Source organism: Eulemur rufifrons, chromosome 8 (genome assembly GCF_041146395.1).
Source record: "Eulemur rufifrons isolate Redbay chromosome 8, OSU_ERuf_1, whole genome shotgun sequence".
Taxonomy (NCBI): domain Eukaryota; kingdom Metazoa; phylum Chordata; class Mammalia; order Primates; family Lemuridae; genus Eulemur; species Eulemur rufifrons.
The window spans coordinates 75,904,371-75,976,459 of record NC_090990.1 but is presented as its reverse complement, the minus strand read 5'-3'; positions in this window follow the sequence as shown (position 1 = coordinate 75,976,459).

Below are 72,089 nucleotides of genomic sequence, written 5' to 3'. Positions count from 1 at the left end.
ATCTGCTATCTATATAAGAAAAAAAGCATATATAAAGAGAAAATGTAATCAAGATCTTGGACAGCTTTTGGACCTTTTCTTTCCCCTCCCCCAGCCCTTTCTGGGCTCTTTGGCGCTCCTTCACAGTTTTCCAGTTTTAAAAATGGCTCCATACTGCTCTCTGCTGCTGGTTTATAATTTTCTCCTTGGAAAGCTCAGAGCAATTCCTGCTGCTCCGGCTGTATATCAGGTCTTGATTGGAGCTCATAATACGACTGTTCTCTAATTTGAAACAAGGCAGGTTGATAGTTTGTAGATTTGGGCTGCCAAATCCAGCTTCCTGGCTACTTTTTTTCCCCTTCAAATTATCTGGACTTCTTTGACCTTATGAAAATCTAATTCTGGCCATAAGAATCATTAAAATTTAAAAGATTGCCCTTTTAAGGAAATTATGTATTTTTGAGATTCCCACTGTAGATTCATATCTCTTGGAAAGTAAGGTGGAAAGGAGAGGACATTTTGGAGATGGATGTGGACACTAATTAATATCACCCCCCTTAATAACCATATCACATTGAACTCAAGTTCAAATAAGAAAATTAATAAAATAATCTGTGTGTGATAGAGCCCAGAACAAGGTACACACTCAATTATTATAAATGAGATTTGAATCAAATCCAAGCAATTGAATATCAGATAAAGAATTTTAATTTGGGAAAAAAGTTAGCCTCAGGAGAAATACATTTCAAACATTAAAATATGCAAAGCATATTTCACTCTCCTTTAAAAACATAAGAATGAAAAAAATGATTTATTTGCTTATTTATTTTAATATAAAATACCAGAATGTTAGGATTTTACCAAATACTATATTATTTTATGGAGACTAATAAATTCAAGCACAAAAATGTTTAGTATAGAACTTAATGATCACATATTTCCTCCATCTGGAAATAAAGATGATTATAAAAGACAGCTAACAGCTGTAACTGGAAGTTGTAATGTGTAGCAACATGACCACATGACTTAATCCAAGCGCATATGGTCAATTGTGTGACCCTGCTTGACAGACAGGAAGTTGTTATAATCCATGTCATTATTTTGAACCACAGCTAAAACACATAACCCTATTACCCTGCTCAACAAAAACATAAAAGTTCATGAAAAGGATGACATGAAGTAATATGTGACATTGGTGGGTATCATTTACCAAGGCCTTTGCCCTTGAAATGTGTTGGAATCCAGAGGAATGCTGCTGTGTAGAAACCCCACAGAATCAGGATGGAGCCCAACCCAAAATTTGGTTTAGATTTTGAGAATGATAACACCACACATATCAAGAGGGTATGAAAAGGTTTATTACTCACATAATGTGGCTTTCTGAGGAATGCAGGGTGACTCACAAGCAGTTTAGAAAATGGCTTGGCAGAGCAGGGAAAAGAGACCAGTCTGTTGTTTGTATGGTGCTTAGAGGAGATGCCAGGCTGAGGATTCCCGCACATGGTTTGAACTTCCTGTGGATGCCAAAGGAGGGAGAACCTGGGCTGTGTCATCATCTTGCCCAGAGGTGGGGCAGAAGGGGAACATATGATGAGGCGTAACAGCTGTCAGTAGTCAAACATCAGAAAAATGAAGTCAGACTTGTTACAAATGCCGTCACTTGTATTAGCAGCAGCTCTAATTTATTAGATAATGGTACAAAGCTCTCCAAACAAAATACTAAGGGCATTACTTCTCTGAACCTCTCAACTTGGCAGGTAACTGCTAAAAGCTATTAAGAATCAATTCACTCTACTCCTAGGTACTGAGGGCTTCAGATTTTAGTTTTTGAAGTAAAGAAACAGAGAGAGGGACAGAGAACATATTTTGTTTTATAAGCACCTGTATCCAATGATTTTGTTCAATAAGCATGTATTCATAGGCTCAGTTCTGTTCCAGGTGAAGTTGATGAATAATGCTGGTCTTGCTCTTGAGGAGGTTTCAGTCTACAGGTGGAGAATACATCTTTGAGTCAGTAATTTCAATATTGGCAGTGTTAGAAGTATATATGAAGGACAGAATTACCAGTCATATTACTATCTCTGTCCTGAGGGCTGAAGAAATCAGAGGAAGTTTCAGAAAGCAGGGTATTCAAGTATTAATGGAAGATGACCAGGCAAAAAAGAAAGCAAAGGGGATTTGAGACAATGAAAAACATCATGGTAAAGTAATAAAAGTGAAAAAAAAAAAAGTGACTATAGGTAGTTCAATATCACTAATGCATACAAAGAAAGTAGTAACCAAAGATATTAATAAAACTGAAGAAGCAGGCAAAGTCCAGAACATGAAGGAACTGACCAGTCATGGGAAAATACTTGGACTTTATTCAATAGTTCAACAGCTTTTAACTTCAACTTCTTTGATTATGCATTCTTAGCAGTTCAAGAATTTGATTATAAGTCCCCAATAGTGATACATGAATTTCCTAAATTATTTAAACATATTAATGCCATTTGCAGATATCTTAAGGCACGATAACATTTAGGTCAAGTTCACCATTAGCGACATTTCTAAGTTGGTTCTGCTCAAGCAAGTGGCTATCATTAAGACATAAGTAATATCAACTATTCTATTAAGTCAAAAACAATCATTTGAAAACAGAAAATAATAAAGAGAATTTAAGGTAAAAAACAGAAGACCCAAAAACCATTGAAATGACAAATCCAGAAGCTTGAAAACTCTCCTGGAAACAATCTACTCATTTTGAAGGTTAATTAAGCCATGATATCAGTTTATTTTCATTTCTTTTAAAAGCCTATATAAGCAAACTACCTTCCCTGGCACAAAGAGAAGAAAATCTGGTTTCTGCCTATGAGTAGATTCAGTTCTTGTAAGGCTTGGATTTTATATAATTTAGGAATGCTCTTTATGAAAAAGAATTAAAAACATTTTGCAAATTTTATAATTTATGAACATGTAACACATTCCTAGGTCCATCCCGCAATATTTGGAAGGGTTTCATGTGTATGGGGGGGACTGGAACTTACGCTTTAGTAGACTGTGTGTAAATCTATCTCCACTGCTGCATTTATCTTGAACTCTCTGGAGTCCGACTTGATTACTCCGTTTAAATTTGCAAGGAAGCTGAGTTCCATGAAAGTCTAGATCAACTTTATGGTGAAAAATTTCCTGTCACCAAAAGACTGAAATAAAATACTTTAAAAACAACTGACCACTACAAATATATGGGCTATTTCCTTTTGGGACTATTTTACTACCATTACCCAAAGAGTGAAAATGAAAACATTGATGATGACCTAAGCAATAGACATAACAATGTTGATGCAAATTTCATAAAGATACTGCAGCATTGAATAATATAGTTGGGATCTAAAGTTGTGTTAAAAAAAACTGCTTAGGAGCCATTTTTCCTACAACTGTTTACAAGTAATGAATGTGTTTGGTAAATAAAATATATTATTAAATTTGTAAATAAATATTTGCTGCCAACTCTATGCACTGGCTTCTTGCAATATGTTCAATAACATTTGAGGCTAAGTCCCTCAGCAGGAGAATTTGGCAACTGTTTCACTCCATCTAAAATAATCCTAGAGCAGAGAACTTTCCAGTTAGGAAGGAATGTACAACATATTATAAATTGCCATTTAAAAACAAAGCATGCAGTATTTGAGCACGTGTGCACCAAGTTCTATAGGATATACAACTTTATTTTCCTTTCTGCTCCACACTTCTACTAGACCAGTGACACTATGAAGAAACCTCTACAGTACAGTGCATTATGCTTAAGCAAATAATTAATAATTTTATTAATTATAAGTTGATAAAATAAATATTGATTTACTATAAATAATAAACTGTTTTTTCTACCAAAAACACTAAAAATTGTTATTTTACCAAATGTCCATGTTATCAGTTGTTACTCTTTTCCTGTCTGCTACGCAGTATCCTTTAGCAATAAGCATAACCAAACACAAACACAGACTTACTATTTAAAAGATTGTTTTTAAAAGGAACCCAGATATGACATCCAGTGAATTATTGTAAAATTATTCACATCTTCTGGGTTGAAAGTTGGAGACAGAAAACAGAGATTATTATTACACTTAAATATAAATTATCCTAGAGAAAATTGGAAACACAATTTATTTGTGCTATAATTACTAATGTACACTCATAAGCACTAACAAGATTTTGGAACTTTACTGGACAACTGTCTTCCTGAGAACTTACTTCTAGGACTTGCTAAAGCAAATGAGAATGAGATATTTCAGGGCTCCATTTCTACCCAAAGCAGAGAATGTTTGCTATGAAACAGAAACTATTGTGAGTGAATGCTGATGCATATTGAGTACATCCTGCTTATTCATTAAACAGAATGATGTCATCAATCAATAGAAAACCTGTTTTATGGAAAACTAGTTTTCTATTGATCAAAGAGGTTATAACCTTTTAGTGCTATTTTGACTTAACAAAATATTCCAATGGCTTTATTTTTTTTACATAAAAAGAGGCCTCATAAATGTCAATTTCATCCCCCCAAATTCCCAAAGATCCCCCCATTCCACCTTATAACATTGTCTGTAAGATTTTTTCTTTCCTGTTTTCTGTTCCTTGCATAATCTTAGGTTTTTTTCCTATTCTATTTTTCTCTTTTTAAAAAAATCATACCTCATCTCTTAACACTCCTCAAGACTGAAGATATTCTCTTTCCTTGCTGCCTTCAATTTTAATTACTTCCATCTTGTTTTGTGCACATATTCTAATTTATTTCAACCCCTCACCCCCATGCTTTAGTTAGATCTAACCATCTAAAGCATTTTTACCTTTCACCAAGTCAGCTTTTCTACAGAAGTGTCAATGACTGACAGCAAGGATTGCTGAGGGTGGTACTGAATCAGCAGAACCACCATAAGATGAAAAAGCTAGGGAAATGTCAAATGAGAAAGAAAAAAGAAGCTGGAACAATGGGCTAAACTAAATAACAACTAAATAAATAATTAATTAAAGCTAAATTTTCTAATTTCTAGACAGCCATAACTATAATTTTCAAAGTAAAAATATTTTATTTAAAATCATTCATTTAAAACACTATACTATGTCACAAGTCATTTGTCCAACCTTATATGCCACTTGAAATGTGTAAGTTTATACTTTTACAATTGTTTGCATGTGCAATGTGTATTAATCTTATATTAGGTGTATGACCATCTTGCATATGTTTGAGGAGAATGTTCAGAAGAAAGATAGAACATTGATTTAAGTGGAAAGAAACTTTTGAAACCCCTTTGTTTATTCAGGGGATGAAATAATATGTCATGAACTTCACTTTGTTCATGACAAATTGTAAACGACAGAGCACTTCAAGAAAATAAATGACAAGGTTTTCCTATTTACCTATGTCTCTCATCTAGCCATAGGATTATTTGGAAACCCGTTATGTTCTCTTTAACAAATCCACACAGAAAGTTCTTGTATGAAAAGGTGATAGAAGAAATATTTAGGAAGTTTTGATATATGCCCCAATCTCCTATCTCTCTCTCCTAAAGATATCAGAGAAAGCTCTAAAACATCAGTCACTTTATGTTTTATATTGGATCCTGAAATTCACTGGAGAGAGTTTCTCTTTGTTGGAAAAGGGTATAACTTAGGTATGATTTTAAGTATTTTAAATACATAATCTAATGTAAAAGTACAAAATGCCAAAATGTCAGTTAAATTGTATTATCCTCATTTTATAGATGAGGAAACTAAGGATCTGCAAGGTTATTTGATGCACTTGAATCAAAATGACTAGTAAATAATGGAGCAGGAATACTAGGTAAAGTTTCAGTGACACATTCTGTTAATACCTACTGGATTAAAAATATTGCCTGGTTTAAAGCCAATTTAAGCTTTCTTATCTTGAAATTTAATCTTAGAATTTGTATGAGATTGGATTATTCTTGAGAAATTGGTCCTGTCAGGTTGTCTGGCCAAAGCATGCAGTGGGAACATGGAGCCCTGGACCCACCACCTAAGGGATGTGTGTGGCTGTTCTGGCAATCTTTGACCAATCAGAGCAGATGTGTTTCTCAGCAATGATCCAATGGACTCAGATTTGCCATGTATATTAATCAAATCAGGACCTGTACCTTATTAAGCATCTCTTAAAAATAAATTTTGTTTTGCTATTATATAAACTTTGCCTGTAAGCTGTTTAGCAGGGAGCTCATTTTAGATTCTAATCTCAGTGTGAAATACAAGCCCACATCAAAGAAAACCCAACCAAGCATATGTTGTATACTGTACAAGTATATCTGGCTATTCAAGGAGAAGAGACTGTTCAAAAGGTTTGAGTGACCAGATAAGCAATGGGTGAATTTTTTGAGAATCAATGAACTGAAGATAATGCCTTTGGGCCACGTATTGCTTGATCTCCTGATGCTGAAATTCTATCTATGGTTTGCCATTCATAATACAGGTTAGATATTTTAGCATATAAAACTATGTTAGAAATCAAAAAGAAAACAACAAACAATAATTTTTTAACGAGCAAAAGATATGAGCTCATCCACAAAAGAAAAAAATACAAGAATTATTGTTAAATTAAGAAAAATACATTCAAGCATGACCATTCCCCAGACGGTGTGCAACGCACTCATCATGTAGGTATACGCCCATCCCCTCCCCCCTCCCCCCACCTCAAGCTGATACCCAATTGGTGTTATTCCCAAATGTGCATTTAGGTGATGATCAGGGAAACCAATTTGCTGGTGAGTACATGTGGTGCTTGCTTTTCCATTCTTGGGATACTTCACTTAATAGAATGGGTTCCAACTCTCTCCAGGAGAACAAAAGGGATTCTATATCACCGTTATTTCTTATAGCTGAGTAATACTCCATGGTATACATATACCACAATTTACTAATCCATTCATGAATTGACGGGCATTTGGGTTGTTTCCACATCTTTGCAATTGTGAATTGTGCTGCTATAAACATTCAGGTACAAGTGTCTTTGTCATAGAATGACTTTTGTTCCTTTGGGTATATACCCAATAATGGGATTGCTGGATCAAATGGTAGGTCTACTTGAATCTGTTTAAGGAATCTCCATAATGCTTTCCACAGGGGTTGTACTAGTTTGCAGTCCCACCAGCAGTGTATGAGTGTTCCTGTCTCTCCGCATCCACGCCAACATGTGTTGTTTAGGGACTTTTTGATAAAGGCCATTCTCATTGGGGTTAAGTGATATCTCATTGTGGTTTTGATTTGCATTTCTCTGATGATTAGGGATGTTGAGCATTTTTTCATATGTTTGTTAGCCATTCTTATATCTTCTTTTGAAAAATTTCTATTCATGTCGTTTGCCCACTTTTTGATAGGGTTGTTTGATTTTTTTCTTGCTGATTTTCCTGAGTTCTAAATAGAGTCTTGTTATCAGTCCTTTATCTGACATGTAGTATGCGAAAATTTTTTCCCATTCAGTAGGTTGTCTGTTTATTCTCGTGACTGTTTCTTTGGCTGTGCAGAAGCTTTTTAATTTAATCAGGTCCCATTCGTTTATTTTTGTTGTTGCTGTGATTGCCTTAGGGGTATTCTTCATAAATTCTTTGCCTAGGCCAATGTCTGTAAGAGTTTCTGGGGGATGGGGGGTGAGGGGAGGGAATGGGGTACAACTACATGATGAGTGCAATGCGCACTGTCTGGGGAATGGACACGCTTGAAGCTCTGACTCGGGGCGATGGGCGGTACATGGGCAATATATATAACCTGAACTTTTGTACCCCCATAATAAGCTGAAATTTAAAAAAAAAAAAAGAAAAGAAAAGAAAAAAAAAAGAAAAATATTGCTTCACTAGTGACTTAAGAAATGCAAATTCGAACAATGACATAACATTTGTTGCTTATCAGACCAAAAAGAAAAAGACAATTATCAATGTTTGTCATACATTTCAATTTTAAATAGGAATATCTTTTTGAAAACAAGTGGATAGTCATAGCACCAATTTCTCTTGCTCCTTAGCCTAAGAAAATAATTGGGCAAATATTGAAATGTTCATATATGCAAATGTCAATTAGCATTGTTTATAAAATAAAAAAATCTGTATATCCAACAGTTTGGTATTAGTTGAATATGTTTTAGAGCATCTGTAGAGCTGAATATCATGTAACTATTAAAAATGATCATGAAGACTTTGTACATGAATACACTTAGAAAGATGGCTTAATGTACTATTAAGTCACAATGATTTCTTTAAAAATATGTATATTATGATTCTTTTTTTGAAAGTCTATTAAATGAATATTTTACAGAAAGGCATATGAAGTGATATATCCAAATGCATCTGTAATTATCTCTGAGAAGTCAATTTGTTCATGATATATCCTTTCTTCTTTCTGTTTATCCACATCATCTAAACTTTCTACAATAAATATCTATGAGATTTGTAATGAAAAACCTTTGCATTGAACATGTAAAAATCAGAGTAAATTATGAGGGTGTAGGTATACAAAGAGTTTAGGAAGAACTAGCTAGGATTAAACAATCATTTAATAAAAGAACTTCATATCAAAAGTGTTCTGAGCTAGAAACTTTCTGCTCTATTTCAATTTTTCAAAAGAAGAAACTTTTCCTGTAAGCAGGAGATGTAAACAAGAGCCTAAAACTAATTTTCATCCATCACTGAAAGGAAAGGTAAGACATAAATAATCCATATCCCTAAATCTAATCGGATTCACAGGCTTCAGATACACAAATTGAACTAACTTTTGTGGACCGCCTGCTCTTTGTTGCACACTCTTTTTTGTGAACATATTCTTATTTCAAACCCCTACCACATAAGAGATAGCATCATTTCCCTAATTTCTGAATGAGAACAGTAATGGCCATATCAAAGTAATTGTTGAAGTTATTATACAGGATATCATGGATCAGCATGGATCAGTAGTTTATCAGATTCGTCTTTTACCATGTTTAAAACCACAGATTCTTAGGCCCTACTCCAGATCTACCCAGTCTGAATCACCTCGGCTATTTGAGTGGTAAGTTGGGTTTGGGAATCACTAGGCTGTATTACTCAAGGTGTCCTTTTAAAGACTTGAAGTAGATGGGGGGATGTAGGCCAAAGGGTACAAACTTGTAGTTATGTAGGATGAGTAACTCTAGAGATCTAAGGTACAGCGGGAGGACTATAGTTAGTAATAGTGTATTATATACTGGAAATTTGCTGAGATTAGATTTTAGGTGCTTTTACCACACATAGAAAAAGAGGCAACTATGGAAGGTGTTGGATATGTTAATTTGCTTAGCTATAGTAATCATTTTGTTAGGTATATGTATATTAAAGCATCATATTATATACCTTAAATATATACAATAAAATATAAATGTAAAAAACAAAAATTAAAAAGGACAAGATAAACATCTTTTTCTAATCTAGGTTTTCCTGTCCTGGGATGTTGATCTCTTTAAGCAAGTATGGTCTTTATGCCTGGTAAGAGAGGCCTGAGTTCTGGGCTCTGCCCTTTAGAAGGCCCTGCATATCTCAACACAAAACAATTAACATTTCTTAAGGAACATTTGATGCCTTTCTCACTCAGGGTCCAGTACTCAGTATTGGCAGAGCAGGATTTGTAATCCTTGAATATAGGCAGTAGATTTTTGCCTAACAAACAGCATTTCCCAGTAGTGCCAAACGTCCATTTTCTTCTTTTCTTCATGTTGCAATTTATGGTTCTAGAGAAATTCATGAATTAGCAGAGTATTCACAGCTGTTGCATATGGTGGCTCAGGAACATTTTGTAATATTAAATAATTCATATTACTCTTAAATGTATGTGTATATTATATATATATATGGGTGTATACATATCTGGAAGTAGCATGTAAAATTTTCCAGTATTTTCATTTCAAAGGTATTGTTGTCAAAGTAAAAGGCCTAATTTACTTAAAATGCTAGATTGATTTTAACAGTTAAATATTTGAACATACAATGTATAGGCTTCCATGTATGCTCGTGCCCTAGAATTCACAAATGTTAAGGGATGGTTCTGCTTTTAGCCAATGTACAATGTAAATCTGAATATGCCTTCAGTGACTCAGACCTGATTTTGTGATGCTCCATCTTAGTAAGAATAGGTCTACAAGACCAAACTTTCTGTGCAGCAACTTTCTCTCCTGTCTTGCCTGACTATCCCAAATTTATTTTTGCACTGATTTATTTATGGATATACTGATCTGATAATCTATAATCTTACTGAATTACATGTATTTCTGTAAGCAACTATAAAATTTTTTAGATCAAATCACAACGTGGTAAAAGAAAACCAAATTTTTAGAAATTAAATAGGTTAGAAAGTAAAATGAGGGAAAGAAAGGGTAGAAAAAGAAAAAAGATTCAAAGGAAAATATGCCCAAGGTCAGGTATCTGTAAATTGATAGAACACAAATTTGAATCCAATTCTGTCTTCCATTTCAATTTGTATTTCATTGTATCACATTTTCAATGTGTTTTTATCAACCAATATCATTGTTAAAGAATATATTCCAATATATGAAGTTATTTTTCCAGATTTAAGATTCAATTTAAAAATGTTAATATTATGAAATAAACTTTAAACACTTGTTAAGCATTCATTTGCTTTAGGATTATTATCATTATGAACATCAGTTACTGTTGTGTATTGCATACAAGTGGTCCTAATCTTTCAAATATTTGACTTTTATACAATTATCAAATTCACAATGTCTTCATTCATTAATTGATTTATTCAACAAAATATTTGTTGAGCACTTATGGTACTTAGAAAGCAGCAATGAACAGTAAAAGGCAACAATCCCTGTTCTCCTTTAGTTTATTTCTTGGGGGATACAGACTTTAAGAAAAAACATTGTTAAAAATAAGTACACACAGTATGTTAGAGTACACATAGGTGGTTAGTGCTATGGAATAAAGAAAATTAGATGAAGGTAAGGAGGAATGAGAGTCTTGAGTTTGTCGAGTAGGAATTACAACTTTAAATAGATAGGATGGTGAGGTAAAACTCGCTGACATGGTAAGAGCTCAAATGAAGGGTTGGTAGAAGTGATGTAAGTGGATATCCAGGACAGGGAGAAGTAATGGCCAATGTCAAAAGGTGGAATGGGCTGGAGCCCAACAGCAGGAGAGTAAGCAACATCCCTAAACCATCCTTCCTGCATCAACTTAGATCCTTTGTTAAACTGCTGATTAATGATGGTATTTGTCTACAGCATGGTATTGCTTTCTGGCTTACTCTGTTAAGGTAAACACAGGGAAGAGCGTTTGCAATGTGGCTGCTCACATAGATGGTCGTGGTCCTGAGGGCCGCCCTGCTGGAAGCCACTGGATAGCTGGGCTGTGTGAGCCTGCCTACTCAGCTCAGTCTCAGCACCAGCAGGCACCACTGGTTCAACCTCCCCGAAGTCTTCATTGTCTTCAATTTCTCCACAGGCACTGGGGAGCAGAGCCAAAGACAGACTTGGTATATGTGGGAGGCTTATAGTATGCTCTAAAGGGATTTTAAAAGTCTACTCACCCGTGTACCCCAGGTAAGTAAGTCTCCTGGAGGAGAGGTAAAAATTGGACTGTCCTTCAATCTTCCCAACAAAACCCCTCTCTGTATTTTTCATGTAAAATGAGAGCATTATTGGAAGGCCAGGGTCATGGGTTCCCAAAAACCTGTAAAGTTTTTATCTGTTTGGTTGCTTAGAACCAAAGGGGGCATTTCATAACTGCAAATTTGTTCATCATGCTATAGCTCTCTGGAACCAAAACCTCCAACATGAAACTTTATTTTGAAATTCTGAGTCATCAATATTCAAACAGATATTCAGAAATACAGTTGTGAAATTGGGAGACGGCCTACAATTTTTGTTCTTATGGAAACATTTTCTCGTTTGTTTCTATGACAGCACAATTTTTGCCACTTAAAGTCTTCTCCCTCCCTTTACCCTTTTCTTGCTTGCTTCTTATAATACGGAGAGAGTTGTAGACTGGACATCAGTAGGCCTATTTATGGTTTTGATTGTGTCATAAATGTGCTTTCTGATCTCAAATACTTACCTTCTCTGAACCATAGTTCTCTCAAGACTGTAATTAGGGACGTTAATAAGTACCTCACTAAGTCATTTTGAGTATTACAAGAAAGTGCTTTGAGAGTGCTTAGGCCTACATGGAAGAGTAGCTAGTTTACTAAAGACGTATGAGTTTTAGCAAAATGTAATGTGATAGTGGAGTTTTTAAGCTCCATGGAAAGCAACCTAACTTAATCATAAAATAGCACTATTAATTGCTGTTAGAGTGCTATCTTGCTCCTAGAAAACGTTAAGATTCGGGCAATTTTCTAGAGACTGAAGACAGGCAGCCAAAAACTGGGCATCCATGGCCAAGTACTATTAGTAAAATAAAACACATGTAAAGTTTAGCATCCTTGAATTTGTTCTCATTGCAGTGTGACTGCTGTGGTAAATCTTGTATCTTCTCTCTCTGGGATGTAAAACCTTTGTGATTGCAAAGAGAACAGTTGGGCTTTAAAAAAAAATGTGTGTTGACCTTGTGATAAAAAAATGCTATTGTTTAGTAGTTCTCTCTCCCTCTCCCATTCTTTTTCAGCTTGCTGCTACCTCTGGAAATAGAAATCATATAGTAATACAACCTTTAGTGAAGAATCTTTTAATTTTAACATCAGTGTTTCAAATCAGGAAAAAACCATTAATTAATAGGCTTATTTTTTCCCCCACTTTGAATTTCCCTTTGATTTATTTAAAAATAATTCTCCTTTGGTTTGCCCCTGTGAAAAAGGCCTTTTTGATGGGAGTTTGCTTCATCTGTCTAGCAAGGCCTGCAAAAGCTCACTGGTATTTCATATCTCAAAGCTAGACATGTGCAAATCTCTACTCATGATAAAAAGAAGGATATATTCACAAAGGTACTAGGCTCCATCTGGTAAAAACTACTGACTGTGAGAAAGAGAATAATCTATTGTTGAATTTACAGGACCTTTTGTTTTTGTCTTTCTTTCTGTATTTCTTTCAAATACAGCTTCTATAGAGAGGATGGTGGAAGAAAAGGATGAGAATAGTCAGAGAAGGGAGTAGGAAAAGGAGAAGAAGAGTTAAGGTATATATCAAAGCCAGAAAAATAATCTTGCAATACATCTTATAGGAAATACTTCTTTTGAGTCAGACTGAGCTGATAAAACTCTGAGCTTTCTGGGTTGAGGGAGGGGGAAGATGCAGAAAGAAAGAAATAGAGCTCTTTGCCTTGGGAATTACAGAACCTGAGGCTCTCAGGTGAAAAACTAATGAGTGAATCAAGTGAAATGCATGATTACATCCTCTAAAGCTTTGATTTGAGGGCAGTTTTTATTAAATCACAAATGAGATTATTGCCCATCCCCAAGCAAGCAGTAGGGAAGAGGAGTGTTTGTCCCCCCAGGAAAGCAAAACCAATACAGTAACTCTTTTTGGTGGGCACTGACTTCTGTTGTCTACTTTCTGAAAGTGATATCAGTAGTTTAGAAATCCCTAGTGTGGGACGAATAGTCTTTCATTAAAAAAAAAAAAATCTTATATAACAGTCTAGACTTGGATATAGCCACATGACCATTTGGGTAAAGGTGATTTCTTTCTTTTAGTTCCAAAGCCCTCTCACACTTCCATAATATAGGGATGGTTTATATTTGTTATATACACATATGTACACAGACATTCAAATATAAATATGATAACCCTTTTGAAAGGATAAAGAAACAAATGATTATTTGTAGCATGCAAGCTCTAAAGCAGTGTTTCACAGAGTATTACCCAGAGACAAGCTACTTCAGAATTACCTGAAGATGTCTATTAAAATGCAAATTTTTAGGTGGCTGCAGACCCAATGAATCAGAATTTCTGCCATGGGTCCTAGTTTGTGCCTAGGTGGGGGCCTGTGGGGCATTTTTAGCAGGCAAACCCAGGTTATTCTTACGTGCATTAAAGTTTGTGAACCACTGCTCTAAATGTGCCTTGGGATCTAATTGTAGCTCTAGCTGATGTGTGCAAATTAGGCACATTTACTGAGCACTGTATTAACTCTTATAGGTGACAAACATTAGATATTCTGACATAGAATGTGGGCAGCCACAGGAAAAGAAGAATAGGTACATCTCACAAAAGAATTCCTATGCCTTAGTGTAGATATTGCTGCTATTAAATATGTGTATAATCCAGCCATTCCATTTTTAGTTATCACTGCACAGGGGACGTGAAGAGATTGGGCATGGATTCACTTACAATGTGCTGGTCTGAAAATGTCTGGGCAAAGAAATCACATAATATAATTTCTCTGAGTCAAAATATCTGAACTCTATTGCTGAATGCATTGCTATCTCTTGCATTTATCAAGTACTTCTTGCATGCAAAGCCTACTCAGGGAGATTTTGTGATTTTTATCCTAATAGGCACAAATCATAGTATTTTCTTTTGGTGAATTCATACCCAAATCTAATTCTGGCACTGAAAATGGAGGAGATGTAAAAGAAACACTATGACCAGGGCTTGGCAGAAGAGAAAACTGGAGCTGTATGAAACATAAGTAGCAGTTATCTACAAGTTTTCTAAACTTCCCATTTTATTAGTGATAAATGATATATATGTTTATTAATACATGGGTAGATGAATAACTGTGTCCATTACTTCCAAATATTTTTAACAATAAAATTTAGACACTAAATTAGCATTTCTGAAAAACACTTCTCTAGCAGAAAAGAATTGGGGTGGTGATAACTTGACAATATAATACATATATTCACAAAATATATATGAAAGATCAATGAAAGTGCAGAGCAAAACGTCAAATTATATCCCATTTTTTATCTCAATAATTTTACTAGATTTTGCCTTAAGCAAAATTGCTTAACACCTGAAACTTCTGTGAGTTAAAAGGAGAAAATTTATAATTTTGGAAGTCCAAACATGGTAAATAATAACAGTGAGTAAAATTGGGAAATAAGAGAGGCAAGAAGGGAATGAGCGATAACTGGCCAAATAATGTTGGACAATTGAATGCAATTTTTTAATTTATGACCTATCTCTTTATTATTTCCGACATTCCATCCATTGTTCTCCTGCCTTCCAGGAGAGCAGAAATTAACAGCCAAAAGTGGATTCTGTCCCCTTGTTCCTCAATCCCGTGTATACCATCACTAAAGCAGATGTCTGATAAGGAAGTTACTCTGAGCACACAGAACAGAGAAGGTGAACTCCCCAGTAGAGACTTTGTTCTGAAAAAGCTCTTGAGAAAACTCTCTCTTGCCCTTTAACTCACCACAATTCCATAAGTTCAGGTCTCCACACTTGGAGGATCAAATGAACGAGTGTAATCACCAGGTTTAAATTCATCATGCAGACTGAACCAAAAATGAAAAGGAAATTTCCATTTTGTTTGCCATCCATTCAATACTGCAGAGAAAGAGGAATGTGAATGCTTTTTGGCAGTTCAGTCTATCTCTAGGAATATCTAGAGATAAGAATATCTTAAAGTTATACAGAACCCAGTTTCCTTTTAACCGGTGTCTGGTGAACACAGACAACAGACTATGAGGGGGTAGTGATATGATCACGTGAACATTCTGAAGGGAGATGCCATATTTCACCTTCTATGTATATACTTTCAAATACAGTATAGTGGTGGGGAGAACCCTAAGTTTTATCGGATCTTAACAGAATCCTCAATGGAAATGTTTTTCTTTAAGGCTAGACTATTTAAAAATGAGACAGTTGGATGACATCTTATGGAATAATCTAGTAGTTCCCTATCTTGTTCCCAGGACACCCATTCATTTCAAAGCAAATCTGAAAGGAGTAGACACAAAAGTCTACATACACATGAAAAGAGGTAGTGTGGCCAGTCAGAGTATGTTGTATTTCAAGGAAGCCTGGGTTCACCCTGAATGTCGTTTGTCATTCTCTGTGGAATCTGAAGTTTGAAAGCCTTGAATTAATTTAAGAACTAGCCTTTTTGGTGTGTAGCCATTGAAAAAACTGTGTGTGTTTGCACACGCACACACATACACACAGACACTCAAACATGTTTAGATGCCAGATTAAATTAGACATAGTTAATCCATGATCCTTCATTTATTCCAGTTTGACTCATCAATTTTTCACAGAGCAATATTTCTATTTTAAGTTATTTATTACTATTATTTGTACCTCTCCAATACTCATTTCTCTTTCCTTCCCATGGAATTATTTCCTATATAAACATTGATCTTGCTCTAGCTTTTATGACAATTTCACCTAAAGATTTTGATGAATTCCTAATTACCCCCTGACCCAGAACATTCCAGGAAATTTGAGTAAAGAGCAAAATGTCCAGATACACAATTATCTATAACTTATTGGGGAAGAACATAGCCACAGAATTCACACCCAGGTTCCAGTAGATTTGCACCCCTAAGCTTCTGGTATTGGTTAATGGGACACTTCAGGCATGTATGTAGTTATATATCCCTATCAAAATTTCCAGCTTAAGGGAGTTTCCAAAGATTAGTCTGATTTAGACAAGTTTCTGTTCCACTCATCCAAAATTGTTCAGGCTAAACGTATAGGAGAGTGAAGTACAGGTCCACAATTCTTTGTCTATAATCCCTAAATCCTTCAAAGATTTAAAACCAAGATTTTTAATAAATTTGGCTTAAATTCTATTGACATTAAAACCTGACCTTAATTGAGAGGAAGCTATTTATAGTCTTGTTTATCCCACTTAGAGTGAATATTCATGTTTCTCCACAGAGATACTAATGCATTTGATAATGCATACAACTTCAGACCCTACTGGGGATATTATATACCATAACACATGATATTATGTAATATAACCCATAATATGGAAAAAAATCAAATTTAATTCCTAGACTATTCTGGTTCCATGCATTTCAAATAAGGGCTAAGAACTTGTACCTGCTTTAAATAGTTTCCATACAAAGAAAATGGACAACTTTCTGTAAGGTATAATACTTCCCCCAGTGAGTGTGCTATTAAATGACACATAATTAAAGACAAAACAATCATGAAAGAGCCATTGATTCAACCACTTCTAATAGTCTATCTCTCCCAGGCATGGTGTGTGTCAAATTTCTCCTGTTTCTAAGCTTTGACAGTTGGCCGTGTGGTACAGGGAAGGATAGTCTTGCCCTCTCTGAGCAACATAGAAGCCTTGTCCTTCCCTCTTGACAGAGGTGCTACAGGAGTTTCCTGATGTTTTCAGCAAGGGGGATGGAGTAGGATGCAGTTAAGATGACATAGAGTCTAAACATCTATCCTACTGAAAGAGAGGCACTCAAGGGCAAGCCCATAGAGGGGTTTGGACAAGGTTTTTCTTAGCTTCTGCTATGGCTTAAATGTTTGTTGTCTCCCAAAATTCATATGTTAAAACCTAATTGTCTCTTGTATTTCATCTTCTTTGCATGTGCCCACTTGCCCTTCTGCTTCTCTGCCATGTTGTAATGCAGCACAAAGTCCGAGCCAGAAACCTAGCAGATGTCAGTGCCACACTCTTGGACTTTCCAGCCACCAGGATAATGAGCCAAATAAACATCTTTTCCTTATAAATGACTCATCCTCAGGTGTTCTGTTACAGCAACACTAAATGGACCAAGACAAGCACATGATCTCCACTTGGTTCTCCAGCTTCATGCTTTGCCTCACTCCCCAAAGCAGTCATACAGGCACCTTAAACCCTAGATTCTCTGAACCACTTGCTGTTCCATGTGTATCCCATGCATGCTCACACCAGGCGTGTTTGTGTGTTCTGTGCTCTCTGCTGTCTGTAATGTCCTCTCTCTACCTCTCCACTTGGTGAATCACTACTCACCCTTCAAGATCCAGCCCTGAGAACTTCACAATCTTTATAGGAGACCCTGGCACAGTGAGCAAGCCACTCTTTTATGCTCCTACAACATTTTGTTCATATAATCACTTATCCCATAATATTGTATTAAGCATGTTAAGCCTCCACAGCTTCTGAATCCCTTGAGGATAAAATAGGAATTTTATCTCATTCATCTTTGTATTTTCAGTGCCTGGTATAGTGCTTAGTTCAGAGTTTAAGATCACTAAATGATTTTTTAACAAAAATTATTCATGAATATCACACTCAAGGAAAAAAATAAACTTTTCCACAAAGAATCATCTAAGAGTGACTAATTATGCCTATAAAATGTGTATACTTACTTAGAAGATGGAGAACTGGCCTTCTGTGTTTTGGTCTTAAGCACTAAGGTACTAATCCATTATTGCTAAATACTAAATGTTCCACTTACAGTTTAACAGAGGGTATTTTGTGTGGAGCCTGGTTGATATATGAACTAAGGAAATTATTAATTACATTTCGCTCTCCTTCCTATACCCTAGCCACCTACTTTCAAATCCCAGCAAAGTAAGTTTGTTCCTAGAAATGACAATCCCTTTGAGGCTAACCTGAAGAGATCCTCATTTTAGGACATATATCACCATAAGCTGAAAGTATCTTAACAAAACCTCATTCCTGATTCACCTCCTTTGCTTTCATTGGCTTCTGATTATTCAAATTCCATTGCATTTTATTTTAACTAGAAACACCCATATCTATGCATATATATTACGTGCATTATAGCAGAATGACTGGGACTGCCTATATAATTGAGCTAAGGCTTTTCCTCAGGGAAATCCAGTAAAATTATCTTTCATTACGTTTCTAAAATACTACTCATTAAAAGCAGGAATAAACTTTTACACTCATGGCTAACAATGCAAAAAGGAGTCTCCACCCTGCAGCTTATTTCAATTTCAGAAAGGAGGGGGGATTTTCCAGATGAGTTGTTGCTTGGTTTGATTTTCACCCACAATTACTATCAAGATCTTTTCCCCCACCCCGACTCCAGCTTGTTTTCTGGTGGTTTCAAGCTTTGTCCTTATACCCCATTGTCTGAATCAATGTGTTTTCTAAAAACACTGCCCAATTGGTGCTCATTTGAAGTTCAGAACTATCTGTGATTTCATTTCTGATAAACTTTTGCTATTTATAATCATGGATGCCAAAAGACAGATAGGAAGAAAGAAAGAAATCCCACTTCTCCCTGGCACTCTGTCCTTCTTTCCTGTTCCTGAATTCATTGTTTTGATTCCTTCATGTGCTGGCAAACTTTCAAGCATGCCATATGAGAATTTTAAAAATGAAGCTCTCATTTAGGAGCCACACAGTGGTGATATACACACAGAGCTTCAATTTAAACAATTATTGCATACCATCTTTTTCCTTTTATAATAATCCATTAAATGCTTTCAAGTATGGAGAAGGAATAGCAACCTGTAGATCCAAATGGAACCCAGATGACCTATAAAATACATACTGCCTCCTTGCCTGAGTTGTTAGAGCTCTCCTCTCTAATGGATGACATTGTTATTTTACTATCCAGACAACTACACACATCAATTATACATTCTCCAATGTCATGAATCACTTTTTGAAGGCAACCTGTCTTTTGGTTGTTATGTATGTCATTTTTTTTCTTAACCTCTGAACAAAACTTGGGGGGGGGCGGTGTGTGTGTGTGTGTGTGTGTGTGTTATAAATGATGATGTCCTTGTTTTAAATATATTAACTGATAATTGGAAAACACTTTGAGAGAACATTTAATGTTTATTCTCCCAAGCATATACTGTACTAATATTTGTCCAGTAATTTTCTATGACAACAGCAGCACTCAAGAGTACATATATGACAAGATATTGTTCTTTCAGAAAAATTCCATTTATATACACATACACACATACATACCCATCTACTTCTTTAAATACATTTTACACTAAGATTGATAATCAAAATATGCAGGGTCTTATAAATAACATACAAAGACAAAAAATTATGAAAGAGTCACTTTTTATTTTTAAAACCATCTCTCCAAATAATCTTGGACGGTATCTTGTAGCAAAAAGTTTGACCTTATTTTGCAGTGTAATCATCCAAATGACCCAAATCATTGCATTACTCTAAGTGAACAGGTTTTTGTAATCGCCACAAAAAAATTAAACTTCTAGAAAGTACAGGACTATCTGAAACCCCCAGGAAGACTAGCACATAATGAGAGTAATTGGTTATCAATGTTATTCCTTAAAAAGACTTAGAAAGGAAATTGTCCAGTAGCTCTTGTTAATGACTTATTTTCAACTAAGATTTCTTGCAGGTTTGATTTCAAGAGTGTTGTTTTGTTTCGTTTTTCCTAAGAACATCTTAGTAAGTTTAAGATATTTTCTTATTTTTCCAGGCTCATAGGGAATCAAGGACATTTATTTACTATTTTACAATACATAATAGTTGAACTCTTGCTATGCTACAGGCAATATGCTAAATTCTTTAAAACCCTTATCTCATTTAATCATACAAAAAATCCTAGGTATTAGCACCTCATAGCATGGATGAAAACCCAGGCTCATATGCTCAATACCTTTACAACTTCAGAACAACTGAACCAAAGCCTTTTAAACTTTTCCCACTAGGCTATATCAAATAACAGTTTTAATGCAGATCAGCTAGCAATCACTTAAAATAAATGACTGAAAGCTCACATTTATATACTTTATCAACAGTAAGAAAATAGTTTCTATATTACAGGAAGCTTTGAAATTAGGAAAAATCAAGAATGTTAAACATTGTCTAACAGTTGATGAAACAGTTATCAAGTACTTGTTAGATTTTTTTTTTTTTTTCTTCTCTCTGTTCTTGCCTCTGGGAACCTAATCTATTTTATTCACAAGGCTTAGTGTTTCTGCAAAGTTCTGGTGCCACATTTCCAATGATTTGTTATATCTCTCTATCTTGCTGTCCTACTAACTCTTTTAGGCCTTCAAACACCCAGTTTCTCTAGACTTTCTTATCCCATAAATGGAGCCATCATTTGTTCAGTACACCTGTCTCACAACCCTGCCCTGCTCTCCCTTCTCCTACACATGACAGTCTACATCCATGTGGACCTTGGAAATGCCCTTCATAGCTAGCCTGGCTCCTTTCCCTCATCCCCACAACCACAATCCTTGTACAGTCTCCTTTATTTCTCATTTAGGACTCTGTATTAACTCCTCCTTGGTCTTCCAGCTTCTATCATATTCTATGTGTCTCTTCCAATTCTAATATAACATACGTTCTATAGCCAAAATAATTTTCCTAATATCCACTCTCTTCATGGGTTTTAGATAACCCGTGGTCTTCTATTGTCTACCAGAATATACAATGAGTTCTTAACCCAGCTTTCAAGGTTCTAAAATGTGGCACTTTTCTGGTCTTATCTCCATTATTTTTCCACGTGTAACCTACGCCCCATATGTAACCTTACATATTTTACCAAAATTGAATGCTCTCCCTTTTTCTCTGCCTATCAAAATTGCCCATTTGTCAAAGCTCATAAAGGTCTTCTCTGCTCCATTTGAAGAGCTTTATGGGCTTTGAAGAATATACACTGGGAAAAAGAATCCCTATTCAAAAAATGGTGCTGGGAAAATTGGATAACCACATGTCGAAGATTGAAACACGATCCATATCTCTCTCCACTCACTAAAATTAAATCAGGATGGATAACAGACTTAAACCTAAGACAAGAAACCATAAGAATTCTAGAAGAAAATGTTGGAAAATTTCCTCTAGATATTGGGCTAAGAATTTATGAGGAAGACCTCAATGGCAATCACAGTGACAACAAAAATAAATGAATGGGACTTGATTAAATTAAAAAGCTTCTGCGCAGCCAAGGAAATAAACAGAGAGAATAGATAACATACATAATGGGAGAAAATATTCACATGCTATAATATACATCTGATAAAGGGCTCATAACCAGAATCTACAAAAACTCAAGCAAATCAGCAAGAATAAATCAAACAACCCCATTAAAACATGAGCAAAAGACATGAACAGAAAACTTTTCAAAACAAGATAGACTAATGGCCAACAAATATATGAAAAAATGCTCAGCATCATTAGTCATCAGGGAAATGAAAATCAAAACCACAATGAGATATAACTTAATCCCAGTGAGAATGGCTTTTATCAAAAAGTCCCAAAACAATAGCTGCTGGCATGGATGTGGAGAGAGAGGAATCCTTATATACCATTGGTGGTACTGAAAACTAGTGCAACCTCTATGGAAAGTAGTATGGAGATTCTGCAAAGAACTTAAAGTAGACCTACCATTTGATCCAGAATCCCACTACTGGGTATTTACCCAAAGGAACAAAAGTCATTTTATCAAAAAGATACTTGCACTGGAATGTTTATTACAGCACAATTCACAATTGCAAAGATGTGGAATCAACCCAATTGCCCATCAATTCATAGGTGGATTAATAAAATGTGGTATATGTATACCACTCAGCCATAAAAAAAATGAATTAATATCTTTTGTAATAATCTGGATGGAACGGGAGACCATTATCCTAACTGAAATGCCCCAAGAATGGAAAAACAAACACCACATGTACTCATTATTAAATTGGAACTAAGTGAACAGCACTCATGTGCACAGATGGAAGTAAAACTCAATGGAAATCGAGCAGGTAGGAGGGGGAAAGCAGGCATGGGTGAAATCATACCTAATGGGTACAATGTACACTATCTGGGTGATGGGCACACTTACAACTTTGTCTCAAGCGATTCAAAAGTAGTCCGTGTAATCAAAAATTTGTACCCCCATAATATTCTGAAATAAAAAATGAAAAAAAATAAAAAGCCTTTTTAGATCTTTTCTAAAAGTTTTAGTGTCTCCCTCTTCTGAACTACCTTTTGAACATTGTGTTTTTCTTAACAGATTCACCTTTGCTTGTCATATAACCAGTCATGTACTTGTTTAAGACACCTTGCTGTATTATCAGTGCTTTAGGGAAAGGAAATGCATTTTAATCATATTTGTGTCCCCTGTAGCACTTAGCACAATGCCAGATGTCAAAAGAGAACTCAAGAACCTTTACGAAATTGGATCATAAAAATTGTTAAGCTTGAACAGAAACTTGGAAAAAAGCATAACATTATTTCTGGGAGAAAAAAATATCAGTAAAATGTAATATGGCAGCCCTGTCATTTAAGTATTCAAACCTGTGTGAAATGAATACTATTCTTTACAAAAAAAAAAAAAAAAAAAAGGGAGAGAGAGTGAGTAATGAACCAAATTTTTGTATTGTTAGCCCAGTTGGGGAGACATTAGGACTGAAGAATTTCTTATTCTCGTAGTATGACAAGAAGGAGGGAAACAGATCGGAAGCTACATTAAAGAGGGCTGAGAAGGTGACATGAAGTGGAGCTCCTTTGGCTTGGAATGCTTTTTTTTTTTCTATTTCTTTATCTAACTTCTATTCATTTCCCCAGATTATTTAGATGTTACTTCCTCTAGGTATCCTTCCCTAACCTCCTCTCTTCCCCAGGTCTAGTTTGGATAGCTAGCTATCCTCTGTAAACCCATCAATTTCCTATATTGTTTTGAATCTTTCCCTGAAAGATTTGAATTTCTTGAGGGTAGGAGTTATTTTTTCAATCTTTATATATTTAACTCAACCCAGTGCCTGGCACAGACTAAATATTTAGTGAATATTTATGAATTGAATGAATTGATTAATTACATTGTTTCAACTATCTGCTAGCTTGTGATCTGCAAACTGAAGCCCAAGATTGCAACTAGGTGAAGGTTGTAAAGAGGCTCAGGTGGGGCAATGCATATATGTAAGATATTCCTATCATGTATATGTTACAAACTATTATTAACATAATATTAATAAAAATAATTAATTTTTAAATTAATTATGGCACTCATTTTATTGCTACCCAGAATGCTTTGGGAATACTTCTCCCTACAAATTTCTCAGCATTCAATGTTAGAATCAGGAAGTAAATGCAATGCTTTTGCACATTTCTTGGTACATATTTATTTTATAGACATAATTTTTTATGGTCCAACTCATTTCCCTACCCTATTATCATAGTTAATTAAAAACTAACACATGGACTTACACTTCTTCCATGAAAGATCATCTGTCAGGGTAATTCTTTACTCACCATAAACAACAAGACATGAGACATAAGGAAGCACAAGACTGTGGACTTGAGAGAAAGTAAACAAAGTAATCCCCACAATTACACCTGTTTGTTGCCTGGAAGCAATTTCCAGGCTGCACCACAGGGTGAGAGGACCTGAACATGACTCAGCAGTCTCAGTGAGTTGGGGATGCAGAGATCAGAGTTTATGCAGGCAGAGTCATCTAGATTGGCAGGTCAGACTATGAGAGGAGGGAGCTGCATGCAAAGATTGCTCTGGAGAGCTACAGCAGGGAGATCCCCTTCCACCTTGAGCTGAATGAGGATGTGGGCACATAGGAGGAAACACCCACAAGGTTGAGAGGAGAGCCACTGGAAAGCAGTATGCCAAAGCATAGCTACAGTTCATACGGGGCTGGGGATCGTTTATAGTTCCATCAGCCAGAAGAAAGAGAGCTCACCAGGACACCAGGTCGAGTCTTCAGCAGGTTATCAGTTTAAAAGTACTATTTGAAAGTATTATTAATAAAAGGATCCCAAATAACTTAATTCCTAGATATCTGATGAGAAATAAATAAAAATACATTAATACATCCATAGAAAGACAAGTACATGAATTGTCACAGCAGCTTTATTCATAATAGGCAAATTCTAGAAACAACCCAATGGCCATCAATGGGTAAATAGATACAATATTCACGGTATGTTTATACAATGAAATACCATTCAGGAAGTAAAAGAGAAATAAACTACAGAGACACACAAAAGCACAGGTGAATCTCAAAAGCATTATGCTAAAGGTAAGAAGCTAGATCAAAGACTACATGCTATATGATACCATTTACATGAAATTCTAGAAAACAACTACAGTAAAAGAGAGCAGATCAATGTCTGGCAGTGGCAAGGGATGAAGAAAGAAGTTTCTCTGCAGAGGGCATGAGGACATTTTTGGAGATGATTTAAATGTTCTATATATACATTGTGGTGCTAGTCACGTGACTGTATATTTTTCAAAGCTCATCAAATTGTGCACCTAAATTAATAAAAGTTATCGTATATTATTTATATTGCAATAAAGCTTAATTTTTAGAAACTGACCATATGTGGGTCTACCACTGCCTCACACTAAATTTTAAATTAATCCAGAATAATTCTTGATATAATGGAAGTACTGAGTTTGCTCAATACAACCTGTTAGTCAGAATAGTCAAAGCATGCTGCTTTCTAGTTAATCGTATTTTCTTGTTAACTAGACAAGTCTTTTTAAAAAAATTATTAAAAATCTTTCCTAGGTACATAAGAGTTTTTCCTTTTCTTACTAAGTACATTATAAAGAATATGTTTTAATAACATTTTTATAAATATTGATTCTTGCAGTGTTCAGATTCATCACTATGAGTGTAAGATTTAGTTTGCAAGAGAAGTAGAAATGGACAGAGTGGCATGTTTCCATAGAAGGCTGGTCCGGCATAGTCCCTTCTCCCTGTTCCTTCCAAATAAGCGTTCCATAATTAATTATGTTTGGGTAAGGTTGCCTATTATCGCCACCTTTTATAATATTATAAAGGATATTATTAAAATTTCTCAAGTGTTCTACCAAAAAGAATAACAGAAAACTCATTAATTCTGTTTAAAATAACATGTCTGAGTAGGTGAGTTATTTTTCTTGCAATTTACATCAGCTTCCTAAGGACTAGAGTTCCAATGGGGCATGCAGCTCCTGTGTGGAGAGCACACAAGCTATAGAGTTGGATGGACCTGGGTTTGAACCCCAACTCAGTAACTTACCAATGACCATAAATAAGTTTTAAGCTCTTTGAATTTTAGTATTCTCATCTATATAATTGGCATTATACTATAAAAGTGTTCTTGTAAGAACGAGGGATAATGTCTATAGCACATCTAGCACAGTGCCTCATGGAGAGTGGAGTTCTCAGAATTCTGATTTACCTCAGTTTTTCATCATCATCCTGTGGCTTTCTTTCCAGGGCTTCTAGAGCTTAGATTTATTTACTTATTCGCTTCATTTTTCCCTAAACTCCTGCTTTTGCTTTTTTAGAAATAATTATTTTGCTCTAAAGGGGATTGGGCAAGTCCACTTATTTGAGATTTCTACTTTCTCTCTTTTCTAGTTAATCCAAGTCTTACTATACTTTGGACAATGGCATCACATTGGTATTTCATAGGGTTATTGGAGTCTCACCAAGCTACCTAAGGCATCCTTGTCTGAAATCAAATTCATAGCTTGCATTTAATTGTCTTTTATTCTTTTGTGGATAAGAAGATTCTTAGATATTATTCCCACATCTATCATAAACACCTGTAGAGATTTCAGGATGGTTGAGCTAATGGGAGAACCATAATATGTGTTATGGCTCAGCTAGTTCATTATACTTTTGAAAATCCTATTCTGCCTATAGAATACTACAGCTGTGGGTCTTCCTTCACATTTTTCCAGCAGCAAGTATAACAATAATAATTGGTGATAGCAAAAATAATAAAAGTAGTCTTAATATTATACGCTGTAAAGCACTGGATGTTTAAGACTGTCAAGGCACTTTCTAAATAAATATTTTTATAAAGCAATACACAAGCTCTCTGAACCATTATGTAATGCCAGGGAGAAGGTCAGATAACTTTCCCATAAAAACTCCTTTTTTTGCATCAGGTAAAATGTTCCACAATAATTGTATTGGCTGTCCATCACAGCACCTCAGGGAAGCATGCTGTTAACAGGGTCATTTCTCCTTCACAGTTGAGGATACTGCAGCATAGACACATTAGTGGTAACTTGTCCAAATGAACACCGTGAACTAGTGAACCAAATCACTGTGTGACAACGACACCCCTCAAAGGCAGGCACCACACAGGAAATGGCATCGTGAAGGTTAATTTCAGACTTAACTGGGGCAGCATGAACATTAGGTCATCTTGGGAAGATGTGCTAAAATTCATAGAGACAAGGTTAGTCATGGTTCATAAACCTTACCTGTGAGTGTTCTCTGTTGTGTGTTTAGGCATTCTACTTTATTTTCACAAAATAATTGTGGCAGGAAGACTCTGTCTTTTACCATCAAAGTGAAGATAGAAAGCAATGCTTTTTCTTTTCCCTAATAAACATGAAGAGCTTCATCCACTTTGGGCTGCCAAAGTTAAGTCTACTCTGTTCATAAGAAATGGCTTTCAAAATTTTCTGACTAAAATCATCTGAAGTGATAAAATAACTTGTTACATACACAAGAGCTTTTTCTAGTAGCAGAGGTTTGCATCAGTTGGACTGACTTAGCCCCAGGAGCCTCTCTTAACAGACCCATCCAAAAAGCACCAAGATGGTAACAGGCCCTTCTAAGTTATTGGCTCATAAATGTTTTTGAGCAAAAATTCCTTTCTCTCTCACATACAAATTCTGATATAGTACACACGGCAAATTTAGTATAATATTTCAGAATGGTCACAGAACTTAATTTTACTCTAACAGACTCCCGAGAATTCCGCAGATCCCAGATTAATCTCCCTCCCCACCTCCCCTTCCGCTTCCCCTCCTCTTTCTCTTTCCCCTTCTTCTCCTTCTCCTTCTGCCTTCTCTCTTCCTCTTTATGTCTTTCCTGGTTTCAAAGAGGAAAACTAGAGTCCAGCAAGGATAAATCCTTTCACAACCGGAGTAGATTCTTATCTCTTAGCTTTTCACATCTCCAGACTTCTTACAACATCTAAGAAATTGAAGAAAACAAATACTAGAGAATGATGGGTTTTTTCAGCCTCTGTATTAATTCCAAATACACTTACAGGTCAGCATTCTAAAATAGTTGTTACTCATCTTGGCAAGCTAATAGCAATTCATGATATTTCATTGAGGTAATGGGAAAATGTGCACTGATTTATCAAAGGAAGGTAAAGATGCATGCCATGAAATCATTTCACTGCCTGATGAATACTAACTTTTTAGGGAAGGCCTCCAATTTATAGCTTATAAAAATGCTTTGACTTCTATTAGCACAGTGTGAATATTTGTACATAATTTTAACATTTGAATTATTTCTGCCTCAAGTTGTTTCTAATTTAATTTAAAATGTTATCATTTTAACTGACAATACCGAGTGTGGATGAGGATGTGAAGCACCCAGAACTATTATTCATTGTTGCTGAAGATGTAAAATGGTAAGCTCACAGTGGGACATAGTTTGGCACTTTCTTATAAACTTAAATGTACACTTGTCCAGCAATTCTACTCCTAGGTATTTATCTAAGAGAAATTTTAAAAACATACATCCACATGAAGATTTGTCTACTAATGTTCATAGCAGCCTTATTCATAATAACAAAATATAAAGTTCAAAACATAACAAAAGTAATCTATGGGCCGGGCACGGTGGCTCACGCCTGTAATCCTAGCACTCTGGGAGGCCGAGGTGGGCGGATCGTTTGAGCTCAGGAGTTCGAGACCAGCCTGAGCAAGAGCGAGACCCCACCTCTACTAAAAATAGAAAGAAATTATATGGACAGCTAAAAATATATATAGAAAAAATTAGCCGGGCATGGTGGCGCATGCCTGTAGTCCCAGCTACTCGGGAGGCTGAGACAGGAGGATCGCTTGAGCTCAGGAGTTTGAGGTTGCTGTGAGCTAGGCTGACGCCACGGCACTCACTCTAGCCTGGGCAACAGAGTGAGACTCTGTCTCAAAAAAAAAAAAAAAAACAAAACAAAAGTAATCTATGGTGCTAGAAAGTAAAACATTGGTTGCCTATGGTGGGTGATTTTGTTTGGAAAGAGGTACAGAGAACTTCCTAGGGTCATGTAAATGCTTTAGATCTTGTTAGGATTAGGCTGTTCTAAGGTTGTTTTAAATCTGGGTTAGATAGTATATATTTGGCAACATTTATTGAACTATGCCTTTAAAACTTGTGACTATTACTGTATATAAATTACCTCTCTCCTCCAAATACAGCTTCAGCTCCGCTGCTGCCTTCTCTTATTACTGGAGTCTCCTTGACAGCCTTTCATACCTCACCACGACCGATGGGGCCTTCCCCTGGATTTCCACAAGCCGAGCTTCACATGAGCTCACCACATAGCTGTTTGTTGCCAAGTACATCTTTCCCATCTTGCCACATCTAGCTACTTTTCCCCTATAACTGAAATGATCCCTTTCTAGGATTCTGATTTTTTTTTTGCCATCATAAATAAGTCAATAATAAAAATTTTCTTCTTCTTTTTAACTTGTGCTTCAGACCCTGACATCTGTGACGAATCTATCTCCAGGAAGAGTTAATCTCAGTACAGTAGTTAGCAGATTACCAATTCTGTGACAAACTGTAAATAGAAAAAGATCATTATATAGTACAGAGTATGAAGTAATATGTGAGAATTAGGGACTTAACTAATGACTAATGATGTTATTTTGAAGGTAACACTAAGCTGGATAGATATTAATTATAGATGTCCCTTTCACACAACAGAATTTGGCATGTGGTAGCCCAGGCCACTATCTTCCAGGGCACCAGGGGAGCCAATAGCCAGGAGTTCACTCTTGACTGATTCAACACCAAGAACCTCATCTGTGGCCAACTTTGTCACTTTTGAGGTTACCACAGTGAGTGTGGGGTCAGTTCTCATTGTTAGGACCACGCTTTATCGATCTGTGTTAATGTTTCACCTGATACTACCATGGTTTGAGAACATAGTGGTAACTTTTCCGGAATCCCAAGTTTGTCAAAGTGGAAACAAAGCAAATAAGGGAAAAATTGCCAGGTGCTTTACAAATGCTAAATTATAGGGTGCTTTATATAATAGTATTGTTGGGCAATTACTGTACGTACAGTTCCAGGGCATGCCATGGTTTCTAACATGAGCTTTGATCTCCAGAGAACAATTTCCCTGAGTCTAGAGATGTGGGGTAGCAAACTCCATTCCACACTTCATAAATTTGGGGCTACTAGCACTTTAGTGTGGCTTCTTTATATTCCACTTTATTATGACTATATCTATATAAATGCAAACACTGTTTCTGTGGGTATAATTTCATAAAGCAAAACTATCTTCTATCTTTAGCAGTGAAATTCAAGTGGCAACTATGACAAGCAAAGAAAAATGAATGCAGTTAACTTCAACCATCCTTGCTCATCTGAAAGCTTATGTCAGTTTCTAAATAAGCTTTTCATTTTTCTATTCAGTCTGCTGATCTTTGTTGATTTACAGCATGAATGAGCATGGCACATTGCAACTTGTATAGTGTATTTTTCCTAAATAATAAAACATTTATTGCAGACACATCAAGCTAGCTAGTGGCTCTAAATTATTGTGGCAATGAAGTGCCATGTTAACAACTCATTTACATCCTTCCGGTGACTCTTTATTACCAAGGTAAGTAATTTAATTCCATCTAGAAAGAATGACTTTTCAAAGTGTATTTACTATAATTTGGAAAAAAATATTTAAATTATTTTAGAAAATATGATGAGGATCATTCTGAACTAAATAAAAAAATATTTAGTCAAGATAGACTGAATTATCTCATATCATTTTAGTAAAGATGTGCTAAAATACCTTCAGAAAGCATTATAGTATCATGTATACTCAACTATGCTCAATGTATGCTAGTTGTGAATGTCTGAGCTTTATAAGTTCAGTTTGGAATTCTCTCTTTCATCTGTTTCCTGTTCTCACTTTGAGCAAGTTACAAAAAGTTGAATTAGTTGTATTCCTCATTATCAGGGCTACACTAAGTCCTAAACGTACAGGGTGCATTCACCTTACTGCCGGTTCAGGACACGTGCATATGTAAGCACGGCTGCCATGTTGAAGAAGGGCCCTTCCCTTGTTAATTCTTTTCCCCCTTCACCCTAGATTCTCATTCCCATTCAATTCCTGTACCCCAGTAAGTACTTACTGTAATGTATTTAGATACATCCTTAAACATACATGTATCCTTTAAAATAGGAAGTGTTATTATGTGTATGTGTTTGAATTTATATAAAGAGCATTGCTGTTTATTACTTTTTTCCCTCAGCAGAATTTTTTCAGTTGCCATTTATCTATAATCCCATTAGCTTGTACCTTCTGATTACAGCATTGTATTCTGAAGTCTGCATTGACATCTGTATTGTGAGTCTTCCACATTTACTTTCTATTCCTCAACTAGATTGCCTCCAACTTTCTGCTATTAATACAATATGTGATGATATAGTATCCTCATACATGTCTTCTTGGGAAGCTATGAAAGAATTTCTCTAGGAGTGGGCTTCCTGAGCATGGGCTTCAAAGAGCATGCACACATACTCAGCAAGGATGAACACATGACAGTAAGGATGAATACATACTCATAAACATGTGTGTGTACACAGCAAGGGCATAAAGAGGAACACGTACTCAGAAAGGATGAAAACATATATAGTACATATGGGAAAGTACTCATTAACGATGTACTCTGAGTGGGCAGTGATGAACGCATCATCTATAATCAAGATATTTACATACACAGTACATATGTACATATACTCAGTACAGATATAATTAAGTTTGCAGATGTGCTTAATTTCATAAGTACTGCAAATTATTTTTTAGAATAGCTGCAATCTTACCTTAAGTGCCTGAGTGTTTCCATCTACCCATAATCTCTACAAATTTGGTTTTATTAATATCTTTGTTTATTATTAAATTATCTCATTTTTATTTGATTCATTCACTTACTGGTGAGTTTGATTATCTCTTGAGATATTTATGATCACTTTGGGTTTATCATTCTGTATGTTATAAATATAAAGCCTTTGCACATTCCGAATTGATTTAGTGTTCTTATAGGTTGTTGTGATTTTGGGAATTCCATACATATACTATGTTCTGTGTACTACATAAAGAGTTAATTTCATGTAGTGAAATCCATTCACATATTTGTACTATGATTTTTGCTTGAGGGATTATAAGACTTTCCCCACCCATGCACCAAGTTACAAGATAGTTTTCTTCCTTTTCTTCCAATAGTTTTATGATCTACCTTTTACATTTGGATATCTAATACATCAGAACTCCACTATTTTATACAATGTGCATTAGTGATCCAGGTTTACTTTTTTCCAAAAAGTAAGCAGTTTCTAAACACACTAAATAATATACACATGCACGTTTGGAGCTGTATTTATCATCATTTTTCCATATACATATTTTATATATACATAATATATATAAATGGGTCTCATTATGAGATCTGCTCCTTTGGCTTATTTATTTCTTTGTAAGTAAATATTATTTACATGTTAATTTATATATTACTTTTGCCAAATATATGTTTTGTGGCCTAAGATGTAATCAATCTTAGAGAATGTTCCACGTACTGATGAGAAGAATTTATATACAGTAGTTTTGAGGTATAATGTTCTGTACCTGTCTGTTTGCTGTAGAGTCACATTTAACTGCAGTGTTTCTTTGTTTACTTTGTTTCCTGCTTAGAGGATTTGTCCAATTCTGTCAGGGGGGTGTTGAAGTCTCCAGCTATTACAATGTTGCTGTTTATCACTTTCTTTAGGTCTAATAGGGTTTGCTTTATGAATCTGGGTCCACTTGTGTTTGGTGCGTAAATATTTAGGATTGTTATATCTTCTTGTTGAATTATTCCATTAACCATAAATAATGACTATCTTTGTCTTTCTTTACTATTGTTGATTTGAAGTCTATGTTATCTGATATGAGAATTGCTGCACCAGCTTTCTTTTGATTTCCATTTGCATGGGATATTTTTTTCCACACCTTCACCTTGAGTCTGAATGAGTCCTTGTGGGTTAGATGTGTTTCGTGGGGACAGCAGATAGGTGGTAAGCAGGGAGTTCCCAGATTTTGCACCCTTGTTCCAGCACAAGTTATCAAGGGAAGAGGTATGGTCCACCCTGTCTGTGGAATTCTCAGCCTGGAGTGCATGCCCATCAGACAGAAATGGCTGTTTGCAAACTTCTGGGCTCAAACTCCTCTCACCATTGTAATGAGTGGGGGAGGGGCCATGGCTCCTGGTCAGCCCAGCTCAAACTTTTTTCTCAGTTGCCGTGGTTAAGGGAGGTGGAGGGGAGGAAGTTCCTGGATAGAAAAAGCCAGCACTCTGGCCTCTCCTGGCACTCTCCCAGAGGGAGCCCCTCATGGCCTGCCCAAACTCCTGGGTCTTGCTGGTTCACTGCCATATTTCTTATTTGCTGCTGTGCTTGGGCTCGTGGGGGAGGAAAAGACTTTAATAAACTTAGTGGTCCGTTGTTCACAGATGGTACATAAGACGGGGAGGGGAATCCTCCCTTACCCTTTCACTGGGCTCTGATTCTCTCTGGGTTTGACCCTCACTGATATCTTCTCCTTTTTATCTTCTTCCTTCTCAGCTTCACAATTTTTCTCCATGGTGTCCCCAGCCATCTCTGTCATATCTCACTGTGATCCGCACCCTAGTTGTGACTCTTCTCCCCGTCCTCAATGCAACATCCTACTTTCCCACGGGACAGTACAACAGGCAATGTCTCTAGTCAGCCATCTTGGCTTCAGTCGAGGTTTATCTAAATATTTGAAAGGAAGAATACCTTCCTTCACTTTTCTTTCTATGGATCTTTAATATCCTACATAAAGTTTAGAAGGAATTTGCTAAGTTTCTAAAAAGATCCAACTGTAATTTTGATAGAGATTGCCTTGAGTTTATAGGTTAATTTAAAGGATATTTATAACTAATAATGACAAGTTGCCCCATTCATGGATATGGAATATCTTCCCATTTAGTTAGATCTATTTTTAAGTTCTTTAACAAAGACATTGTCTCCATTAATTCTCTTGTTATGATATTACATAAATACGTAACATAAAATATAAACTTTTGTTACTTTTATAAATTGCATCTTATTTTTTATTACATTTTCTCTTTGATTATTGTTGCTATAGAACAAGGGTCATCACAAATTTTTGTAAAGGACCAGAGAGTGAATAATTTAGGCTTTGTGGGCCAACCACTCACTATTGTAACTATTCAATTCTGCTATAGTAGTAAGAAAGAAGCCCTATAAAATATATAAACAAAGCACATAGCTATAGTCCAATAAAAGTTTATTTACAGAAAGAGATGACAGCTGAATTTGGCCAACAGGCAGTAGTGTGTCAACTCCTGCTATAGAGAAATGATATTAATTTGTTTAAGCTATTTTATGCAGCAAATTGGCTGAACAGTCTACTTAGAATAATTGTATTTTTCATTGTCTGTAGAGGTTTTTTTAAAAATGATTGATGAACATATATGTAAATAATGGCAGTTTATCTCTTTCTTTCCAATTATTAAACTTTTATTTCTTTTTCCCTCATTACAAAGTTGACCAGGATCTTCATGATTGCGTTTAAAATAGCAGTGGTAGTGGGCATCCTTGTCTTAATCTTAGCATCATTGGGAAATCTTTAGAATTTTTTAATTAAATATAATGTTTCATATAGGCTTGGGTTTTATTCACCTTTATCACTTGATAAAGTTAAGAATATTCTCTTCTATTTCTGGGTTACTGAAATGTTTTATCAGAAATGGATATACTGTCTCATATTAACCATTTTTTTCTTATAATAAAATTTACTAGAGCATAATGTATTTTTCTCTTTAAATGAATTTTTGAAATAAAAATCTTATACAATAAAATGCATCAATTTTAAGCATACAGTGCAATGAGTTTTGACAAATGTATACATCTGTATAACCACCATTGAAGTTGAGATATAGATCATTTCCATCTCTAAAAAATTTGCATTTATCTCTTTGCCACATTTTTATTCCTGACTTCTAAACCTAGGATACAAATAATCTGCCTGTATCAGTATAGATTAGGTTTGGCTGTTTTAGAATTTCATGTAAATTAAATTATACAGTATGTTCACTTTGTGGAAGACTTCACTTGCTGGACATGCTTGTTATTGCTGAATAGTATTTCATTTTATGAATGTAGCAAACTTTAATTTTCAATTTTGATGAAGTCTAATTTATCAATATTTTTATATATGGTTAGTAATTTCTAAAAAATCTTTGTCAACCCCAAAGTCATGAAGATGTTCTGCTATGTTCTAGTGTTATTCTAGCTTTACATTTAAGTCTGTGATCCATTTTGACTTAATTTTATAGATTATATGGAGGAAAAATCAAGATTGATTTTCTTATACAAATATATAATGATGCCAGCATCCTTTGTTAAAAAATATTATTTTCATATTCAATTATGTTGACTATTATAAAAAAATCAGTTAATATATTTATATGGGTCTGCTACTGAACTCTCTATTTTGCTTCATGTATCTATATGTCTATTCTTGCACCAATACTACACTGGCTTGATTCTGTGGTTTTATAATAAATATTGAGACACTACCAGGCAGGAGGAGTATGCCAATTTTGTTCATTTAAAATTTTTTTTGTATGTCTTTTACTTTTTTCCTTTTAATTATTATGGATACATAATTGTGCATATTTGTGGGGCACATGTGATATTTTATTACAAACAAACAATGTGTAAAGATCAAATCAGGGTAATTGAGGTATCCATTGCCTCAATCATTTATTATTTCTTTGTGTTAAAAAACATTCCAATTCCATTCTTTTAATTATTTTGAAATATACAATAAATTACTGTTGACTATAGCCACTCTATTGTGCTACTGAACACTAGATGTTATTCTTCCTGTAATACTATATTTTTGTACCCAATAACCATCCTGTTTTTATCCTCCCCTCCCATTCCTCTCCCATAACCTTCCTTCTAGTCTTTATTTCCATGGGTTCAATTTTCTTTTAGCTCTTTCATATGAGTGAGAACATGTGACATTTGTCTTTCTGTGCCTGGCTTTTTTCACTTAACATAATGACCTCCAGTTCTAGCCATGTTATTGCAAATGATAGGATTTCATTCTTTATTATGGCTGAATAATATTCTATTGTGTATATGTACCATATTTTCTTTATCCATTCTTCCACTGATGGACACTTAGGTTGATTCCATATCTTGGATATTGTGAATAGTGTTGAAAAACATGAAAGTGCAGATATCTCTTCAATATACTGAATTCCTTTCTTCTGTATATACACCCAGCATTGGAATTTCTGCATCATATGGTAGTTCTATTTTTAGTTTTTTGAAGAACCTTCATACTGTTCTCCATAGTGATTGCACTAATTTACATTCCCAACAGTGTAGGAGGGTTCCCCTTTCTCCACATCCTCACCAGCATTTGTTATTGCCTATCTTTTGGATAGAAGTCATTTTAAGTGGGGTGAGATGATATCTCATTGTGGTTTTAATTTGCATGTCTCTGATTAGTGATGTTGAGCATTTTTTTCATATATCTGTTGGCCATTTAGATGTCTTCATTTGATAAATGTCTATTCAGATCTTTTGCCCATATATCATTTTCATTTCTTTGTATATATTAGCATCATCTTGTCAATATACACACCAAAAAAGTCTACTGGAATTTTGTATGGCAATGAATGTATTGAATCTATAGGTCAATTTAGGAAGACTTGGCAACAATATTGAGTCTTACAATTAACCCTCATGGCATAATTTTTTTATTTATTTATGTCTTCTACAGTTTCTCCTGACAGTATTTTATAGGTTTCAGTGAAGAATTCTTCAATATATTTGCTTTAACTTTGGAAACTATTATGACGGATGCTATTTTTAAGTTTTATTTTTTTAAATTGGAAATATGTAAAAATGTAACATAGAAAATAAAATAAAATTTATTTTTGTATATTGATCTTGTATTCTGCAACTTTACTAAATTCAATTATTAGTTCTAATAGACATGTGTTTATATGTGTGTGTACTCCTCAGCATTTAATATGAACCTGATCATGCATATAAAAACAAATGTATTGCTTCCTTTCCAATCTGAGTATGTTTTATTCCTTTTTTGTCACTTTTGCTTCTTTTTTATCTTAATACACTGGATATGATATTCAGTACAATAATGAATACAAGTGATGGATGAGTGTGGAAAGCATTACCCTGTTCATGATCTTAGGGCTGAAAGCTTTTAGCCTTTCACCTTTAAACACTATGATAGCTATAGTTTCCTTGTTGCCCCTTATAGGGGTAAAACTATTTTGCAGAGAGTTTCTGTTATAACTTTCATTGAATGCTTTACTTTGAAATGATTCTATGGTCTGCAGTTTCCTTTTAGGGAAAGCTATTAATTAAAAATTTAACTTATTTAATAGATACAGAATGACTTAGATTTTTTTGTTATTTTTGTGTCAGTTTTCATGATTGAAATATTTCAAGGAATTTGTCCATTTCTTCTAAATTGTGGCAATATAGATGTTCATAATATTCCCTTAGTGTCTGTCTATAAAATCAATAGTGATGCCTACTATGTCATTCTTGATATTAGCAATTTATATATTTTTTTAACTTTCTTAATCAGTCTAGCTAAAGATTTATCAATTTTATTGATCCTTCCATTACACTAGCTTTTGGTTTCAATGATTTTTCTCTACTTTTTACCATGTTCTATTTCATTGATTTTCATTCATTATTATTGTCTTTCTACCACTTACTTTGGGCTTAATTTGCATTTTTTCCCTGAGATTTTTAAGGTGGAAGCTTAGATAATTGATTTTGACTTTTCTTATTCTCTAATATAGTATTTACAGCTACTCATTTCCATTTAACCATTGTTTTAGCTATATTCCACAAATTTGATGCTGTGTTTGCATGATTATACAATTCAAAATACTTTGCAATTTCCCTTTTGATTTCCTTTTTTGTCACATAAGGTGGTTTGAAGTGATTATTTTTCAAACAATTGAGAACATTTTCTGATACCTTATGGTTATCATTATAATTTACTTCTATTTTTGTCAAAGAATATATAATGTATAATCTCAATTATTTTAAATATATTGAGAATTTCGTTACCCAGAATATGATTTATTTTGGTGTAAGTTCTGTGTTCACTTGGAAAAAAATGTGTTTTCTGCTATTATTTATTGTATTATAGAAGGTAGCGTGTAGATGATATTCTATAAATGTCAAATTGGTCAATTAGTGAATATCTATCTTTGCACTGATATATATAACACTGTCTTGATTATAGATGCTTTACAGATGTCTTAAAATCAGCTGATGTAAGTTCTTCAACTTTCATTTTTTCAAAAGTTATGTTACCTATTATAAATGCTTTACATTTCCATATACGTTTTGAAATAGCCTATCTCTTAACAAAATAAAAGTGTTATTGGATTTGATTGGGATTGCATTGGATGTGGAAATAAATTAGTATAAAACTGGTATCTGAACAATATTACATTTTAATTCATGAACACAGTGTATCTCTCGCCTTATTAGGGACTTTTTAAAAATTTTTCAGCAATACGGTCAGCAGTATCTTTTAGATTTCAGTGTTCAGTCAGTCCTTGCGCATAATTCATAAAATCTAATCCTCAGTGTTTCATATTTGTAGCCTATTTATGTAAATAACATTAAAATGTTTATTGTTATTATATGGAATTATAATTGATTTCCTTGTTCGCTAATTCATTATCCTATCTTTATTACTCCTTTTCTTCTCCTTAATTGAAGTTAAATAGGCTAAGCTTAGGAGATTAGAATATTTATTTTAAACCTTTTTTCTTTTCTAATATCAGCATTTGATGATATAATTTCCTCTCTAATCATTAATTTTGCTCAATGATTCTCATTTGGGGGCAATTTTGCCTCCTAGGGGATATTTGGCCAAGTCTGGAGACATTTTGCTTGTTACGACTGAGAAGAGAATGCCACCAGCATCTAGCATGTAGGGGTGATGATGCTACAAAACATTTTACAATACACAAAATAGCTTGAAAAACTTGCATTAGTTGCTCCCCATAAATTTTAATGTATTTTTCATTTTCAATTAAACCAATATATTTCTATTGTGATGCCTTTTTTAACCCATGAGTTATTTAAAAGTATCTTGTTTACTTTTCCTATGTTGAGTTACTTTCTAGATATTTTTGTCTTGCTGATTCCTCTTTTAAATATGCTGTGGTTAGAGAATGAACATTGTATGATTTCAATAATTTTAAATTTATTCAGATATTTTTATGCTAGAATATATATCTTGGATGTTCTGTGTGTACTTTAAAGACATGTCTATTTTGCTGCTGTTTTGTCTACTAGTCTATTAATGTCAATTGTGTGTATTTGTTTGTGGTGCTGCTGCTTCAGGTCTTTATCCTTACTGATTTTCCACATAATGCTTTCTTAATTACTGACAGAGAAGTTTTGATGTTAATTATAGTTGTGGATTTGCCTATTTCTCTTTTTTGTTCTGTCAGTTTTAACTTCAGGTAGTTTTTAGTTGTGTTATAAAATGCATACATATTCATGATTTTGTCCTCCTGATGAATTAATTCTTTTATCATCCTGAAATGTCTCTCTATATTTTTGATAATATTCCTTATTCTAAAATCTATTTTGTCTGATATTAATATACCCATTCCAGCTTTTCTTTTGACTGAGGTCCATGGTAGATAGTTGTTCCATCATTTTCATTTTCATCTATCTGTGTATTTATATTTAAAGTCAGCTTGTTAGAGATAGCATATTTTAGAGTTGCCTTACTTTTTTAACCAGTCTGGTAATCTTTGTCTTTCATTTGGAATGTTCAGACCATTTATATTTAATGTAGTTATCAATGGGGTTGAGTTTAAGGCTAAGATCTTGCTTTCTTTTTTCCTCTTCATCTGTTTTTATTTCTTTTTTTCTCTTTTTCTGGCTCCACTTAAATTTAGTACTTTTTTATGACTCTTTTCTAATTTGAGTATTGGCTTATTACCTATATGTATTTGTTTTACATTTAGTGGTTATTCTAGGATATACAATATACATCTTTAACTTATCAAAGTCATCTTAAAATTACATTATACTGCTTTGTGTTTAGTGTATGAACTTTACAACAGCATAGATCTATTTTCCCTCTACTATTCTTTCTTTTTTTTTTTTTTAAGACAGGCGCTGACTCTGTTGCTTGGGCTAGAGTGCAATGGTATCATCACAGCTCACTGTAACCTCAAACTCTTGGGCTCAAGTGATCCTCCTGCCCCAGCTTCCCAAGCAGCTAGGACCATAGGTGTGTGCCACAACACCTGGATAATTTTTCTATTTTTTTGTAGAGACAGGGTCTCAGTATGTTGCTCAGGCTGGTCTTGAACTCCTAGCCTCAAGCAAGCCTTCTGCTTCAGCCTCTCAAAGTGCTAAGATTACAGTTTTTAGTCACCATACCTGGCCCCCTCCCCTATTCTTTGTGCTACTCTTGTCATATATTTTACTTCTACATATTTTATAAAGCACATTTAATGTTTCTATTATTTTATTTAAATTGTCAATTATCTTTTTTAAAGATTGAAAATAACTTATCCACATAATTATGTTTTTGAAGATCCTCATTTGTTTATGTAAATTCAAGTTTTTATCTAAAATTTGTTTTTATCTGATGAGATTCCTTTCTATTTTTTATAGTGTAGGTCTGCTGCTTGTGTATTCCCTCAGCTTTTGACTGAAACGTTTTTAATTCATTTTTTGTAAGATATTTTATCTGGGCATTAAATTCTAGATTTATAGACTTTTCCCCCTATACTTTTTATCTTTTCAATACTTTCTTTTTTTCTTTTATTTTCTGCCTTACATAGATTCACATTAGGAATCCAATGTGATTCTTACCTTTGTTCCTCTGTAAGTAATGTTCCTTTTTTCTCTGGTTCCTTTAAGAAATTTCTTCTTACTGGTGTTTATGGCAATGTAATTTTGAAGTACCGTAGTGTGATTTCCTTTAATTATTTTCTAATTAGTGAATCTCTGATTTTATACTTTTCTTCAAATTTGGAACAATGTTGGCCATAATTTCTTCAGATAATTTTTGACTGGCCCTTCTCTGTCTCCCATCTCCTCTTCTGCAAATCTAATGATATTTATATTAGATTGCTTGATATTTTTCTATTGGTCACTAAAGCTGTGGGTTTTTTTTTTTCCAGAATATTTTCATTTGTGCTTAATTTATGCAAAGTTTCTGATGCTATATCTTCTGGTTAACCATGTGTTTTCTATAGTCTAATTTGTTGTTAATCCCATCTGGTATATATTTCATTTCAACATTGTTTTTTTATCTCTCTAAATTCCATTAGGTCTTTTATACATATTCTGTTTCTCTCTTCATCATGTTCTACTTTTACCTCAATTTTGGGCATATGGAAGCTATAAAGTTGCCTGCTGATTTAATTCTTTTTCTCATTCTGATGTCTTTTTCTATTGATTTATATTTCTCTCATTTATGGGTCATGGTTCCTTGCTTCTTTGCATACCTGATAATATTATTTGAATGCTGAATATGGTTGATTTTATGTTGTTACCTGTAACATTTCTTTTTATGAATCTTAACTATTGTTCTGGATGCATTTAATTTAGTAGAAATCAGTTAAATCTTTGCAGTGCTTGCTTTTATGTTAGTTTGGATCAGTCCAAAGGAGCAATAGGGTTAGTTGAACACTATTACTAACGGAATCTACCTATTCCCCATGATTTTTTGAGATAACTTCACAGTAACTAATGGGAACATAAACTTTCTTAGCACTGTGTGAACTCTGGTCATTGTTTGGTTTCTAGTGGTTCCTTCTCCAGTCTTGTAGAGTTTCATTACAGACATATACCCAGAAATATTCAGTCTAAGATACTAAGGGACCACTGTGTAGATCTCATGAGCTTTGTGAAATTCCCTTCTCTCAGAGACTATAATCATATGCAACAAGTTTTCCAGTGTCTGAAAACAGTTGCTTCATATATTTTATCCATTCTTTTAATTGTTTAAAATAGTGGTATAAATCCAATCCTTGCTCTTCCATCATTAAGATAAGCAGAAATCTTAAAGATATACCTTTTTCAATTATCTTAGTCTCTTTTTAAACTATGATATCTTTCTCCTTAATTCAAAGAAACCTGTGTTTTCTGCTTGAGTTTACTCTCCCTGCACCATACTCTGGTAAATGCCTCTAGGCAGAAAGAGGGTAAGAGATAGTGGGGCTTATTAATTTACCTTCTTTCAGAGATCATAATGCTGTGCTGTCTGTTGCTAAATGTCTGAGAACAAAATTGTTTCATATTTTTACTCTAGTACTACTTACTCCATCATGGCTGAATGGATGTCTGATATATTCTTAGGAAGTGCACTATTGTATTAGATTACCTGATGTTTTATTTGGGGTTTTCACACCGGTTGCCTTTCTACGAAATGGAACTTTTCTGTACTTGAATTATTCTACTTTGCTGTATAATCAATTTTATTCTTAGTTTTTTGCACTTTTCAGTGTAGAGTGTCTGGACATTTTAAAAACATGTTTATCTCTAAGTATCTGATATTTGGCTACTAGGAATGGTTTTATTTGGAAATTTCACTGAGAAATTCTATTTTGCTTAATATGAAAATACAAATGATTTTGGATACACCTTATTTCCAGACATGTTATTGAATTCACACATTAATTCTAATTAACCCTAATTATAATAAATGCACAGTACCATTTGATTTCCAAATACATAATTCATGGCATCTACGATGACATTTTCAATCTTTATGTTTTTTTATTTCTTTTTCTTACATTATTACATTGGCCAAGATATCTAGTAAGTGTTTAGTAGAATCAGGTATTAAGGTAATCATATGATTTAATTCTTTACCAGGTTAATGGATGTATTAAAATGGATTAATTTTTAAATGATAAACCAACAGTGCATTCCTATAATATATGCAGTCTAGTTTTGTTTTATAAACACACACATATATAGTATATAGCAATAAGTTACTAATATTTTATTTATATATTTGGGAATTTTCTAATTTTTTGTTATTTTTATAGCTTAAGTGCACTGTAATATTTAGAGTGATTTCAATACCTTAAATTTTGTTGAGAATTGTTTTAAAGTTTAGCATACAATCACTTTTGATACATTTTTTATGTGCAATTGAAAATAATATATATCTGCAGTTGTGTACAGCATTAATATATAATACTAGGTTGTTTATTAACCATGTTGTTTAAATATTCTGCAACTTAATTAATAATTTCAATCATTTTGCTTTATTCATCGCCAGCTAAGGCACATTAAAACTTTGCTATGATTTTTGATCTGTCTATTTCCCTTTAAAGTTTTGCCAGTTTTAACTATATATTTCACATCATATATTATATAATTAGATACATAGAAGTTCAGAATTCTTGGTTTTTCTTGTGAAAACTATGACACATTCTTCATTTTTATCTAAATTGTTTTTTACCTTAAAGTTGACATCATCTGTTATTGATATAAGAACACTAACTTTCTTTGTTTAGTATTTGTATTGTATATCTTTTTCCATACTTTTACTTCAACGTTTTGTAATCTCAGAATTAAGATGAAGCTCTTTTACTCAGCATATAGTGTTAGTATTTTTCAATACAGTCAGGCAAACTTTTAATTAGAATATTTAGTTATATGCACTTCATAAAATTAGAGACATATTCTGATTTAAATATACTTTTACTGTTTGTTTTCTTTTCATTACGCCCTTTCAATGGTCCCTTTTTGTTATCCTTTGATTTCTTTTGGAAAAAATTTTTTTTATTTTTCCATTTTTTCACTGTTAGAAGCTCATTGTTTATACATTTTTTAAAGTCTCTTTCATATAGTACCCTAGAAATTAAAACACATGCCCTTCACAAATTAAAGATTAATATAAATTAATACTTTTCCCATTTCCAAGAGAATGCAAGAAAATTAAAACAATTTAACTGCATTCATATACTTCCTTCTCTCCTTTTATGATGTTACTGGATATTTCAATTCTATATATCTTATATAGAATTATACAAGTTATCATTATTGTTGTTGTTTTATGTAGTCAATATTCATTTAGATTACCAATATATTTATTCTTTCCAGGATCCCCATGCTTTATCTAAGATCATTTTGTTTCTGTGTGAATAACACCCCTTAATGATTCCTTGGTATACTTCTGCTTGTGGAAAAATGCTCTCTCTTTTGATCATCTGAAATGTCCTTAGTTTTTTGTTTATGAAGGATATTTTCAAAGAGTATTTAAATCTAGATTAGTAGTTTTTTAAGTCATCACTTTTAATGTCATTCCAACGTCTTCTTGCTTCTTTACTTTTCTTAAGGTATCAGATGTCAATTGCATTTCTCTAATAGAAGCAATGGTCTTTATTTTTTATGGCTATTCAAGAGTTTCTCTTTGTCTTTTGGCTTCTGCAGCTTGACCTTGTTGTGCCTTGGTATGGTTTTCTTTGTGTTTTATGGCTTGGGTTGGGGGCAGTTATATTATTTCACCAATCTATAGCCTGAAATGTTTCATCACTTTTCAAATATTCTTGGCTGTGTCTTCTTAAAAATTGTGTCCATTCTATTATATGCATAATCTCTTAAATCTTTGTATGAGATCTTATTTTCTGTTATTGTGTTTTTCAGTCCTAGATTTACTTTTATTCATGTTAATTGTTCCATATTTATAGACAAAGAAAGTGAGATAAAGGGTGGGAAAGGAAGAGAAGAGACAGCAACATTTCTAGTTGTTCTCAGTGGAAGAGTTAGTCCTCAATAAGCTTTTCTGCTGTTGTTGGAATCACAATCATCAACTTTTAAATATAAGAAAAAATGTCCAACCTCACTTGTAATAAAAATTACAATTTGTAACTACAATGTAATATCACTTTTTACATATCAAATAGATAAAATCAAAGTTTATTAATACTCTGTGTAGGGGAGAGTACAGGTGGTTTCCAGGTATGGACGAGATACATTCCTGAGAAGGTATCTAGGTCAGATTTGTATGTACCTCAGATCTCTGATGAGCAGCATACATATGGTAATAATAATAAAAATAATAGAAATATTATAATGGCTGATATGTGGTAATAATAATACAGTATAATGCTGCAATAAAAATAATAATAAAGTAATACCCCGTTACAGAAATTATTATGCTCTTTTTTCAAATTCAAACAAACAGAATATAAAACAAAACTCATACAAAATGTTTAGCTAGGAAATAGGAGAAATTTTAAAAAAGAATATTAAAGGTTAAGACTCACCTAATGTTGCATCAAACGCTAGGCTAATAGGAATGTTACGCTTATTTTGATCTTCTAACCAAATCAATAATAACCTTTCCATTTCAATAATTAATCCACTACACTGCTTAGTAATAATTGATGCTTTCATTGGAGTACTGCATCCCACATGTTCCATTATTCTCACTTTATCCTTTATAATTGTTCCGATAGTCGAGCAACTGAAGCCTAATGCTTTCCCAGTGAATGATGGCAGCTGGCCTCTCTCAGAATGCTTAATTATTTCTACTTTTGTTTCCATTGTAATCACCTTTCTCTTCGCTGCAGGCTCACCTGGACTTGCAGTGGACATTTGCTTTGGAGGCATGGTCATAAGGGCAAACATAGACTCACAAAATCCAATAAAAAAGTTAAGACGGAAGTGATACTGTGCATAAACCATTTCATGAACAATGAAACTAGAGGCTAGGTAAAGATGCTGCACCAACTAACCACTTATGATATGTGGGGTTGTTTACATGCGCAGAAGAAACTAGTTCCTGAATTATTAATTTAATTATTTAATCATAAATTAGCCTTAGGGGAACCGTGGGAGCCTGTGTGTAAGTACAGAATGCTGTAAGTTGGGTCGTCCATAACCCAGGGACTGCCTGTATAGGGAAACAAGTAATCTCATATGTTCTTTGTGGGAATAAAGATTGATCATTATAGAGGACAATTTGATTATATCTATCTAAATTTAAATGCACATACCTCATGACCTAGCCATTCTCCTGTATAGAAATTTATCACACAAAGGCTTGTACCTGTGGTCAAGAATGTGGGTGGCTACTGTAATTATACAAACAATAACTTGAAATAATCTAAACTCTCCAAATGAGGGACTAATAAATTAACTTTTTAACTAGTAAAAGAATAGAAAGACTCTGTTATTCATTTTCCACTAGTTAAAGTATAGAATAAAATTTTAATATAATAATAAAATAGTACTAATTAAATAGATATTAATAATATAAATTAATAACAAATTATGGTATAGTATACATAATTTTTTATAAACTGAATCTTTGTACTGATTTTGAACTAACTCTGAGATATAATTTTTTTTCTTTTTTCTTTTTTTTTTTTTAAAGCCAGTCAAATTTAGCAATGGGGGGTTTAATAGCAACTTTAGTGACGCTAATGTTAATAAGTTCTGATAACCCACTACCATTGGACCAGCCTGAGATATAATGTTAAGTTAGAAAGAAACAAGGCACAGAGGAGAATGTATAGAATGTATAGTACAAAGGTAGTACATTCTATTTTCATACTTGCATAGTCAGAAAATATATATTCAAAAGGATTTTTAACATAGAACAAAATAATTCTATTCCTATACCTACTTCCACCAATCTAAATCCTATCTGGCTTCAGTTTCCAAATTTTTTCACTAAGTATTCTTTGATCCTTCATTTAAAGGTAATCTCACATTCCTCTGAATCTCAAAGCACTTGTTTGTGCCAAAAATAATAATCCAGTCTACATTTAAAGGAAGAATTTATGTGCTTGGCTAAAACAACCATTAAACAATAAACTCCTTGATAACAGATTTTTTTTACAAATCTTTAAATCTCTGTAGCAACATACTCTGACTTATCACCTATTAGGAGAACAAATAATATTAGTTGAATTGAATAGAATTCTTATTAAGTGAATGAAATGAATAAACGAATGATATTTTACAGCACGCGAAAGATTTCCTACCTTACGGGCCATGAGAAACAGGCTCAATACAGAGCATTAAATGAGTTCCAAGCTTATGAACATCATTTACAATAACTGATTGCACCTAAGATTTGAAGAAATCATTGAAGCTTGGGTCTTTACGATAAGCATGTTTAGTTTAAAAATTGCAATTGCGTCATAATATGGAAAGAGCTTCATATCAAAGTTCCCCAAGCCCCTTATTAATAAAATTAAATACAGGTTTAGGTTTTTCTAAAAAACAGTGTGTTATCCTAAATTTAATTCTACTGCTTAATGGAGACTACTTCATCTGATTCTTTGAAGCAGTACAAAGAGGAGAAGCAGACAATTTAGGAATATCATTTCCTCAAATTTACAGCCATTCACCCTGAAAACACAATTAGGTGTACTAGGCCACAGAAAAACAATTCCTTCTTATTAAAACTTAGCTGATAAAATGCATCATGTGGAAGTCCTGAGGCTTGTCTCTATTTTGAGCCTCTAAGACAGATTCTGAATAAGAGATAAGAGACAACCTCGAAATGATCAATCTCACCAGCTAAATTAAAATAAGAAGGAGGAGTTTTTCTTTACCCAGTGTAGCTAATTATATTTTTTAGGGTGAAAGTCCAAAAACGTAGGATGATGTTTTATAATGCTTTTTTGGATTTGTGACCCCTTCCCTTTGCAAAAGTTCTATGCACACACACAGAGTGCACAAATCAAATTTTGCATAGCCTTCTTCAAAGGAAGCTCTCAAGTTTATGCTGTTGGGCTTGCTTCACCTCTAAAGAGGACAAACATTACTGTGGATTAGGGACAAGGCCAGGGCACTAGTAGTAGTTGGTTGTGACAAGGGAGATGTCTAAGAGCAGGGAGAGTATCTTTTGAGTCTACCCCTTGGTGGTCTCCTGAACCACACTGTTTTCTGGACTATCTCTTTGCAAACACCTGGGACTGTCCTGTAAAAGAGACCAGGAGCTGCTCCTGTTTGTGAGGAGCAACTTGCTCTAGGAAAGATCGCAGACCAGAGTGGGGTCCAACAGAAAGCAACATCGCCCTCCTCTGAAACCGCCTTTAATCTGTCCACTGTGGGCTAAAGAAGGTCTGTGGCTCACATCTAGTCAGGATTTTCAGGAAATCACCTTATTATTGGATTAACGACTTATTAGGAACAGCAATTTTGCCTTCCATTATTCACCATTTTTATACTGTTCATAGATTACTTAATAGTTTAGTCTGACTAAACACGTTTAGGGCATGATTTGAAACAGGGGCATCAAAACAGTAGACTTTTTAAAAATACATATAGAATATTTCTTAAAAAGAAACAAATAGTCATGATTAAAAAATGAGAATTTTTTAATTCCTCAGGTTTATTTCATAAATATTATTTGGAAATGATAATCATATAGGGGAGATGGGTACAATAATTTCCTCAGTGCTTAGGTTCCCTAAAGATTTCAATCTGGGCCCTGATCTCAGGGATGTCTTAGCAGGATTTGGACATCATGATCTGACTCTACTTCACAGGTCTTGTCATTCTGTTAAAAAATACTTGTGCAATTAGACCAAGTTAGTCTTAGAAGCTGGCGTATTTTCTCATTCATCTCCAAACTGAAGGACACATATTTGCCTTCTTGTCTCCCACATAAATACTCCACGTAGTCCACATGATGTCTAAAAAATTTGGTTTTTCTGAATGTTCATTCCATGTATTATGTGTAGGGATTATAAATAATATTGTTTTTGAAGCAAAGTTGTTCTTTCAGCTCCACCCTTTGCCGTGTGTCATTGGGCAAGCTACTTAACCTCTTTATGACTCGGTTTTGTCATCACACAGGTGGAAATGATACAATGCACACTGCACAGGACTTTTGTGGGGATTAGATGAGATAATGCACTGAAATCAGTACCTGATACACAACAAAAGTTTAACAAATATTAGCCATTATTACTTTATTCTTCAACGTCTTGTTGTATTTTCACAGGTAGAGCTTAATTATGTTCTTTGTCAGATAGAAAGATTCCAAAGGCATGAATCCCAGAGGCACTGCTCCTGAAAATAATAACAGCCCAGCACCAGGGGAAGTAGAACTCAGGAGACATTTGGAAGAGATCAAGAAGGGTACATAAATATCAGGAACTGGTCCACTCCTGTCAAGTGGTAAGACCCAAAGAGGAGAGCAATAGACAATTGGGACATCAATAGAACATGACAGGACCAGGAGAGATGAGGATGAGAAGAGGGTGTCAGGCACAAGAACTGAAGGTGTCTGATGACTTTGCAGGAATAAGTTTCCAATTTCAAGGCAATATGGAAGAGTCTTAAGAAAACATCTTAGAAATGAGAAGAGGTGTTGAGCATCATGGGTCAGAGCAGGGCACATTTCCACAAGCTGGCTTTAGAAAAAACAAGAAAAATTGTCATAAAAGAAACTGAAGTAACCTGAACACCCAGTAGCATCAGAATGAAAAAAATCCTCACAAGCCAATGGTAAAACTGGCAAATATGGGGTCAACATTTAAAAAATGGAAGGATTGAAAAAGGTATGTTATAAATAAAGAAATAATAGGTAGATAGGTAGATGATACTTTAAAAGAGTGACATATCTGTCATAAAATTCACCAGTATTACCACCTAAAGCTAATATCTCTTAATAAGAAATTCAGAAATAAATGTTACTTCATAAGGCAAAGGAAAATACAGAATAGAGCAGTTACTTTCCCCCAGTCTTAATAAAAAAATGCAAACACAAATAACAACACAGTGACATTACAATAGTCTTTATTATGAAGTGTCAGTTCTGGGATCTGCCACTTAAACAGACCAAACAAAAATAAAAAATTATTCTCCTTACTGCCACTGGGTGAATTATGAACCAAAGAAATTAACAAAGGCAAATGAAATAAATGAAAGCAACTGACAATTTAAGGCTTGCTTACCTGTTGCCTTAGGGTGGTGAGTAATGTAATGATGTCAATTAAGGAAGAGTTCTTTATTCTCATTCAGGACTCCTGCTCATAAAATGATTAGACTTTTCCTCAACGCTATCTTTGCAATGATTACCTGAAGTTATCATGGCATGACAGTTGCCATTAGAGTCATTAGTTTAAATTCGGCCTGCCACTTGCCACCCTGGAATACAAAACAAAACAAAACAAACCAAACCAAACCAGAGTCCTATTACCCTTCAAATGTTGCAACATAATCAGGTCCCTGGGAACAGAGGGATTTTCTTTCTTTGTCATCTTTCCTCACTTACTCTACCTCTTACTCTTTCCTCACCTTACACTACCGTTAGGCCACATTAGCCTTTTCTAGTTGATTGCCACCCTTCACGACGAGTGCCACCAAAAATCTTATAGTGGCCAAGATACTAAGATTGCAATAAAATAGAGGCCATTACATCCTAGCTAATTCCTTCCTTATTACCCTTGAAGCTCAACCAAAAGAAGACTAAACAAAAACTTACATGCTATATAAATTGCTGAGATAAATGCAATTTTCTATGACCTATGATATCTTGACTGGCAAGCATTGTATTGGTGAATCTCTTTAGGGAGGGTGTTTGAGGAGTTGTAAACTGAGAACTATTATAACGTGGTCTAATTCTCTAAAATTACACAGGATATAACCTGGATGAACACAGATTTGTTCAACATTAAGTAGAATTCTTTAAAGCTTAGCGTAAAAAAATTTGGAATAATAAAATTCTTATAGTGCATCTACTACATGTCATAAATTGTTCTAGATGCTGGAGATATAAATGTTAAAAAAAAAAAAAAAAACTGTTCTCACCCTTAGAAAAATTATGGCCTAAGAAGAAGACAAATACACACAAATGGATAATTTCAATTCAACCTAATAAATGTCATGAAAGGAACATGCACAAGGCATTATGGATACAATCAAGTGGAGGTAGGATCAGGGGAGCCTTATCCAGTAGGTCATGCATGAGCTGAGTCTTGAAGAATGGATAGGAATTAGCCAGTTGTAAATGGAGTGAAGGGTGAGAAAATCATTTCCATGCAGAAATGTCATAAGCAAGGACAGGGAGGCATGAAACATCTTTTTGTGAATAACCAGCAACTACTAGCAGTGTATTGCTGGAGCATAAAATATGAGGAGGAGAAGAGGCTTAAGCAGTAGATAGTAATTGCTGAGTTTTATCTCACAGGATAAAAAGTAATTAAAGAGTTTTAGTAAAAGGAGTGACATGAAGTTTTGCTTTTCATCAAACTCTCATTGGGATTCATGTAAAAAAACGAATATGATTGAGTAGACTATATTATAATTCTCAATTCTTCATTCATTCCTTGTAATAAAATTATACACTCAATACCCTATGCCATATGAATTGCAGTGCCTTCTACTAGAGTTGGTAATGTTTCCACCCTATTGAGGTTGGACTCAGATTTGGCCAATAGAATATTGGCAGGAATTACAGTGTGCCAGTTTCAAGCTGAGACTTTATGAGGCGTTGAAAGTTTTCTCCAACCTTCTGTAGATTTCCTTCTCTGCCATGAGAAGAATAGGCACCAGTTAACCATTTTTCTTTCTGTCCCTGTTTCAGATTGATGTACCTGACCCAAAGCCTAGAACCAATCCAAGCCCTGCTGAACTCAGAGAAACAGTAGCAGATCTACAGATTAATGAGCATAAAATAAATGTTTTTTATTTAAGTCACTGAGATTGTGGAGTCATTTGTTATGCAACATTATTGCAAGTAAAGTCAAATTACTATACAAGAGATGAAACAAGATACAGGAAGACTGATTAAGAGGTTGTAGCTATAGATCATGAAAGATATGATCAACTTAAATATAGCAGTAATAGCAGAGAGGAGGAGAAAGAGGATGGAAGTAGAGATAAATATTTTAGAAGAAAATTTGACAATTGAATAAGGGGCAGTAAAGAGAGAGAATAAGAATGTAAGGATGGCTTTCAGATTTCTGGAAGGAATGATGGGATGAATGACAGTTCCATTGTTCCAAAAATAAAATAAAATAAAATAAATTTATTCATTCATTCTTAAATATTTATTGGCAAACTGTCCCTTTACAACCCATAGGCTAGGCAGTAATTGGTCAATAGGTTAAAAAGTTCTCTGCCTTCATGGAGGTTACATTCTAGTTGGGGAGATGGTCACGTAAATAAATGAATAAGTATACATGCTTTTAAGTACTATGAAGAAGCATGATTTTAAAAATAGCTAATTAACTGAGTAGAGGGGCTCCTTCACTCAGGTGGTCAGCAAAAGACTCTTAGGAAGTCTCTTCTGAGCTGAGGCTTGCTGGGTGTGAGTGAGCCGCTTAAGAGGCAGATGCAGCGTACTCTAGGAACAAGGAACAGCAATGACAAAAAAGGCCCCAGGCCAGGACAAAACTTGGTGTTTGTTTCTGAGATTGATTCTGTTAAATTGTGCCCCCTAGCCGACAGACAAAATGGACTTCTGTGGCTAACTGAGATGCTCAAAGTTAAAACAGAATCAGGTGGCCATGGTTGGGTGAGGGAGAGGTGTGGACACTGTGTTCTTGGAAAGATACTGTAAAAGTGTCATAGGACCTCTCTTTCTACAATCAAGCCAAACCAGTTTCTGTTGTCTGCAGAGATAGATTGTAGCTATTGATTCCCCAAATGACCAAGAGACCACCTGTCACCAACCAACCCACCACCCAGAACCAACCAATTCAGAGAAACTGGTGATTTTGTGCTTAAAAGTAATCCAGTCAAGACTGTTCCTCACTCCCTTGACTCCTCCCCTGCCCTGTGGTTTTTGCCTTTATAATCTGTAACTCTCCACACCCTCCCCAGCATGCTTTCGTTTTATATCCCCCCAATCTGCAGATTGCTTTCAGAAAATAAAGTTCTTCTGTTTGCCTTTGCAAGTCCCACAGCCTTTTGTTAACAATTCCTAAGAAGGAGCAGATTTAAGAGTGAAAGGGGCAGGGATATGTGTTCATCTGTGGAAACCTGTAGTTGAAGAAGCTCATAAATTATTCAGACGGAGATATCCAGCTATCAACACCAGGCCAGACTGGGAAGTTCCCAAGGATAGGATAAGTAAATGCTAGTGATAAGAACGTTGACTCATACTGTAGATGGCAGGTTTAAACATAAGAGCTATTGAGATTGTTGAAAGAAATAAAAATATTTTACCCCAAAATATATTTCTTTGACATATTTTGAGATGGCTGCTCAGAGAGCCAACAAACAGAAGCAAACCTGCAAAGCTCTCTTTTGCAGGGCAGATTTTCATCTATAGGGAATCTGCATTGATACAGCCAGATTTTCCCTGAGACTTTCCCTTGTCCAGATCTAGGAAGGATTATTAACTGAAAGTCTGACATCTTTAAAGTTCTGAAAGAAACATTTACCATCTATTCTTAGGACTGCTACCTGTGAGGTTTCATTTACATAACAAGACCACCTTTACCAGCCAGGCCTCCTATTCTCCTGCTCCCATAACCTGTTTTGCCACAATCTAAGCCCCCACTCATCCTATAACCTCAAAATGGTACATAGGTTCTGAGCCCCATTGAGGGGCTGGGACAATCTGTGATTCTTCCCTGTGTGCATGTTAATAAATTGGTAAGCCTTTTCTCGAATTAATCTTCTTTTGTGAGTTGAATTTTCAGCGAACCTTGTTAAATTAAGTTTAGCCTAAAGCTGCCTCCTTATGACATATTTTAAATTCAGATCAAAAAGTTTCTCTGTACATACTGAACTACAACCTAAGTGGATGTGTAAACAGACTGCCATCTACTCTTCCACCAATCACTAAGTTTTGGCCAAAGGCAGCCGACCGTTCAAACTGTGTTTAAATAAGGCAAATGCCGGGTGGCAACCATTTCAGCTGTTTCAGTACCTCACTTCCGCTTTCCGTACATCACTTTCCTTTTTCTGTCCTTAAATCCTCTCCCACTATGTGACAGTGCTAGAGTCTCTCTGAACCTATTCTGGTTCTTGGGAGCTGTACAATTTGCAAATCATTCTTTGCTCAATAAAACTCTGTTAAATTTAATTTCTCTGAAGTTTTTCTCTTGACAAACTTCAGAGGGCAGAGGGGAAGATTTCCCTTGGTCCCAGCATTGTCCTGGATAATTTAAACAGTGAAAAGTACAGTTGTCCTTGAAATAAATCCTAAGGGTCACAAATATTTTTAGAATTTGTGGAGGAAGGCAAGTTCAAAAAATAAGACATGTGTAATTATCAGAGTTGTTTGTTTTCTCAAAATCTTCCAACAAAACAAACTTATCTTTGTGCTCATGGGTCTGCAGGATGAATGTACTTCCAGCTGATCTAGGCAGCACCAGGCTGGCCCCCAGTTCTCTCACTGGTTTCAGGAGTGGTCCCACATCTTCATTCTGGAGTCCAGGCTATAGGGTCAGTAACAGTCTCTAAAATGCTTTTATTTCATTTTTATTTCAGAATATTACAGGGGTATAAATGTTTTGGTTGCATGAATTTCTTTTGTACTGCTTGAGTCAAAGTTACAAGTGTACCTATCACCCAGGTAGTGTACATTGTTCCATTAGGTATGATTTCACCCATCCCCTCCTTCTCCTTCCCACCTGCATGATTTCTATTGAGTTTTATTTCTATCTGTGCATGAGTGCTGATCAGTTAGTTCCAACTTAATAGTGAGTACATGTGGTGTTTATTTTTCCATTCTTATGGTACTTCACTTAGGAGAATGGTCTCCAGTTCCATCCAGATTGCTGCAAAAGGTATTAATTCCTTTTTTATGGCTGAGTAGTACTCCATGGTACACATATACCACATTTTATTAATCTACTTATGAATTGATGGGCATTTGGGTTGATTCTACATCTTTGCAATTGTGAATTGTGCTGCAATAAATATTCAAGTGCATTTTTGATAAAATGACTTTTTCTCCTTTGGGTACATACCCAGTAGTGGGATTGCTAGATCAAATGGTAGGTCTACTTTTAGTTCTTTGAGGAATCTCCACAACAATTCCACCAACAGCATGTAAGTGTACCTTTCTCTTTACATCCATGCCAGCATCTATTGTTTTGGGACTTTTTGATAAAAGCCATTCTCACTGGGGTAAGGTAATATCTCATTGTGATTTTGATTTGCATTTCCCTGATGATTAGTGATGTTCAGCATTTTTTCATATGTTCATTGGCCATTAGTCAAATGGAAAAACAGATCATTCTCATGAACTAGCAGAATCAACATCATTAAAATGTCCATACTATCCAAAGTGATTTACAGATTTAATGCAATCTCTATCAAAATATCAGTGTCATTTTTTGCAGATTTAGAAAAAATACTTCTATTCTTTGTCTAGAACCAGAAAAGAACCCAAATAGCCAAAGCAACCTTAAGCAAAACAAACAAATCTAAAGGTATCACTTTATTAGACTTTATACTACAAGGCTATCATAAGCAAAACAGCATGACACTAGCACAAAAATAGAGACATAGATCAATGGAACAGAAGAACAGAGAACCCAGATATAAAACCATCCACATATTGCCATCTGTTCTTTGACAAAGTAAGCAGCAATATACACTAGGGAAAAGAAAACCTATTCAATAAACGGTGCTGGGAAAATTGGATAGCCACATATAGAAGATTGAAACAGGATCCATATCTCTCACCACTCACTAAAATTAATTCAAGATGGTTAACAGACTTAAATCTAAGACATGAAACCATAAGAATTATAGAAGAAAATTTGGAAAAACTCTTTTGGATATCAGCCTAGGCAAGGAATTCATGAAGAAGACCACAATGGCAATCACAGCAACAAGAAAAATAAATGAATGGGACTTAATTAAATTAAAAAGCTTCTGAACAGCCAAGGAAACAATCAACAGAACATGTAGACAACCTACAGAATGGGAGAAAATATTCCCATCCTATACCTCTGATAAAGGGCTTATAGGCAGAATCCACAAAGAAGTCAAGCAAATCAGCAAGAAAAATATCAAATATCCCCATTAAAAAGTGGGCAAAAGACATGAAAAGAAGCTTTTAAAATGCTTTTCTAATGGCAAATCACAGCAACTTAAGGATGTAAGTAGAGCACACATTGCCATGTAGGAGAGTAGCTTGAAACTGGCACACATTCACTCTGCCAACATTGCACTGGGCAAAGCAAGGCCCATCACTCAGCCCAATAACAATGTGGCAGGGAAGTATATGTTGCCCATTCTAGAGAGACACAGAAAGTTACATAATAGGAGGCTCAGATACATAATTCTAATTCAAGAAATTTGGGAAGAATTAGCAACAAGGTTCTAATCTACACCATCAAAGAAATAGTTTCAAGAAGGAGAGAAAGATCAGTAGGCCCTGTTATTGCAGATGTGTCTAATCAGACAAGGACTGAACAGACTCCACCATACTAATCTAAAAAATGAATTGTTGGTATTACTGGTGGGAGCCTATCTTAAGGAATAGTAGGGACAGAAGCAAGGAATAAATAGCAGGTGAAGAAATGGTAATAAATTATTTTCTTAAGCCTGAATAATAAAAGAAGAAAAAGCAAAATTAAGTAAGAGTATTTTGTTGGTTTGTGTGTATGCTTGTTGTTTTTTAGAATATGAGAAATGAGAGCATTCTTTTTCATCATCATTATCATCAGTAATTTTTATTGAGGGCTTACTATGTGACATACACACTTTTAAGAGCTTTATATACATTGTTTTATTTACAATAATCCAGTGAGATAATACTATTTTACCCATTTCACAGATGAGGTAACTGGGCAGAGAGATTAAGCACATGGCCCAAAATCATCAAGCTGATAAATGGCTCTAGAGCCTTACTCCTCAAAGTGTGCTTACAGACTAGCAGCCTTGCTGTCATCTGGGAGTTTATTAGAAATTTAGAATCTCAAGTCCTACCTCAATCCTACTGAAACAGGATTTACACTTGTACCTAGATTCCATGGTAATCTTAACTCATTAAAATCTGAGGAACACTTTTTTAGAGGACACTTGTTGCTTTTGTTTACCTAAAATCTATTACTACATCTTCTGATAACTATGCCTGGTTTTTACAGAAACTTAGAACTTTACTTCTCTCTTCTTCACAAAAATCCCTCCACAATACATTAAAAAAATCACGAAGTGCAGTTGATCCTCATTATTTGTGGATTTTGTTAACTATAAATAAATGCTAAACAGCCACCACTGATTGAATGAACCCCCTCTTGGCCAAGGGGCCCCCAGCAAAATGCTAGAATTCAATTCCTAGCCATGAACGGAAGGGAGGTCAGACACGCCTCATTTTACCACCTCCCTTTTGGAGTTTAGACACAATTGACCAGGATTAATATTTAAATAGAAATCATAAGACAAAACAGACTCTTTGTGACAATAAGATATTAAATTATAAACATGACCCAAGGCCATCCAAAGCAAAGGTTAAGTCACACCTGCATGCCATCAATTTGCTTAGCATCACTTTGAGTGGTATTATATTGTGGCTTGCTCTATGACTACCAGCCTTCCTTAACTTAAGCATTCCTTTCTACTGACTCCAAATTTTTAGACAAAGCTTGACACTCTCAACCAATTGCCAGTTAAAGAATCTCTAAATTCACCTATGATTTGTAAGCCCCTACTTTGAGATGTCTTGCCTTTTCATGCTGAACCAATGTATACCTTCCATGTATTGATTTATGATTTTACCTGAAATTCCTATCTCCTCTATATGTACAAAACTGAATTGTAATACAACTGCTTCTGAACTACTTACTCAAAGCTTCTTGGGTTTGTGTATCCCCAAGCCACAGTCACTCATATTGGCTCAGCATAAACCTCTCTAAATTATTTTATAGAGTTTTTTTTTTCTGTTAACAATTCCATATTTGCAAATCTACCTACTCACTACAATTTATTTGTAATTCCCAAATCAATATTTGCTGCACTTTTCATGGATATTTATAGATGCATGTAGAGCAACAAAAGATTTTAGTTTCCTTTGTACATCTTCCCAGCAAAAGTCAAACCAGGCAATGGTCTGCCTTGTTTTACGTCTTCTACCATAAACTGTGTCCTTGTTGTAGTCTATTTAGTGCCATGTTTTTGCATCTTTGTGCTTTTTGTTGGTGTTTTTGCTCTTTAAAATGGCCTCCAAATGTAGTGTTAAAATGCTGCCTTGTGTTGGTAAATCACAGGAAGGCTGTGATGAGCCTTATGGAGAAAATACGTGTGTTAGATAAGCTTTATTCAGGCATGAGTTATAGTGCCCTAGACCATGAGTTTAATGTTAATTTATCAATAATACAGTACATTTATAAAGAGAAAGAGGAAATCCACTGATCTGTATGTGAAAGCCCCTCCAGAAATTGCTAAAGTAACATCTATCATGTATAATGAAACTATAGGAAAGCACCTAATTTGCATATTTGTGAGATGCCAGCTGATTTTAAAAAGAAAGTAGTGGACACTGTAGCTGTGAGATTAGAAGCCAAAGAAATTTATAGCCACATTATCCAGAGTCAGGAAAATGTTAAACCCTTATTGACTAGTGCTTAATTATGAAGACATACTACAAATAATTAATAATTTATAAGATGTGTATAATAAATAAGGTGTCTTTAAGCAGAACCATACATTAAACAAGGTTATATATTGATCAGCTGATGGGAATGCTGTGACCAGAGGCTTGTAGGAGCCTAATTTTGTATTTCCTCTAGGAACAATGGTTCAGTATTTTCTAATTCACTGTTTTCAGCAACTTTATACAATGTAACTGCTATAAATAATGAGAATCAACTTTACTTACTAAAAGTCAGGCGTTGTTCCAGGCACTAGGAATGCAATAATAAATAAGACAAAGAATCCATCCCCCTTGTGGGTCTTACTATTTAGTGAAGGAGATATATTTTTATATATAAAAGACAAATGTATCAATATATAAACCCTGCACAAAAAGATAAATCAGGATCAGCGGACAGAGAGTGGCAGGGGCTACTATGTGTGATAGAAGAGCTAGATAAGACCTCTCTAAGGATGGGACATTTGAGAACAGAACTAAATGAATTGAGAGGGCAAGCCATGTGAATATCTAGCATTCCAGAGGCTGAGGGAAGAGGGAAAGAAAGCCAAGTACAAATGCCTGGAGGTAAAACATGAATGAATCTTATTCATCTTTTGTTGTCAAAATACATAGCATGAGTCTTGGTATCCAGTAGACACTTAATCAATATCTTGATTGACTTTCTTATTCTATTTTAGTACCAAGGTATAGTTATCAACAAGAAAACTAAGGAAAAGGAGTAGGGGACAAGATCCTTTTGGTCTGCTGAAAAATGTCATAAAATCATAAATCTGAAAGTTTGACAGATTCAAGAAATCATCTAGTAGATTAGGTGAATATGATATTATTTCAGCTATTATGGAGATAACCCCAAAGAGATTTGTCTAAGTTTCAAAGCTAATAATTATAGGAGATGAGACTGAGTTTTCTGACTCCTAGCATAGGAGTTTTCTGACTAGATAGGAGTTTTCTAACTCCAAGCATAGTATATTTTTGTAACTTATGCAAGTATTTAAATTTTATTTAGAAAAAGGTTCTTTTGCGGGAAAATATACCTTGTAGAGTAGATTCTGTACTATACCTCAATAATGCTATCGTAAAAGATTTTTAATACTGTTTTTTCTTTCTTTACTATATTTCTCAGGTAATTATTACTTGTTTCTCACTTCAGAGATTTTTAGACAAGTGAGGTAGTCATTTGAATATAACTCATTAAATACAATTTTCAAACCCATCTGAGGACCTGCTCATTTTCTTTTTTTTTTTTTTTATCTTTTCTTTTCTTTTTTTTTTTTGACAGAGTCTCACTCTGTTGCCCACGCTAGAGTGCCATGGCGTCAGCCTAGCTCACAGCAACCTCAGATTCCTGGGCTCAAGCAATCCAACTGCCTCAGCCTCCTGAGTAGCTGGGATTACAGGCATGTGCCACCATGCCTATGGCTAATTTTTTCTATATAGTTTTAGTTGTCCAGCTAATTTCTTTCTATTTTTAGTAGAGACGGGGTCTCACTCTTGCTCAGGCTGGTCTCAAACTCCTGAGCTCAAACGATCTGCCCACCTCGGCCTCCCAGAGTGCTAGGATTACAGGCGTGACCTAAAAGATTTTTAATTTATTGTTTACTTTTTCCTCCTTCAGCATAAGCAAGAACTTCTTGCTCTAAAGAAATATGTTAATCAATAAGGCATATGGTCAATTATTTATTTTTATTTTTCTTTCATTTGTTTATTCATTTAGTCAATAAGAAATTATTGTGTTCCCACTGTGGACCAAACAATGTGTCAGTTACTTAGGCTACAGAAACAATAAGTCTAGACAAAATCGAATGAAACACTACATCCTGGAGCTAGAAGGAGTAGAAGCAGAACAATAATATTTTAATTGTACTTGAAATTTTACTTTTTTTAAGAAGGGGGGAGAGGATAATGAATAGTGAAGTAGATAATTAGAATCAGACAGACTTAGATTCCAACACAACTTTTCAATAGCCTGTTAACTTAGGAAAATCAATTCTGAGATTCAGTTTAATCCTATCAAAATATAATTTCAGAAAAGTTAAAAATATAACTTACCTACAAATAAAAGGAAGCATATTTTAAAGATTTACGTTATTAATGAAGAAAATTGCAGGTGGTACAACTGGCTCAAAGGAGAATTTGAGAAACAAAGAGTTATATATCCTATCAGGCAAAGCATGCTGAAATAAATTTGCTAAATTAGAGACAAAACAATTTAATAATATGCAGGACAACAAAACCTTACTCCTTTGGATTATTTATATTCTCTGCTGGACAGAAATGATATTCATTCCTCCTGGACACTGATCTACAAGTTAAAGTGTATTTCTATAGAATTTGTTCTTTAATCAATAGTGAATAGTAAATTTATCAAAAGAATATTCCCTAGAACATAAATAATCCTTGATCTTATTGAACAACGCTACGGTGTGATTTTAAAAGTACAAGTAGTGATTCTTTGCCTTATTTGCAAGTTTTGGAAGATTTTCTCTAGAACTTCTCTATAAAATGAGGTTATATAAAAAACAAATCCCAAAATGTGCAACGTAGAGGCAATTCAATGCCTGATGCATAACAAGTCCTCAACAAGTGATGGTTAAGTGTCTGACTATTAGGCTTTCTCCATCTTCCCCTCTGTAACTCCTTATACTGTTACAAAGCCCTAAAAGGAAGGTATTATAGAAACAGTAGCAGAGGAAAGGAGTCTGCATAATCCACAAAATGGGCATATTCCTCTGCTTCTCAATGGTTGATAAGAAGAGCATGGAACACCAGCACTACACCCTGAAGAGTAAGAGGCCACTTTGTCATGTGGTTTGAGATAAGTTGCTCCTAATAGAAAACAGTATTGAAAACTAACAAAGTAACACTAATTTAGCCATGCCTGTTAATGTTTTATTTGTTGGTCATATTCCTGCATTTCTAATTACTCTCCAGGTACTGCTAAAGCAGCTCCGTTGGAAAGCTCCATAAGTACGCAACAGCATCTTCAATTGGTTTTAATATGTAAACGTGACACAATTTAAATATTTCTTCTACACAGATACTTTTTTTCTCCTTATTAAAAATAAATTACTCAGCTCACAAAATTATCTGAACAGTAAGGCACAAATAAGAGAGCATTATTGTTTGCTGGTTGAAGAGATAAGCAGTTAAACATCTAGAGGTGAAGTGGAGGACAATTAACATCTCAGCCCACTCAATTATCATACAATGCCCACTTCTTAGGGAATTAGAGCTATTGCAATCTGCTACTATGAATAAATGAGTATTTTAGATCTCAGAGGGTAATGCAATAGTCTTGAAAATAATCTTTTTATGAGACTGTGGCTTTATCAGTTATAGTTTAGAGTTAAGATAAACACTATGTATTGAATTATAATGACTGCTGGAGGGTGCTTGCATGTGTGTTTTCAATATTATTAATTTTGCAGTTCTACTCTTCTTGTCTAATATGCTTTGTGAAGTAAGTCTTGGCAAAGAGACTCCAGCTCACTTTTAATGCTGTCTTCCTTAGTGAATTTTAGCAGCAAATAAATTAAGTTGTAAAAACTACCCAAAGGAAATATTTTCTAAAGGACTTGTGGCACGATGTTTTTCAATGTACATGGATGCCTAGGACAGCATGGTCTCTCTGACACTTAACCTTGCTGAAAACACTTAAGAACAGCTTAGGCAGAGCTTCAAAGTGAAAGAAAAACAAAAGGGAACACTTTGTCTGTGTGTGTGCTCTCAATCTTGTGAAATGTAGAGAGGCATTTTGTTTGTTTGCAGTGTTTAACAAAAATCTTCTTCCTGGGACATTTTGACCCAGTTCTTTGAATCTTTATCAACTGAGTTGCTGATTTCCTCTGCAGCTGCCAAGGTTCAGAGGGTTTTTTTTCCTCCATTTGACCAGCAGACAAAAGCAAAACTAAATACATGATGGCTTTAGAGAAGACTAACTACAAAAGAAAGCCTTAGAGGGCCCCAAATAGTGGACCATATGTGAAATCAAATGGGCCAGCCATTAGCATCAGCTGTGAACATATTGCACCAACTGGGAATGAAAATAAAACATTCAACTACCAACTGTTATAATCTGTAAATAGTCAAACTAATTCCTGTAGGCTCCCAAAATACATGCAAAGGGTGCTCATCAGGACCCCATTGTCCTGTTCACAGGTAAAGTGGCTTACTTGTTTCTTGAAAAACCATATAAGGAGATGAATATATATATAAAAAAATCCATGTGGTTTAAAAGACTCCAGGGATTTAGGAAACTGTATCCAAAGATTACAAACTGAGGATAATGAAAGGGTAGTGAATTTTGATGCAACTTTTCAACACAAATATCCCAAGTCTAAAATTCTCTATAGTTAAAACTGGCAATGAACCCTAGGAAATTTATAGAACATACCAAAGCTCCAGAGAATTTAGTTTGCAGCTGGCAAGGGTTTACCTACCCTCTAGTTGCCTCTCATTTAATAATGTATGTAAGGAACAGATGGATAGAGTGTTCCTAGGTGAACTAGGCTCTCTATAGTATCAGTAGCAATGAAAAACTGGATTTTTGAATATTTAATGGCAGAAACAAACAAAGTCCTAAGAAAAAATTAGATGCTATGTATGCAATATATACCATTGATTTAATGCATGTATTTTATGCAAAGCAAGGTTTTTATCCAAGAAAATTTAGCAAGACTAATCAAATATTTGAAAAGCATATATATATATATGTATATATGTCTTTACTTAAAGCACTCTATATTTAGATCTATTAAAATTGCATGTATGTAGTAGAGATTAGTACTAACTACATTAATATATATCTTTTATTGGTAAAAATTTTCAGAAGGCAATAAAAATCATTTGTACCAATTAAATACCAACTATTTCTCTAACTCTAAGCACAAAACATGAAAACGTGGCTTTGCCACGTTCTTGCTATATGACCTTGAGCAAGTCTTTAAATGGCTCAGTCTCATTTTCCTCATCTGTAAATAAAGATGATAACACCACCTTGCATGCTCAGGGGGTTTCTGTAGGAACACAACAGATGCCATTTAAAGTGCTAAGCATCACCCGAGATGCACTTGTTATGACAAGCATCACCCTGGCAATATGGACATAGTTCTTTTCTTTAAGGACTTCTCAGACTAATGAAAGAAATGACACATAAATTTATAATTTATAATTTATAATACACTGCAGTAAACCAAGAAATACATACATTCATAGTGTTCAACAGGAGCAGAGCCTGAGGGGGAGTGTTAAAGGAAATTTTCTTGGAGGAAGTGATGTCTGAGTTGGATTTTAACTGTAAAGTATATTGTACACATTTGGGATGTGATAGTAAAAAAAATTTTATAATTACTGTGGGATAAAATATATAAATATACAAAAAATAGTATAACATAATATAATAACATAAGTAATATAAAATATAAATTTATGCTTATACATATAAATAATAAAATAAAAATATTTTTGATTAAAAATGATATAAATACATAAAAACAATGTAATAGCTAAACTTCAGTGAGGAATTTTGTTACGATATTATACTGTATAGTTTAGCATACGTAGGTATAAATATGACTTATATTTAAGAGATAATAAGGATCTATTTCTGTTATAGCTGATTAACCTACCAGATACGTCCTTCCCCCAACCATATAAAAACTATAAACTCTAGAGAGAATACAAAAAAAACCAAAAAACAATAATCTGAAGGCACTGGCCATTGGAGAAAAAAACAAAACCTGGAAGGGAGTCAAAATAGAAGGAAGGGAACAGTACAAGATGAGTTATACATTTTTGTGACTTTTAACCTGAGGACAGTCTGAAAATAGTACTACCTGAGTGGTTAAAACATCAATAGGAAATTCTCTGTTTTTCTGGCCCATAAAATCAGATGTTAGAGACAATCAAACTGCTAGAAGGTAAGTGGTGAATACTGGAAAAGAGATAATCAAAGAAGGAAGGCCCTAAGTTAGACACACATACACACATAGTCTTGCCTAGTCTGTTGCTGGCCTCTGGAGGGAGTGAATATGGGATACATTCAGAACAGGCCAGCTAAAAATAAAAATCAAAACAGAAGCCTGAGCAATATAGCAAGACCTCATCTCTTAAAAAAAAAAAAAAAATAGCCCACTGTGGTGGCATATGCCTGTAGTCCTAGTCACTCAAGGGGGACTGAGGCAGGATTTCTTGATCCCAGGAATTCAAGGCTGCAGTGAGCTATGCTCGTACCACCGTACTCCAGCCTGGGTGACAGAGTAAGACCCTGTCTCAAAACAAACAAACAAACAAAGAGAGTTTTGAGCTGAAATCCAAAAGACAAGTTTTCAAATTGAATCCAAACGCTAATTGCCTACTAAAACAAAGACATTAGCATTCTAAAGAGAAAAATAATGGAATACAGGGTCTTCAAAGAAAAAAATATCACAATGTTCAGAATACTATATAAAATTATTTAGCCTTTGAACTAGGAAAGTATGCCTCATTCTCCAGGAAAACGACAATCAAGCGAAAGCAAATTGAAGATTACCCAGGTACTAGAACTAACAAATAAGGATCATAAAGGTGATATTATAACTATTATAATTTCAACAAAGAAAAATATTGCAATAATTGAAAAATAGGCATTTGAAATGGAAACTTCATAAAAATAGAAACTTCTGGAACTTAACATTACAATATCTGAAATAAAAAATTTCAGTGGCTATAGTTAACAGAAGAATGAAGATACCATAGAAAAGAGCTATAAATTGAAGATAGATCAATAGCAATTATCTAGTGTAAAGAAGTGTTAGGAAAAAATTAGAATAAAAAAATGAACCAAACCTGAAAGATCTGTGGAATGATTCCAAAAGTTCTAACCTATTTGTAATTTAAGTATCAAAAGAGGAGCGACAGATGGGATAGAAACATATTGTTGAAAGACATAAATTTGCAGATTTGAGAAGTTCAACAAACATCACAAAAGATAAATATGTATGGATCCACAGCACATTTAAACTGCTAAAAACCATAGGAAAAGAAAATTCTTGAAAGCAATGAAAGTAAAATGACATATTATATATAATTAGCTATGATTTGAATTTTACTGACTTCTTATAAGAAACTATGGAAGACAGAAGATGGTGGTACAACATTTTTTTTTAAGTGTTAAAATTTAAAGAACTATCAATCCAGAATTCTATATTCAGTGAAAATATTCTTCTGTGGGGGTTAGGGGAATATTCTTTTCACCCCAGAAGGTTTGCTGAAAGGTCAACTTGCAATAAGGTAGATTAATAAGAGAAAGAGCTTTATTTACCATGCACACAGGAAGGAAGGAAGGAGGGAAGGAAGGAAGGAGGGAGAAAGAAAGAATAGAAGCAAATATGCCTAAATATTAACAGTATTTAATTCTGGATCCCAAAGGCATAGGTTATTGCTATTTCCTTCTTTGAATTGTTTTGCATTTTCTAAATTTCAAAAAGTAAAAGAATGAGAGAAAGGACTGTAGAAAGAAAAAGAGGGAAAGAAGGAGAGAGGAAAAGAGGGAGAGAGAAAGAAAGGAAGGAAGGAGTCACTGTGGTGATAGTTTGGATAATGCATTAGAAAAGGTAAGATGACTGAAAAAAGATTAGTGGAACAATAAAAGTGAGAATAAATAAGTAAAAGAGAGAGAGAGAAAGAGGAGAAGAAAGAAGCGAAGGAGGATGAAAATGAAGTGGAAGGGGAGGATGAGGAAGTGGAGGAGGAAGAAAAGAGAAGAAGGAAGACAGTGAGGAAGAAAGATCTAAAAACCTGTACTGACACAATGGAAAGGAGGATGGAAAGGAGGAGTTGTTAAATAGGTAGATTCAACAGAATTTGATGACTGTATGAGAGTGTAAAGAGAATAAAGAGATTTTAACTTAGCAATTGGTTCACCTGTTGTTGCCATTAATTCAGTATCTCAGGAAGACTGAAAAGAGTAGCCATTTATGAAGAAGACAAGAGAACAGTGGTGTCAGTGTTCAGCGTGCTGTGCAGTAACTGTGGGACGGCCAGGTGCAGCTGTGCAGCTGGCCTTTGGAACTAATGGTTGGAAGGTAGTCAAGAAGCACTAGGTTGGCATTATGAACATGGGAATTATCAGAGGTGGAGGTAGCTGAAGCCCTAACTGTGGATGAGATTTTCCAGAAAGCCTGTTTAGAGAAGTAGTTCCTATATGTAATGTGATATACATATGTAGAGGATATGAAGGCAACTACAATCATGTGAAAACAAAATGATCTAGTGTGGTACAGTATGATCCTGGATCCATAGTGTTTGGGTTCAAATCCAAATTGTACCTGCTATTAGCCTGAGACCTCAGACATAAGTCATCTATTTTTGCCTCAGGGTGGTCTTACCTATGGATGGAAGTAATAGTAGTGCTAACATATAACATTCTTAGTCTTAGTCCATGAGGCAATACATGCCTGCCACTTACAACTCTGTCTTGTGTATAGTAAACATTTAACATATATGAAATATTATTAAATTTAGGGATCACAGATCCCTTGGAGCATCTGAAGGAAGTTATTCACTTTCTTTCTTGAAAAAAACCTACATACAAAATGCACGGCTATATCCAGATGTAGATAGATTTCCTGGGGTCCATCCTGAAATCCAGGTTAAAAGCTCTTGATGCAGTGTAAGAAGAAAATATGGCCAAGGATGAAATCCCCATGGAACACCAATAGTAATGAATAGGCAGAAAAATTAGGATGAGTCTCCTAGATTATTATTATTATCTCTTCTGTAAAATAAAGAAGAGTTCACCAATACCTCATATGGCAAGTTAACTCTGCAGCTTAATTTTAAGGACTGTATCAGTTTACCTAAGTCCATTCTTGTTCCCCCAGCATCCTTTCATATTCATCTTCCCTGTCTCTTCACTTCTGGAAAGTCATACATCTTGCCAATCACCTCACAATTAATTTTAGGAATTTTTACTGCCCATTTTTTTACTCCAGAGTCCAATTTTTCTACTCTTGTAGGTCCAAAGCATTCTCCATAACCCACCTATTTCAAGAAGCATTTCCTAGTTAACCTTAACCCTTCATTGATCATGCATTTATACCTTTGCAAATTGATGGACAGATCTGTCACCACTTTCTTTCATGTTCCCTATTAGTTCCTAGTAAAGAGCAATTCTCAGTGCACATCAGACACTTAACATGTCTATTTAAATATATTTAAAAAGACAATTAACATGTGTCTACTTAAATGTATTTTAAAATATATTGAACAAACAAAGGGGTCATAGAAGAAAAGGAGCAATTTTATAAAATTATATACTGGGTCTTTCTAATATGAAGAGATAAAAATAAGGCAATAGAAAGGGATTTTTTTTTCCAATTGTCTTAGCAAAAGCCCCTTTCTCCTTTAGTCTATGCCCTGCAGTCATGATACAGCGCTATCAAAGATCTCATTTATTTCAAGTTTAAGATAGCCAACTGACCTAGATACTCAGTCCTTATAAAGGAGCTATATCAGAACTCCTTGCACAAAAGATACTTCCATTTTATATTTCATATGAAAAGCAAATTACCATAGCAGTTCACCTCAAAGAATGCATAATGAATACAATGGTCAAAATCTAGCATAAGCAACACATGCATTTTTTTGCTTCTACAGTGTCACTTTTGAAGCTGGCCTTTATTTAAAATGGTTACTTTAAAAAAAAAGCCAATGTATGTAATAATAATGCATAGCACGTAACATTTTGGAATTCACCTCCTGTAGTTAATCTCTGGTCATGGTAGAACAGAGCCTATATTCACAGAAATATAGAAAATTGTCTGAACTAATAGTGGCACAGAGGTGGCCATATTCCCAAAAGAAGAACCTCTTTTGCTATCTTAAAATACATGCATGTATATATAACTACATTTTTACTATAGGTGTGGAAGGGTTACTTACTGAGTTTACAGTTAACCAGATACCTGTAGTGTTAATGTTCAAGAAGGACTTTTAATTAAGCAGAGTAGGTGTTTATGTCAATAGGAAATGAAAAGCAAGACTTGCCAAGGAAAGTTGAGAGCTTTCACATGTTTCCCATTGCAGACTGTCAATTTCTCATCCCATCAGTGAGCTACGTGCACACTTTGGGGGATATTTAATACATTGGCTGCCACACAAAATAATCTGAAACTTCCTTGGGGCCACAGTGTTTTATTACTAAAATAGAATAAAAATTTTGAGTGTAATTTAAAGGTAAACATAAATAGAAAAATGAAATTTATTGACTTCTAATCATTTAATCCACGGTTTTAGAATTAAATTGTCAATATTAATTGTAACAATAAGAACATCAACAAGTAAGATTTTATATATGCTTCACGCGGCCCCAGGGTCACAACTAGAGTGAGTTAAATACAACTCTCACAGCAGTTAACGTGTTAAGAAAATTACCAAGACCAAAGAGTCACCCAAGCAGTATCAGACATCTACATTTTTCAGCATTTTTTGGCTAGTTTTGAAACCAAGTGAAAGGAAATTAAGCCCAATTTAGACTTTCCTTTGCCTTCTTCTAGTCCCTTTATAAATCTGCAACAGTTATTAATACTAAGCCACAAGCTTTTTAATTCCTGTGATCTTCCTGGTACCTTCTTGTTATTATTCCACATTTTTATCTCTGATCCTAGTGACCTCTACCTCCACATCCTCCTACCAAATATCACGTACAATAAGGGAAGGCAGAGCTTTTTGTTGAGTTTTTCTGTGCCCTACTTCTGCAGCTGGGACCTCATCCCCCGCTGCACTAAATCGACACTTCTGGAAGTAGCAGCTTTGGAGTGACTGACGAGAGCCACTGCTTGCCCAAGTGTCAATTTAGTGCAGCAGGGGATGGAGTAGCAGCTGCAGCAAAAGAGAGGCCTTATTTCATACTTAGAAAACAATTGCAAAAAATGCCAGAGGGAGGGAAACTGGCTGAATAGAAGGGATGAGGGAGAATAAGAAAGGGAAGGAAAGGGAAGTAGAAATGATTGGGGGGTGGGCAGAGGAGAGAGAAAAAAATTGATCAATAAAAGTCAAAAGAAGAGAAAGGAAAGGAAATTGCAAAGAAGAATGAATAAAAGGTATTTTGTCCTAGGATAATAATATTGCATATCTTTAAATTTAGGAATATCGTTTACATAATAAACGTATTTCATATGCAATATGAAGCTACCATCTACTTATACCTTCCAAAAGGAAAACAAACAACCAAATAATTGAACCAACAAATTCTAAGTAAGTATTTACTATCAAATTGGTTAAGTGCTTCATAAGGACTGATTCTGATCTGTGTCTCAGCAAAAATATGACAAAAAGAGTGAAGAAAAGGCTGAGATTTATAACTTGTAGACAAATGTGCATTATCAACACAGAAAAAAGAGAAAAATAGATTAAAAGTTGAAAACAAGATAATTCAATATAAATAGACTTTATTAAGATAATATCAATTCTTCCCTTTTATTCTTTCTTTAAAAATATCCTATAAACATTTCTAGTCATATTCACACACAGGGACATATCTGGAACAGACATTTCACATAGACAAGGGACTCTAAGTAGTGGCTGCAGATGTGTCTAGACATGAAGGAAGATATTGTCAAAAATTCATTCAGAAGGGATTAAAAGTTGCCACACACATACACACACTCACTAAGTGTGGACATGTACATATATTAATCCATGTGTTACTTCTAACTGCGATGCTCTAATTTCTCCATTGTATCATAGTATAGCCAGCCTCTAACTCCTCAAAACAACAGGATAAATATTCGAAAACACTTTCTGAGGTCTATACAGTCATCTTAAAGAAGTAGTCAGAAAATAATTCAAGTCAGCTCAAAACAATACTATGACTATTTGACTGAATCAACCATAATAGTACTTTAACTAACTTGGTTTGCACATGCAACTGCAGAGAATTCTAATGTAGTTCTTACTAGAGTAAGGGAGAATTAATTAGATCAATGTTTCTAAATTGTATTCCACAAAGAAACTATTTCAGTGTCAAACCACTTTCAGAAATTCTGCATACTCTGTAATCCACGTGTTGGTGGCCAGAACACAAAGGAAAAATATCTGCAAACCTTTGCATTAAAAAATGCAGTAACAAATTAAACACAGTTTAATATTAAACTGTTAAAAGGGCAAATATGTAAACTAAATATGTAAATCAGAATATGCAAATGGGTGGGAGCAGCTATAGGTAGGGAGCGTGGAGGGACTAAAAGGTACAGTTTTATTATTGACAATGATAATTAGAGAAATATACAAACTAAAACATGTTTTAAAAATCTAAATGAGAACACAAAAATTAAAAACAAGACAAATCACTAAAGTAAAAATAAGCAGCCCATATTTCAAGAGATTTTTGAAAAACAGAAAATGGCCATGATGCATTTTTTCGAAAGCATTAAACTAAGTATCAAAAATAGAACTAAATAAATTAGTAGAGGCAATAAATATAATTGGGTTGAATAACTATAAATAGCAAAGTCTCCCTGGTGATGACAAAACCAAAATCCCACTCTGTCCTGTAAAGGGGACTCATAAAACACAAATATAAAGGGAAAATATGAGAAAGCAGATATCAAGTATACAAATCAATGAAGGAAAACAAAATAAAGAAGAAATGGAGGAGGAGGAAGAGATGAGAAGATGGAGAAGAAAAATAATGAAAAGATTACAATAATAAACTGAAGAATTTAAGAGTTGAAGGCAAAAATGCATTAAATGGAAGCAAGAGGGTCAGTTATATGTCAAAACCCCTCACCATGTTTTAGTCAAGGCACAATTAGAAACTTTAGAATGTGTTGGCAAAATTGGAGACAAAAATATATAAGCTATATAACCACACTACACTAGAGAACCATAATTATACAACTAAAGTTAAATTTATCTCACTGTGTAAAACATCCACATGATCACACAATTACTTTGTTGCTCTTTAGTGCAGTGTCATTTAGAGCAGAATTGTGCTTTCTTACATATTCATGTAGCAACATTTTTACCTATTCCAGCAAATCACAAATCAACTTTTATTGACAGCAAATTGTACCTATAGTCTATTATACAGTTCTGTACAACCTCCTCAGCTCACTTTTCAGGTGTGATTAAGAACGAATAATATATATTGAATGTTTACTGTGTACTAGGAACTATTTGAAGAATTTTGTATGCATTAACTAATTGAATTCTCACTAGAATTGAATGAGTTAAATACACGGATTTTTCCTCATGTTAGATACTATGATAACATGGCACAGCAAATAAATTGTCCAAGACACATACATAGTTAGTGGTGGAACAGCGCTTGCATCCAGATGATCTTGAGCTTGCATCCTTATCACTATGCTGTATCACCTCCTCACACTGACTTACATTTCTGTAGCAGTATAGATATTCAGTTGTAGCAAAAGTAAATTTTACACATTGATGAAAAGATGGCAAAATGCCTACAAGATTTTGTGTTAAACCCAGAGACATCATTAGCTATTAGAGAAACCAGAAAGATGCTCAACATCATTAGCCATTACTCAGCTGTGAAAAAGAATGAAATAATGTCTTTTGCAGCAACTTGGATGAAACTGGAGACTGTTATCCTAAGTGAAGTATCTCAGCAATGGGAAAACACACACCACATGTACTATCTAATAATTGGGAGCTAAATAATGGGTACACACAGGCAAAAGGAGACATAGGGGATCTTGG